The 60,948-nt window shown below is 40.5% G+C and overlaps 4 protein-coding genes across 4 annotated transcripts in view; 2 read left to right on the top strand and 2 right to left on the bottom strand.

Annotated features, from left to right (window-relative positions):
- Positions 1-3,209: 3,209 nt before the first annotated feature.
- On the bottom strand, positions 3,210-10,381 carry psmd13 (proteasome 26S subunit, non-ATPase 13). Its single transcript, XM_071921165.2, has 13 exons — positions 10,189-10,381; positions 9,229-9,307; positions 8,213-8,247; positions 8,041-8,096; positions 7,889-7,932; positions 7,665-7,751; positions 7,393-7,564; positions 6,537-6,616; positions 6,319-6,444; positions 5,876-5,938; positions 5,410-5,490; positions 4,778-4,894; positions 3,210-3,562 (listed from the first exon to the last, which is right to left on the bottom strand). The coding sequence occupies exons 1-13, from the start codon at positions 10,287-10,289 to the stop codon at positions 3,467-3,469; spliced, it is 1,137 nt and encodes a 378-aa protein (XP_071777266.1). The 5' UTR covers positions 10,290-10,381; the 3' UTR covers positions 3,210-3,466.
- Positions 10,382-10,718: 337 nt separating this feature from the next.
- sirt3 (sirtuin 3) lies at positions 10,719-15,941 on the top strand. Its single transcript, XM_071921166.2, has 8 exons — positions 10,719-10,954; positions 11,040-11,109; positions 12,223-12,399; positions 12,532-12,764; positions 13,499-13,599; positions 13,697-13,858; positions 14,596-14,808; positions 15,433-15,941. The coding sequence occupies exons 1-8, from the start codon at positions 10,852-10,854 to the stop codon at positions 15,454-15,456; spliced, it is 1,083 nt and encodes a 360-aa protein (XP_071777267.1). The 5' UTR covers positions 10,719-10,851; the 3' UTR covers positions 15,457-15,941.
- Positions 15,942-21,818: 5,877 nt separating this feature from the next.
- On the bottom strand, positions 21,819-32,628 carry LOC139928567 (D(4) dopamine receptor). The gene is made up of 4 exons (XM_071921170.1): positions 32,380-32,628; positions 30,721-30,833; positions 28,206-28,804; positions 21,819-22,048 (listed from the first exon to the last, which is right to left on the bottom strand). Exons 1-4 carry the CDS (start codon positions 32,626-32,628, stop codon positions 21,819-21,821), a joined length of 1,191 nt encoding a protein of 396 aa, XP_071777271.1.
- Positions 32,629-50,531: 17,903 nt separating this feature from the next.
- cdhr5a (cadherin-related family member 5a) overlaps positions 50,532-60,948 on the top strand; it is a 14,294-nt gene continuing 3,877 nt past the window's right edge. Inside the window, exons 1-10 of the mRNA XM_071921161.2 lie at positions 50,532-50,622; positions 51,269-51,441; positions 52,033-52,092; positions 52,352-52,441; positions 52,548-52,634; positions 53,175-53,279; positions 53,615-53,800; positions 55,607-55,697; positions 56,379-56,476; positions 56,629-56,835. Coding sequence (XP_071777262.2) covers positions 50,532-50,622; positions 51,269-51,441; positions 52,033-52,092; positions 52,352-52,441; positions 52,548-52,634; positions 53,175-53,279; positions 53,615-53,800; positions 55,607-55,697; positions 56,379-56,476; positions 56,629-56,835 — 1,188 coding nt within the window. The remainder of the gene's footprint in view (positions 50,623-51,268; positions 51,442-52,032; positions 52,093-52,351; positions 52,442-52,547; positions 52,635-53,174; positions 53,280-53,614; positions 53,801-55,606; positions 55,698-56,378; positions 56,477-56,628; positions 56,836-60,948) is intronic.

Below are 60,948 nucleotides of genomic sequence, written 5' to 3'. Positions count from 1 at the left end.
GGAGTACGAAGACGAAATGAAGACAAATTTAACTTAAAGACTTCCCGTACAACACAGACTCACACACACTTGCTTGCATGCACACACACACACGAGTGCACACACAATACACACACACACACAAACACTCAAGTTCAGCTGTTTACACCGGAGCTGAATCCTAAAACTGGAAGCATTAAAGTACTTTAAGTTTTATATCAAGTGTTTTATCATTTGTATGTCACAGAATGAGATCATTTTCATAGGAGGTGAGGAAAAATCTTAAAGGGAAAATCCACCGTAAAACATGATTCGCAGAGTTGTTACAAAGAGCGGTTGAAAAGTTGAAAAGGGTGAAGAGGAAAAAGTTAGAAAGTTAGAAAATAGAAAACAAAGACTAATCTGTAAAGTCACCAAAAGACACTCAGTGGAAAATGAATGAGAGACGATGAGTGACAGACTGAGCATTAAAACTTATAACACCATAAAATGGCTCTAAAACTGTTGTTGAGCTGGAAACACTTTTCTAATGTTACAGTGTGCAGAGAGTCGTCATCTGTCTGTCTTCTGTCCACAGCTGACTGAGTTACAAAATCCAGCCTAAAACACTTTTCACTGTGTTTTCAACAAATCATTTTGCTGCAACATCTGGCACTGCTGCGCAAACAGATGGCAACTCAATGCATATATAATATCTCATATGTATATTTATGTATATGAGAATAAATCAAAAGGTTTTAAAGGCAAAGTTTCCCCTCAAAACACTTCAACACTCCCACAGATAACTGGCTGTGATGTTGCATCCAGATATTTCCAGCAGCTGCAATGGAGTTTGATATGAGAAAATGTTTCAGGATGTAAAACATCAGCGGTAAACGTCAGGTTTTGGTGTCAGTCCCTCAGAATCAAAGAGCGACGGCTTCTTTCTAGAGCCGCCATTTTGCACCAAGAGACGTTCAACAATCATACAGGGAGAAATCCATCGTAGAAGAGGAGAGAGACCAATTTCTCCACCCACAGGAGCAGGAGAGAGACCAGAATGCAATGCAGCAGAGAGACAGGTTGGAGTTTGAGTAAGAGGATGGACTCTTGCTCTGCTATCACCAGTGTTGGGGTTGTTACTGGAAAAAGTAATAAATTACACATTACTTGTTACTTTTTTTTAAAGTAATGAATTACTTTATTTATTACTCCCTGAGAAAAGTAATTAGTTACACTAGTTGTTCCCTTACTTTTGCGTTACACCCTAAAACCATTGTACCAGGCTTATTTGTGTTTATTGGGCCGATAAATATTGTCGAGCTAAACCACATTACCAGCAGAAGAATCTAAATAATGACAGACACTATATCTTTCTTTAAGGTTTTTAATAAAGACAGAGCCTACAGCATTAAATTCAGACTTTCAGAGTCGTATTTACCACTTTGTTGGCTCCTTCATGTGTCAAAATAAGTGATGCTGCTTGTTGTGAACCTCTTGGTTAAGGGGGGAAATGTGGTTTTGGTAAGATAGCATAGGAGGAAACTAAAAAGTACAAGGTTAAGATAAAGTTTTGGTTCCAGTTCCAAGTGTATTTTAAAGTTTAAGTAATAATCTGTGACATCGTACAAAGAAATGTCTGTTTTGCTTCCCTTTATCATTGATTGATATAACACAACAGTGATCCAACCTATATCCAGTTAAAGCTTTCCCATTGTCTGCCGGTGTCTGGTAGCTCTTTCCTGGAAAAATCCTCTGCCACACAGGAAGTGATGCGTTTTATGTTTCCGGTTTGTTTGGAATCAACAGAAGAAGAAGAATGAGCAGCGACAGCCACCATGGCTGAACAGACAAAGCAGCCAAAAAGCAGCAAAAAGACAAAACAGCAATACTGCACAGATCGAGCAGCCAGATGTAAATGCATGGCTACAGGGTGTTAAAGAACTTAAAGAACTAAAATGAAGAGGTGAATGGTGGACTGGGTCTGATTTTCTGATTTAAGCGGGAAGATCCTTCATGAAGAAAAAGACCTGCAGTGATATTTTCTAGAAATGACGAGGATTTGGTCAGTAAAGCATAGGCTCGTGCAACAGGATTTGGTAAGTCAGCTATGTAGGACAGGATAGTTCATGTTGCACCTTGTAGGCCAGAAAAAAAGACACACTGATGTTTTATGGGGAGCTAATAAAGAGGCACCAGAAGAGGAGCGATGTGTTGTGACCCAGTTCCACTGAGAATCTGTTTAGAGCAGGATGGACAACCGAGAGACACGAAGAGCTGAGGGTCTGCAACCAAACAGCTGAGCTCACTGGTTCACATCAACCAGACAGGAGCAACTCACCAGGGCTGGAAGGAGTAGAATATCCTACTAGTAGAAGTACTGTTACTCAGAGTAAAAGTTACTTTTTAGAAAAGAGAAAACTGCTGTGATCTTCCCCATGTGATTCTAACATAATGAGAGGTCAGAGTTCAAACTAGATTATTTTAATTGGAAAATTAGGAAATTACAAAATAAAGTACACAAAGTAAAACCAGATTATTCTTCTCACTGTGAATGGATCTGGATTGGCCAATTTACATCGGTCTGGTTTCTGTTTGCATATGGACTGCTAAATCTATCCTCTGTAATGGATGTGACTTAATATGTAGTGAAGTGCAATACTTAAGTAAAAATGCACTCAAGTGACTTTAGAAAATGCTCAAAAAAGTACACAAAAAAAGCCACTCAATTACAGTAAGTTAAGTAAATGTAATTAGTTCCTTCCACCCTTGGAAATCACATCTAAAAACATGATTGAAAACTGTAATACTGTAATGTACTAAAACAAGCCAACACTGCCTAAAACATTTAAATGTATTATTCATCTTACGGCCAAAGCCGACGATGATCTGACAACCAGGAGACAATACGTGTGAGTCGGCAGAAGGCCATTTTGAGCAAGCAGATGGCCGACATCTCAGATGTTTCTCCCTCACTCTCTCTTACCTTCCGTTCTGTCTGAAGGATTTCTTGCAATAGAAAGTATTCATCTTAACACTAAACAGATAAACTTAAAAACAAAACAACCATCTCAGAGTTTCAGATCTTTTGAGCACCTTATTGTGCTACTGATTTCCCCCGGGGATTACTGCAGCATCCAGCTGACGGATTTGACAGAAAAGTCTGAATTAACAAAGCAGTGCTGCAGAGATTTCAATCAGGTTGCTCGTTAAGAGAAAACACAAATACATGTTGCTGTGGGTCAACAGAGTTTCAGTCTGGACATATTTTATTTATTATGTAAAGACAATAATCGTAGTCCATGATGTGAGGATAACGTTCCAACCAGATGTTTTATTTGTAAAATACAACGTAATTTATGGTTTGGTAATAAATGCTTACAGTAACACAAAGAACGAACAGAGAGAAACAATAATACAAAACTGAAATCGGCGGGTGCAGCAGAGTGAAGTGAGGTTTCCCTCGGTGTCCCTGTGGAGGAAGGAGACAGGACAGAGGGGAAGCTCTTCAGGTCAGGATGTCGTGCGCCTGCTGCTCCACCAGCATGGCCATGTTCTTAACGTCGCCGCACCAGAAGTCCAACCTCTCCTTCATACCTTTGATCTGAAACGGCGTCCAACACAGTGAGGGTGAGACGAGCCAGATGATATATTACACAATATATATCTGCTGTAGAAAATGTTCTCTCCGTCCCTCCTGCAACGACTCGTTTTGACACAACATCTGGCTCTGCTGCACAGACAGATGGCAACTTGATGCAAACTTCAAAATAAAAAAAAACATGAGAATAAATAAAAAAGGAAGAATCCACCCTGAAACACTTTACCAGGTACTCTATTCTATAAAGCCTCTTTGAGCTTCGGTCTCTGCTGGAATATTTCAGTAACTCTCCTCCCAAACTGGACCAAATGAAGGCATCATAGGGGATGCTGTGTGTGTAAAGTGACCTCTACTTCAGTTAGTGATTTCCTGCATTTCCCAGAATGCCTTGTGACAACTCCCAGAGAACGGGCCCCAACGTGTTGCACTCAGCTGAGGATTATACATCATCGTCAATGGAGAGCGCGATGGTGACAACAGAGCGAGTTTTTCCCCCAGGTGAGAAAAAGCGAGACTCGTGCCCCTTACTCAAAACCCAACCTGGCTGCATTGCATTCTGGTCCATCTCCTGCTCCTGTGGGTGGAGAAATCGGTCTCTCCTCTTCTACGATGGATTTCTCCCTGTATGATTGTTGAACTTCGGTGCAAAATGGCGGCTCTAGAAAGAAGCCCTCGCTCTTTGATTCTACAGTGCTGACACCGAATAAGAAAAACACTGCGGTCAAAATACTGCTGAAGGGCTGAGAAAAATTTACTTCATTATCTTCATCTTCATCATCTCCTGTCCAGACAAAAGTATTCTTGATACAGGAGTGGATGATATATATTGTTTAGTAGCACCTATGGGTCTTTTTTTTGTTACAAATGTAATCTAAAAATGAACCATGAAGTTTGACCTTCGAAAAACAAAAAAAACAGTTACTGCTGTTTACCTTTGTAGGGAAGAATACACGACCAATCAACAAAATATGCCAAGAATTGCAAGATACATCACCAGTAGCTGTTTCTAAAAGTGTTTGAGGGCGGATTTTTCCTTTAATGCTCAGGTTTCTAGTATCGCTCAGCATGTATGTATCAATTACTTTTCCTCAGCAAAAGGTCTGAATGCAAAGATTCAGGTTGCATTAAACAGAGAAATTACGGTTAATCAACCAATTACACAAACAAAAACATATTCCTTTCTCTTGTTGAATGCATAACTGAGTAGTGAGTGTTTACCTGCTGCAGGTCCAGCACTCTGGGCTGCACCCAGGTCATCTGCACCTTCTGGTCCACCTCATCAATGTTGCCTTTGATCAGGCCCACAGACAGAGCCTTCATCACCAGCAGCTCCACCTGCAGGGGAGCGACACACGAACCAGTTAACAAGCATCAAGAACAGCTCTGGGTTATGAGTTCTCCCAGCCAGCAGGACACACCACACATCTTTACACATTCCCCTGTAAAACCACCGATCTGTTCTTAACACAGCCAGGTTCTAGCTCCCTAAAACATATTTTATTATTTAGAGCAAAACTCAAGACCTCAAACTCATTATTACACCAACTGAGAGGAATGGGATCAGATTCTGTTGTTCTGTTTCAACAGTATTTTAGCAGGCTACAGTTCCTGAGGAGCTTTTGAGGGAAAAAGACCAAAAAAAAAGACTGATATGTAAAATCTAAAAACTTAACTGAGGCTTAACGCTCTCAGCCTAAATACAGTCTGTATAGACATAAATACAGAAACATAAAATGCAAATGAAACAGCCTTTTCCCCCTGGTAATCAAAGTTAGCCATGCTAACTACTGCCAAAGGTTTCATTGACAGTTATTGACAGATTGACTAAATATACTCGGTGTCTAACTGACCTCATTGACGGGGATCTTGGCACTCTGAGCGATCTCATGGAAGGTCAGCTGCCTGTGGTTTGCAGGACGGGTGAAAGTCATCTGGGAAGGGAAGGAGACATTTTAGAGTGCTTGAATATTCTTGTTTTGAAACATTCACACTGACAGGAGTGTCAGTTCAAGTAACAAGAGATGTAGTAATCTCCATCACTTGTGAAGTTTGGGAAAATGGTTGAAGCCAAACACTTTTCAATAAACTACAGGTCAGTTTGTTGATATTGCTTATCTGTGTCACACCAACTGCCACTGTTTCATGTTTCAAGTAAAGTTATTTGAGAAAGCATTTAGTCCTAACGCGCTCATTTGGAGTGAATGTGACTGGAAGAAATGACAGATCAAAGTTACTATATACGTACACACACACACACACACACACACACACAGTATATACAAGTTATTTTCTTTTTTTGGGTGAAGTTTTTCTCACCTCCATCACGCAGAGCAGCTGGATCTTCTGCATCAGTTTTGCCTCGTGTGCTGCAAGGTCAGGCTAGGACAGAGAGATAAAAATAAATAAGACTGTTGCCAATTAAAGGTGATCCACATGTATAAATAAAATTCCTTATACCGGGCTCCAGATATTATTCAGATCTTCAGGTGTTACCAGGGAAACATATTGCTAGCAAAAAGTTTTAATTTTAGATGCTAAACAGACAAAAGTATGAATTAACACTCCTTATTTTTCATATCTAGCAATCGGCCATTGTCTAAGCGGGACAATACTCATACTCATTCGAATACTACATTCGAATGGAATTAGTAAACCTATACCTCATTGGACATGATCCCTTTATCCCTTACTTATTGATCAAAAGTGACAAATCATTTCAACCTTTAACGTCTCAACACACAATATGTTGAACTGTTTACCTGCTGGCCCCAGGCGGACTTGAAGCCCTGGAATTTCTCCACGTTGCCTCCGTTGAAGGCGTACAGCGTGTCGATGAGCCACTGCTTGTCTGTGCTCCTCAGTGACTCCAAGACAGGATGCATCAGCTGCAAAGACACAGCAGAAAACACTGATGAATGAAGCGTGGAGAGCATGGTGGCTGACAGACAGAGGAACCGATGTCGAATCAAAACCCTACCAGCTCTCCGAAGTTGTAAACTCCTTCTCCTAACAGTCCAGCCAGGCCCAGTGTGAACGCCCTCTCCTGCTTCTCTGTCTCTGTTGGGTGAAGAACAATATTCAGTTATTCAGCTGTGGACAGGACCGACTAACTGGATTACAGTAAAATTCCTATAAATGAGTGAAGGTCCACTAATTTCCAAGTCCTTTAATTTCCGATAGAGCCGAACGACCAGGAAACCTTGGCTGATGTGCGGACGCTCAACAAGCTTGTCGGCCAAGAAAAGTTGGCCATGGTTGAACTTTTCATGGTCGTGGGCCATCAACAGCCAATCAGGTTTCTGCACTTCTTTGTTTCCCTACCAATCTTAAACAGTAGTTCTGCCTGGCAAGCGCAAAATGGATGAGAAGTTGGTTCCAGCCGTTCAAAGCTTCCTAGTTCTCTACAACTTTTAATTTGAAAGAGCACAGGAATAATCATCTCAAAAATGAAGCTTGGAAAAACGTTGCATCCATCATTGGGGTCGCTGGTAAACTCTGAAGTCATTTTGAGTTTTTTTGTTTGTTTTTTTACTTCTGCCAAGGAGGTAGCGTTTTTGTCCCTTCGTGTCTGTAGGCAGGATATCTCTTTTTATGAACGGTTTTCCATGAAATTTGGTGGACAGATAGGCCTTGGACCAAGGAAAAACTGATTAGATGATGGTGGTGATCCGGATCACCACCAACATCATCACTTCCGCAATTAGATAACGATAGACTTTTAGCTTTAGCTATGAAACTAACAGAGACAGAGACTTGGTTCCAAATCCTAAGGGAATGTTTGCAGGATCAAGAAGTTAATTTCACTTTGCAGTGTGAACGCAGCATGGATTTACCTGGCAGGTCTTTGATGTCCACACATCCCAGGTAGCGCAGAGCGTCCTTGTAGTAAGAGGCATGGTTCCCAATGATGCGGTAATATTTGCTAGAGAGGTCGTAGAAGCGGCCATGGACAGACGTCACCCCAGGCAAGTTATTCAACATTTCCTCTACCTCTTCAATGAGTTTCTGTAAGGACAACAGAAAAAACAGAGGCAACGTGTGGTGACTTAGGCAAGTTTTGTGTCAGCAGCTTGTAAAGGGAGACGGGAGAGAATTAAGGTTTTACCTTTGTGGCTGGAAGATCGTTGATCTCCAGTTTAAGACTGCCAATAGATGTCTTGCAGAGAATGACGGCCTCTTCACTGCTTTTCACCTGGAATACGGAGACACACAAGGCTTTATCAAAAACAGAGTTTGTAAATTGTGTCTCTGGTGGCAGTTCAAAAATATCATAACTCAAAAATGTCATATTGGCATACACAATATACCAATATTGGTAGGTCAGCTTACTTTTTCCTTGGTCTTCTCGAGGAAAGTGATGGCATCTTTAGGATCTGGAAACAAGAACTTTTGCTTAAACACTACATGTATGAAAACAATCCAAACAAAAAACAAGAGCATCCTACAGAGAAATATTCCTTATTGCTCAAAGTTGTTCTTACCTGTCATCTGTCTGGCAACATAGAGTATAATCTCCACCAGCGACAGTGGATTGATTCTGTTAAGGGAGCAGAAATACTAATTAGCAGCAAAACAACCAACCAACAACCAGTAAATATTAAATAGTGAAGTGTTACATGGGAAGACTGAATATTCGAGCCAAATTTACCACACCTGTGCTCGAAGTCACTGATGAAATTTTCGTAGAGCTGCAAGAAGGAAATAGGAAATGTCACAGTTTGAAAATGTTCAGGATCTTGATAAATTTCCAATAGTATTTGAACAATACCACATAATTTGGTGTTGCAGCCCTGTATTCCATTAATTAGGTGAATCACACAGCGACTATCACTGTATGCTTAAAATGGAAGGAATTTTACACAAAAATAGCAGACAATCACTAAAACATGTCCAGCAATAGATGACCAGCCACCCAGTCTCAGCCCTAGATAAGACAAATTGTAAGTTTAATGTCAAAATAATCCAAATTAACCCTTTAATCAAAGAAGCATTTTTTGGTATATTATCAAAATTCATAACATGCAGTTGCCTCTAGAAAGTGGCAACCCATGAACACCAACAAACCCTTCACATCCTATTTTCAAGTCCTCTGAATGCCAATGATACACTATCTGTGCACTATCTGAGCAGCAGACACTCTGCTCAGATCTGGTGCAGTATGGGATACACAGTTGTGTAAATGACTGCCAGTCAACAAGGGTCTAAGGTATTAAATCAGCCTCAAACCATCATGCCAGGCCTAGGTCACCTTAGCAGCTGTTTCTCCTCATTAATTTCTCTACTCTTTGGAGAATAATTCAGGAGAGTCATGTCTGTCCTGAGGCTCTCTGGCACGAGTCTGATGGTTTGAGGCTTCAGACTCTCGTTAACCTGTAGCTGTTTGGTCAATTGCACTCCAGACCAGAGGAACTTCAGTCGCTCCGTCCTCAAAGGGACAGACTGAAATACAAGGACGTTACATTTTCCCTTGAGGAGAACATGAAAATGAGAGACATCAACAGCTTATTGTGTTCATAGATTACAGACAAGTCACCACATGCTACCAATCTTTGACGACAGATGAAAAAAATAACCCATCAAAGCTGATTGACAGTACATGATCCTCAGCCATGGTATCATTGGAAGTACAGCACTAAAATATGAATGTGTGACTGATGTTTTGCTGTTACCTGTATGAGGCCATCCCCCGTTTTGAAGCAAGGATCTTTAACGAACTCTGTCAGCTTCAGTGTTAACTGATGCCACAATCTGTCAAGGACAAAAGAAACAGCGTTACTTAAAGATAGTGACAGTCTCTAGTTCATCTCAATTACACCGATTAGCTAGCTGAATCATAGCCGCTGGTTAGATAATCATTTTGGTGCCATAGAATCCAATGCGATCCAATCCAAGTGATTTTTTTTTTTTTTTTAAATGGAGAACACAAAAATTGAGAATGTTTTCATTGCTTTTCTTAACAGCAATGTCCTTTGGTTTGGGGCTATGCTATACATGTAAAGTAGATTTCTTTTAAATTAGATGATGCTAGCTCGCCAGTTGACCGTTTGTTGAAGTAACTAATGTCAAGTTATGTTTATTTATATAGCCCTGTATCACAAGCATGTCTCAAAGGGCTTTACATACCATCACATACATACATCGCAATATACCATACTATACCATGTACATGCACACTACATCATGTACATATACTACATCATTACTACATCATGTACATACTAGACACTACAAAGCCAGATACACGTTTGCAAGTTTGTTGCCAATGCCATCATCTACAGTTAACCTCAACAATACAGTGACTAAGAACTTTACCGGTCAAGCTAACTTAGCTAGGAAAACTTGTGGCAGAGTGACACATTGTGTATTCCACTGGCCTGAGCCTGGAGGTGGGTTCAAAGTTTCAACCCGTAAAATAACATTTGATTAATTTGACTAGTAGTTAGCACTCGCAGTGGATTTCCACGCTGATTTTGAGGAACGAATATGTGGATAGCATTAGCTAACCCTGGGCTACTACAGCTAACGTTAGCTCCATGCATGACTCAGCGTACACTTCCAATGAAAGAGCTAACGGTAGCTAGCGATAGCAAAGCAAGCTGAACGTTAGTTAGCTGGTTTGTAGGTTTTACTTTTTGTTGTACAGATCCTCCAGTGTGTGCCACTCCCCTGCCATCTCCGGGGTCGAGCTGTTGCTCTGCTGCTGCTTGAGGTATCCGCTAACATCTTTCATTGTAGCGACAGTCTGGATCTTAATTTTACTACCGAATCAGGATCGTTGTTAAATTTTAGCTAACGTTTACTAGCTTGTGCTTCCTGCTGTACTGTGGGTCTGCTGGACGCAAAGAATGACGGGAAACGAAGGAGGCGTTACCATAGAGACTGTTTTATGTCTATGGAAATTTGATTATTTTATAAGTAAATTTGATTATTTTATACATGCTTTATATCCATTGCCTTGTGAACTGTTCATCATCAATATATAATCGACAATAACGATACAAAATCTACAGCATAGTCTGTATTATTTCCGAGCTGTTGTGTTTACATCAGACATTACGGTATTTGCTGGCACGTCTGTCATGAGGTCAAAGGTTACGGGAGACAACAACAAAGTGACATTTGCAGCAGGCAGAGAGGCATTAGTTAGCTGCTTAATAACCTGATTTCACTGGGAGAAAATGTGTTAACAGTTCTTGTATCCGCGTCTAAGCTTTCTACTTGTAAAATACTGTGCCAATAGGAACCGAACAATGAATAGCTGTGAATAGTTTTGTTTGCATTACAGCTGAACTATGGCTTCTTTAGTCAGCTCTTCATCAATGTTACCTGTCAGCTGCAGACTTTGTTTTTATCGCAGTCTGTGTTCAAGAAGAATCAGGGCCATCTCTGCACAAGGTTAGTAGACAACTGAATTCAAGCAATAATCTATGAAGTATTTATGAGTGATGATGTGACACCTGTCTGTTTTTTTTCTTCTTAGATCAACAAAGAGTGACAGGCTTTGGTCAGAAGAGCCTGTGCCCAGCTCAGGGTTCAGCAGCTGTTTTCAGGTACTTTTCAACACCAGTTACTGTCCAGACAGCAAGATCCTGACTTTTCACCTGGGCTTTCCGTGTTCTGGTGTGTGTTTGGGTTTGCCACCTTTGACATAAAAATAAGGAACACAGCAGATCCAGACATGTGCTTTCAGGGTAAAGTAGGATGTAAAGTTATCTAATGTTTATGTAAGGAATGCTTTCTTATGGATAGGGATGACCTGCAACCCTATACACCCACACACACACACACACACACACACACACACATACAGACACAGATTATGCTGCAAGCCACAGTGCGTACTTTAGTGAATCTATAATTGCAGGTACGTTTTGCATTTCTAAATGAGTAAATAAAGTAAACGTTTGTCAAAAAGAAATATATATTCTTACAAAACATCCCTAAAATACATAGTTACTACTGGCCGAGCTAAAGCCATGATAATCTCAGATATTTATTTGAGAAAGAGGTTACCTGTCATTTTCAGAACTGATTTTAACATTTTACTGATCACTTTTAAAGCACATCTTGGTCTGACACCTAGCTACATTTCAGATCTTTTAACCCCATATATGAACCAGAGTCCAGCCTGCTGGCTGTTCCTCAGGCTGGACTGAGAGCAAAAGGTGATCCAGCATTTCCCATCAGAGCCACCACACTGTGGAACAGCCTGCCAGAGGAAATTAGGCTAGAAAAGCCAGTACCATCTTAAGACACACTTTTATAGACTTGTACAAGTAATTGTTTCTCATTTTTAGTCTTGTATTGTGGCCATGTGTTCTCTATTACTGTGTGTGTTTTGTGCCTTGTTTCTCTCACTCTCTATAAAACACTCTGTGAACTTTATTATTATTATTATTATTATTAGTCTCCAGGGCATCCCAGTGGTTAGAGATCCTGCTCTTTAATTGGAAAGCCACAGGTTTGATCCCTCTCACAGCCAGTTTCCACCTGTTGAAATGTCCTTGAGCAATTCTGTAAATCCCTCTCTGGTCCTGGTCTGCAGCAGACTGATAACATGGACTCTGATCCCTCTGGTGAAACACATGTACTCTATTTACGCGCGTCTCAGTGGAGCATGTGCAGATAAACAAACGTCTCATCCCTGTTTTGTTTCTGCACAGACCCGACTCTCCCTGGTGGAATGGGATCAGAGGGCTTTTCTCCGGGGGCGGCGGCGCGGGCGTCAGGCAGCAAACCCTGGAGGACGTCGCTAAAAACATCCAGGAGCGGAAATACAAGAGAGTGGTGGTGATGGCTGGAGCTGGGATCAGCACGCCTAGTGGCATCCCAGACTTCAGGTAAAAAAAAATAAAAGTTTAGATCCTATCCTATCCTGTCCTAATATTCCTGTCCCAGTATTTTATCAATTCACTGCAAATCGGCGGTGGATTCCCAGTCCCAGAGTGTTTGAAGCGTCTCTCGCCTCTCAGATCCCCAGGCAGCGGTCTCTATGACAACCTCCAGCAGTATGACCTGCCGTACGCCGAGGCCATATTTGAGATCAACTTTTTCCATCGAAACCCGAAGCCCTTCTTTGCGCTGGCCAAAGAGCTGTATCCGGGGAATTACCAGCCCAACCTGACGCACTACTTTGTCCGCCTGCTGCACCAGAAGGGCCAGCTGCTCAGGATGTACACGCAGAATATTGACGGGCTGGAGAGACGTAAGTCCAGTCATAGCGTTTATGTTTTTGCCTCTTAATGCATTATTTTTGATACCTTTAAGCAGAGGTGGGGACTCGAGTCACATGACTTGGACTCGAGTCACAATTTGAATTGCTTGAGACTTGACTTGACTTGGGTTCTGCTGACTTCAGACTCGACTTTGACTTGTACTTTGATGACTTGAAAAGGTTTGTAAAGTCTTGACTTGAGATCTTGTGTTTGTGTAAATGACTTAGATTGAAAGTGATGAGATTTGTTCCAGCAGACGACTGAATTTAAATTGTTTTCTGAATTTGTATGGAATGATTGAATTTATTGAAGTTGAAACTGATTATAGAAATCAAACTCATGATGCTCTTACCAAGTTTTTATCCTATTAAAACCATATAGCATTGAAAAGTCCTAGATATTTAGTTTTCTTTAAGATATTAAATTGATACTGGACTCTTGATTTGTTCTGACTTGACTTGCTGTTCTACATTTAGACTTGAGACTTGACATTAATGACATGGACTTGACTTGGACTTGGGTTGGTAATCTACATTCAGACTTGTCACTTGACTTGAGACTTGTGCCTCAAGACTTGAGACTGACTTGGGACTCGAGCAAAGTTGACTTGGTCACACCTCTGCCTTTTAGAAATGATTACATGACTTTCTTAGAAGGAGTGTCCTGTCACTTCAGCCTGTGTGTTTGTTGACCTGTGTGTGTGTGTGTGTGTTCGTGTGTCAAGTGGCAGGGATTCCTCCTGAGAAGCTGGTGGAGGCTCACGGTACGTTCTCCACCGCCACCTGCACTGTTTGCCGGAGGAACTACAAGGGGGAGGAGCTGCGTGTGAGTTGGCTATACGTGTGGTCGACCTATGATTTACAATTTTGTATGTTTGAAATATCCTCTAATGATTCTGCATCTTCTTCATGTATGCTGTCAGCCAGATGTGATGAGCGGGACGGTCCCGAAGTGTCCGACCTGTACAGGAGTGGTGAAGCCTGATATCGTCTTCTTTGGGGAGGAGCTCCCGCAGCACTTCTTCAAGTACATCACAGACTTCCCTCTGGCCGACCTGCTGATCATCATGGGCACTTCACTAGAGGTGAGCGCCGCCGGCTTTAAATTGTTGTAAAGTGACTCAGTGCTTTGCATATAATCTTGAGCTCCACACATTCCAGATCAACCATGGTGTCTTAGGAAAAGGAAACAGGGTTTTCACCGCCGCACCATGATGACACTTTGAAAGTTGGGAAGTTGCAGGTTTTATATGATGGGAGAGGTGGATGGGGGGTTGTTCAAAAATCTGTGATGGTATTATTGGTTGGAAATTGTATGTAAGATACTTTTTTTTTCTTGGGCATTCATTGTTAAATACATGTATGTTATGATATGGAGAATTAGCTAACAAGCTGAAAAAGACATGTTTTATTTCATTGTGACTTTAATAGTTTCAAGTAGCTGGGACTGGCTCTCTCACTTCATACTCTGCTGTTCTTGGCAGATACATAGTAATAATAATAATAATAGTAAACATTATAGCACCTTTCAAAACAATTGTTACAAAGTGCTTAACAATGCATAAAAGCATAGATTAAAATATAAAGGAAGTAGTATCAATAAAAACAACAAGCAACAAGAACAATAAAGTAAAAATAGAACAACTACAAAACAATTAAAGTAACTCAAATAAAAATAATTTTGGGGAAGAATTTCCAAAAGATGAGTCTAAGCTAAAAAGACGTTTGTTATAACCTGTAGATTCATATGTGACAAGTGAAAACATACAGTATAATATGTCATCAAACCTCGACTTGCTGCTGTTCCTTCCTCTGCCTGTAGGTGGAGCCGTTTGCCAGTCTGGCGGGAGCGGTGCGCGGCTCTGTTCCTCGGCTGCTCATCAACAGGGACTTGGTGGGGCCGTTCTCCTGGGGGAACCCGAGGCCGAGCGACGTGGTGCAGCTGGGGGACGTGGTGAGCGGGGTGCAGGCGCTGGTCCGGGCCCTCGGCTGGACGCGGGAGCTGGACGCTCTGATGGAGGCCAGCGCTGAGACAGTGAGGGTTTCATTTACTAACACACACGCCGATTCTGACTGTTATCCGTCAGAGTTCCCATGGGTCATTTGGGCTTTTATCTGGCTCTACATCATGATATACACTACCAGTCAAAAGTTTGGACACACACTATTTTTCATATTTTAGAATAATAGTAAAGACATAAAAACTATGAAATAACACAAATGGATTTATGCAGTGACCAAAAAAGTGTTAAACAAATCAAAACTATCTTATATTTTAGATTCTTTAAAGCAGCCGCCCTTTGCCTTGATGGAAAGACAAAGGCTTTAGAAAGAAATTCATACACAGGATCAACTTCATTATTTATATTTGTCTAAGAAACAAATTTCAAGCATTTAAGCAGAAGCCTTTAGATCAAAATGGCTTTAAGAGAATGAAAAACACAGTACATTCAATCAGGTGTGTCCAAACTTTTGACTGGTAGTGTATGTAGAGGAAAAAAGAAGAAAAAATCAAAGGCATATAAAGTTAAAAAGCCTTTATTATTCTTGGCTATTTCATGTTAAAAAGAGAGAAAAAGAAAGAGAGGGAGCATTATCCACACTTTGTATGTTATAAAATAAAGTTCACTTGTGTTGAATGTATTTATTTTATCTACAGGCTGCAGGGAAGACACAGGAGTGAGACATCCCTCTACATCAGACCTGGAGGTGTGACCTGATCCACTGGACTCAGTACCAGCTCCAAAACTGCAGGACTAAATCCAGCTGACTTCACTGAACACGCTGCACTTTGACAGCGGCTGCTCAGTTGATGCTCTAATAGAAACATTATGTCACTGGAGACTCCCGGTCTGGCACAAAAACAAATGATGCAGAAGTTTAAGGGTTGTTTATGCTTCATCCGGTTACAGGAACGTTTTTAAATCAAATATCACTACAATGTAGATTGTTCCAAATCAGCCGTCTCATTTTCTTTGATATCAAGAAAATGAGAAAAGTAGTTGTCAGTAGGGAGTTGTCAGTCTCTTATATAGACTCTTCATGCGGACCCAAGAAGAAAGATGTACAGTGTGATAGATTTTATTTATTTGTCTGTTGTTTCTTGAAATGTAGCATCAAGCAGTGTGATGTAAAAGTTTTACCTACGAAACACGATGACATCATTAATGACGGCTGTTGTTTGTATGAAGAACCACCCAGTTTATTCCACCACACCAACTAAACAAAGAATAATCATGTGGTACTTTCACATCAACATTCAAATGCATTAAGTAAGTAAAACTTTATTTATATCGCAACTTTTTTAAAACACACAGTTTACAAAGCGCTTCACAAAGAGAGAATAAAAAAAGAAGACATGAAAGACATAAATGGACACAAAGTAACAAAACACCTTTAAGAAGAGACAAACCCTTACCCTAGCTATCTTAAAATACAATCATATACATATATAAAGTAAAAAACACACTTATGATAAGAGGCCAAACCTATAGAAATACACACATAAAATCATACATACACAAATCATAACCAAGTAAAAAGAAGAAACCCATACAACCACTTTTCACTTTTTTCATTTTTCACAACCGCTTGTATTTAACCAGCAGAGGGAGCCAAAGGATCACCTTGACCATAATGAACATTACTTGTTGGTCGCCTCAATGGTGTTTTTGTAATGGAAACTGCTGCTGAAAGAGTTCAGGATGCTGTGGAAGTGTCGCTCTGCTCCTCAAGTCCAGTCACTGACCACCAGGTCGCAGAAGTCAAGTTAGTTCATCTCTAATCTGCTTTGACAGGACAGAACATCACATGAAAACCGAATCAAAGCAGGTATTTATCATTTGGGTCTTAAAGGTCAGAGGAATCACAAACCTGCAAGGCGTCTCCTCAACCAGAGAGCTCAGAAAGTCTCATTGAGTTTGAGTGTGATGGTTCAGCTCATGTAGAGTCTCTGAACTGTAAATGCAAAGTTTTACTTCAAAATGAATAAGCAAGGTTCAAGAGTCTTCTGTGGATTCTTTATTCAGACATGCCTGGTTCAGTTCAGTGTTCCAGACAAGCAACAAAGAAGTGACAAAGAACGGAGTTGAGGATCCACTTATATAGGTTAAAGTAAACAAAACCGTAAATCCCAAACCCACTTGGCTCAAAACCAACCCACCAGTTCGTACTTCTAACTGCGTGTCCACCTATAGAATCACTCAAAACCACACATAACCATATATAGTACACGTACACGCATACATGCACTGATTACATCATTATGGTACGAAGAGAAGAAAAGACACTCTACTCTGAGAACAAAGAACAGACTGTGTTATTCATATAAAAAGCACAATATTCATTTTATTTCTTACAGAACGTTGTCTGGTCACTGTACAGTTAGACTTTAAAGGAAAACCTGAGGAGCAGCGTACAGGAACAACTAGTGACTTTTCATGCCACTCAGCACCCGTAGAGAAGTCTTTAGAAGAGACAAAGATAAATGAAACTGAAACAAACAACCTTCTGACTACCTTCAGTCTGTGATGAAGAAATTTTGTTCTGATTGCAACTGTCTGAACTTGATCACCTGCAGGTCAATATCCAGATACCAGTCAGCATCGTCAGTCCTGAGTGGAGTGTGATCGGCACAAGGAGACATTAAAGGAAAAATCCACCGTCAAATCCTCTTACACTGTTAGATATCATCAATCTGTGATGTCCAAGGCATTCCAGGAGTTATTTTGTGATGAAGTGTTGTAATTAACTTTTTTGGAGAACCCATTTTCCACCTGCCTCGTCTCCTCGTCTGTTGTACTTGATTCATGGACCAAAGATTAGCCGGAGCTCTAAAACTTTTTGTTCAGAAATCCATTTTGGACGCTCCTCTCTCTCTTAAGCAATTAATTAAAGCCTCTGTAATTTGGAAATTGCAGAAGTTCATATTGATTAATTGTTCTGCTCTACTTGCTAGGTTAATGAAACACATTAAAGAACAAAATGAAAACATCAAATGACTAGAATGTAAAAAGGCAGAGTCAAGGATATAAAAAATGGCTCTGAAAAAGTTGCAGCAGCCTAAAGAAAACCTTCATAAAGGCAACTTATCCAAACTGAAATGATGGAGGAGCTACAAACACACAGTGTCCAGTCTCTTTATAACGGTTCATGAGATTAAAAAGGCCAAATATACTTTGTCTCTGCTGTTATCGTGGTTTGCTGCACATCCAAGGAAGTAAAGATGGAAAACACTCTATACTACTTGAAATAGCTATGCAGGAAGGTTCTAACACAATTGGTAAAAAACATAATATTGTCATCATCGTTGATTAATCATCTTAAACAGAATATGTGGCTGATGTTTTCTGATATTGATCACTATTGCTGATGTAAATGGTTGATTAGTAAAGGCCATATCCATGATCTGGGTCATGGGTGCTGTGCCCAGAGGTGGAAAGTCACTAAATACATTTACTCAAGTACTGTACGTAAGTACAATTTTGAGGTTCTGGCACTTTACTTGAGTATTTCCATTTTTTGAGACTTTCTACTTTTCCTCCACTACATTTCAGAGGGAAATCTTGTACTTTTTCCTCCACTACATTTATCTGACAGCTGTAGTTACTATATTTTGCAGAATAAGGTTTTACATGCAAAACATACAATAAGATCTTAAAATATGTTGCATTGTTAGAGTACTTGGGAGTACTTGTATATGCTTCCACTTTGCCGTGCCAATTTTCATTATTTCTGCCTAAAACCATATGCTCTTCCTGGTCTTACTAATGACATCAAGAACTCTACTGTAGTCTTAACGGCTTTGATGTTCCTTTTCTTTTCCAGTTGTTTTTCAGATGGATGATGCAGTTGAAATGGGTTGAGCATGAGATCATTTCCACCGGTCACAGCAGCGTTCACCCAGGTTTTTGATTTTCTACCTGCAGTGGTGAGACACAATCTCTGTTTGGCTTCTGTTAATCCAAGAATTACAGGACAAAACCATGAAAAAGGAAACTGTCATAAACCAAAGCAGTTTTTTGCATTGCAACAAGAGGTGTCAGTACTTCAATGCATAACGGACATGAAAGTGAAGAGAATGCAGACAAAACTGTGTCACTAGTCAAATTATAAATTCAGTTTTTTGGTATATTTAGGTAAAAACACATAGTTGTGACTGGCAGGCAGCTGGTTAGTTATTTCAGCCTCTTGCAGACTAGCTACCATCATAGCAAGGGTAGAAACTGAGACATTGAAGCAAATTGAAAGTAGAAACGCCGCTTTTTTTCTAACATGAAGTCACCGAATGTTGATTAGGAGGTAATGAGGCTCTGTGCAAATCCTGATTTTCCAATTTGTGACTCACAGTTCAGTGGGTATTCAGGGTGTATTTTCCCCACTTGGTGGTAGGAAATTTCCCAGCTTCCATTAATGCAACTTTAATTCAAAAGCCTAAACGGTGGTAATTTACAACTCTATTTCCAAGTCTGTTATTTTATAGGCAACCATACTCATTTCCGAGTATCTCCTGGGGAGCAGAGATCCTCCACACTGTGGCCGTATAAATGGAGTTTTGAAATGGGCACTGAACTGTGAAAAAGGTACTTGGTTCAGTAATTTTGTCTCAATGCCAGCTATCTGAAATCAAAATCCATTTGGGATCCAGTCCCTATCCGCCTGGCAGGAGGTGGACTTGTACATGAAGCCGTCTAATGCTAAAAGACAAGACAGTCCGAGCTCAGACAGCACTCTGGATCCAACAAGGCTAATTAGTTTTTATCTGGGGAGCTGGAACATGGACGATACTCTGGAGATGTTGTAGAAAGATGATACTCTTTATTAGAAAGGTTTCCACATAAAACGTGGATATGGCATACAGTAGGCACAGTCAATAACCAAGCAGACATACTGTTGTAACAGGCAGTAATGGCTTAAAGGGCAATACCACTCAATTTAAGCCATCCTGTGGTCTAGGATACTTCAGTTTGGGAACATGAACAACTTTCTCCCACAAGCTGACAAGAGGACAAAGACTCTAATATGCAACAAGTGAGCTTTCTGTTAATTGAAGGGTTTCATTCAATGTTTTACATACATTTTGGGGAAGAAAATGTTACTATTACCTGACCATCACTCATTATAAAAAAAACAAAACAAAAAACAATTATAACATCCTCTAAGCTGTTGCTATTTTTGAATAATGGGCTCAAGACTTTATAGTTATTTTATGATGAGGTTTACAAGGTGTCATATTTTTCAAATGATGGAAATCTTATTTTGGAATGAAAATCTTCAATTCATACAATTCAGATCCATAATTTGTGCCCATGTGCCCAGAAAATCACACTCTCTATTTTCTCCAACCCATTCTCAGTAAATTGTAAGTGTAACATAATAAATTAGCAGGGGAGACAAAGTCTTTTCTCATGTTTTCCACAATAGCAGACAGAGGGGAATGATCACTTCGACAAATTAAACTGTCATAGGCAATATGTGTTATTCCCCCCTCAAGAGGTAAAATGGCAAAAACAAAAGTAAAACATTTGGGTTTGTACAAGGTTTTAACATGATGTAGAAATGTCATTGTTGATTGATTAATCTAGAAATGTCACTAGATTAATCGTAGTGCTAAAGATAGAGATAACCAACAGAGAATGGACCTAAAGCAGTTGTAATTCTATACTTACTTGAGGTTTTGACATTGTTTATGTGAGATTATAAACACAAAATATTGAGAACTGTTCTGCAATGTACAGCAGATCAAATCTTCAGGGGGTTTCATGCCCTTTTTTCTCATCATTTATTTCTTTATATATTAGCCTTGGGATCTCTTGTCTTTTTCTTTTTAACACTGTAATTTCCCTCAGCATTGTGGGGGTTTGAGTGCTGTGAATACTAGCTACCACTTGATGGACAAAATATCCTTCAAATTTAAGGCATATCGCTACAGAATATTGTATGAATTATTATTATTTTTTTTTAAATCAACACACATCTTATAATACCCATTACATGAATTAAATAACAACCAAGGTGAGCTGATTTCAACTCTGACCTCACTGCAAACCTCTTAATGTAAGCTTCATACACAGTTCTTAGAAGTTACAATGCAGTGCCATGAAATTCAAAGCTTATTGCAGCTTTCCTGTTGGAGTCGGCTGATTGGATGTTGCCGGTCCTTCAATGTTTACGCTTCAGGTCCCTTGGGCAGAAAATCCTGCAGTTCTTTAAAGGAAAAATCCACCATCAGATCCTCTAACACTGTTAAATATCATCAATCTGTGATGTTCAACGCATTCCAGTTATTAAGAGTTATTTTGTGATGAAGTGTTGGAATTTACTTTTTTGGTGAACCCACTTTCCCTCAACCTGCCTCGTCTACTTCTACTGCAGTTGGTGATTTCCTACACTTCCCAGAATGCCTTTCACCCCTTACTCAAAACGCAACATGTCTTGCGACTTTTGGCGTTAACTAGTTGCATTCAGCTGAGGTTGTATGGGTAAGTGCAACAGCGATAGCCAATTTCTCCCTGTATGATTGTTGAACGTCTCTTGGTGCAAAATGGCGGCTCTAGAAAGAAGCCCTCGCTCTTTGATTCTGAGGGACTGACACCAAAACCTGATGTTTACCGCTGATGTTTTAGATCCTGAAACATTTTCTGATATCAAACTCCACTGTAGCTGCTGGAAATATCTGGAGGTGACGTCACATCGTCTCAGAAATGCAAGGTGCATCACCAATAGCTGTTTTTAAAAGTGTTAGTGTTTCAGGGTGGATTTTTCCTTTAAGCCACATAATATCAACCGTCTTCCTCTCATTGGTTGAAGCGCCCACATCCAGACAGCTGCCCAGTCGAAGCCGAGCCAGAGTCAGATACTCAGCATTAGAGCTGTACGCCGCAACGTTGGCCCTCCCAAAAAGTGTTGCTGTGCGAAAATGTGTTTTCATAGAGTACATAAACATCACAAGGCTGAGCTTAATGAAATCCCAGTCCTGGTCTGTATGCCACGTGTCCCAAATATATCCAAATACATCCAAATACATCCTTCCATTAGTTCAGCGGGTCAGTGTCTGCGGAGGGGAAGCTGCCGTAAGCAGCAGCTTCGGAGGAACTTCTTGAAGAACTTCTTGAACTCGGTGTTGAAGATGGTGTAGATGATGGGGTTGAGGGCGCTGTTGACGTAGCCCAGCCAGGTGACGGTGCTCATCAGGCCGGGCGGGATGTCGCACGTCACACACACCGCCCGGGTCGTGTGAACCACAAAGAAGGGAGTCCAGCAGAACAAGAAGCAACCTGCATGGAGACATGAAGAGAATAAATAAAAGAGTCAGAGACCGTGTTTCAATATTCAGCTCTTCATATTGAACTGGACCCTGTTTTCCCATTTTCCATCATACTGATCAAACATCTCATCAAGACCTTCACTACAGTATGGAGCTTCTTGTGTCTTGCTTGACTGTAAGTCCTATAGGGCCAATGGACTCTCCAAAAATCAACCCTAAAGCAGCTAAAGCGTGTCTTGGCTCTGTAAAGAGACATGTTGGTAAAAAGATGTGAATGAAAATTAGCTAAAGTCAGGTGTTTCTCCTACAGTTTTGATGCTGCCTTGGCTGCTGCTTTAGCACTTCCGTGTTTGCTCTTTGCCTGCTGCAGCTGCCTGTCTACATGTGGCGCTGTTTGGAGTAGTGCAAAATAAATAGTGAAAGCTGTCAGGTCATAAACTGAAAATTAAATCTATGCATGTATTATTACAGAGTCAGTGTCAATATGTTGAAAAAAAAACATGCTTTGGGGGCTTTTAGGGTTGATGTTTGGAGAGTCCATTGGCCTGCTGAGACTGTAATGGAGAGCTGCATCCAGGCAAATAAGATGTAAGTAGCTCTATAGTGAAGCAACTGACTAGATTTTGGTCAGAATCAATCAGTACGATGGAAAAAGATGGGAAATAGCATGCAGAATTGGTTGTTGTTGGAGTTATGCTTGTCAGAATGAAATGAAAAAGGACTTTTTCACCTTCTTAGCCAATTTCCCATGCCATAATACACTTGTATCTAACAATAAATGGCAAAAAATGTGAAAGTTTTTATTCTCTTGTAATTTTATCTCAAAATCCCATTACTTTTACTTCCTGTAAAACAGTGTATCTTTACTGGTGACATCATGCTGTACCAAAAGGTGTAAATACAAATTCAAACTAACAAAACCATCACAGATTTTTGAACAATACTGCCCCTCCCATCAAATAAAACTGCCCTTCTCTCCCTGACTGATATCCCATAGGTTTACACTTTTGAATGACCCCTCCCTGAGTTATGTCCCGCCCCAACATCCTGTTTCAACAGGAAATACATCACATTAAGGAAGCAAGGTGCTCTCAAAATGCAGTTTCATTGGGACTTTAAAGTATGACTGTAAAAGCTTCAGGGCTAGAGTTACACAACACAACTGAAAAGTAGAAAGTATTCCTTTATTTAATATATAATGTTATCACTCATTTGTTCCATGCAAGGTGCAGCAAAGCCATAATTCAACTTAGTGGTGTCAAATGTGCTGCTGCCTCATATAATTTTAACCCAAGACACATTACTATATGGGGCGTTCAATACATTTTTGATTTGTTTACACCCTTTTTTTTAAATTTTTTATCTCTCTCATGAGAAAGTCGTTCATCTTCCTGACAGAGTCTCCAGAAAGGATTCAAACGCAGAAGGGAGAACAAATACTGTGGGAAGAAGAGGAATCAGACAAAATCTTAATAGACTTCTCTGGCCAGCAGACGAACGCAGTGTGGAGGATAATTAGCTTTTGCTGCGAGTTTAGAGACATTAATTTGGTCCCAGTCTTCTACACCCCCCTCCCCTCCCCCCTCTTGGAAATGATAATTCAACATAATAAGCTTAGTTTCCCTGATCACCAGGACTATGAACAGTGGCGTCGAGGGGGAACTGGGGCTGTTTGTCTCCGCTGTCACCTCCTGTTGTTGATGAAGTGCTTCCTGCAGATTGTGATTTATTAGCTTCGTGTGGAGAGCTTGATGGATGGGATTGATACTTTTCTTTCCAGCAGGTTGGAAGACTTTGCATAATACACCACGACCCATATTGTCAGTGGGACAGGCAGCCTGCCTTCATTCTTATGCATAAGATGCATTCAGGGAAGTTCTAACACTTTATTAACGTACGGATGCATGTGATGTGATTCTGCCCACGATCTGCAGGGGATTCTGAGTAGAAAAACATGACTGAAACCCTGTAAACAAGCAATTAACGTTAGACTAACTTTGGTAAAGTGCTTTTACTTTTTTTCTCTTAAAGTACTAGCTCCCACTTAGGAATGATGGATTGTCTCCCAGTACATCCTTCAAATTTATGGCATATCATTACAGTATATTATATCAATCTATTTATTTTTGTCAACTAACACTCAACATCTTATAGGGCAATATTTTCATCAACACACTTCTGCCCACTGTTTTGGAGGGTATTCTTAGTAGAAAAACATGACTTGCAAACAAGCAATCAACATGCAACTTTTTGGAAATTGAAAATGTTCAAGTGTTTTTCCTTTTTTCTCTCAGAGAAACAGGAAAAAAAAAAAACGAAAGGCTAAAATGCTGTTCCCAGATATTAGTGATTCTGTGTCGGTTTACAACTGCAGACCATGGATTGTGTTTTTATTTTTATGTTGGTGAAGGTGTATGGTGTGTATACTGCAGGACAGGCTTGAACTCTGCAGTTGAGGCTTTGCACTGCATGCTGATAGTATTTACTGCTGCGTCTAATTAGTTTAGATGGCTGGGAGTGAGTCTTACTGCCACGTGCCTCCAAAGAGGACTGAACCCAAGTGGACTAAAGATCTGCTGAACTAAACAATCTGTGCTTTCTCATATGAATGCTGCTTCTATGCATTAGACACCAATTACAGAATCAAGTCGAATCACTGGTGAAAACGGTGAACGAATCAGAGCAGATCTCGACCTGCGGTCCAGTCTATGTATGGGCGAGATGGAGCGACTAAGATCAAGTGTTGCATAATAATTGGATTGAAGGCTTTAAGCTATAATGACGCTAGCTGGTGAGAGACGCTCGGCCAGAAGCGTCACTTTTATCTCAGCGCCCACAGTGACCTCCGCTATCACCACTAGCTCCATTAGCTTCAGCAGCCGCAGAGCGATATGAGCTGCAGCAAGCGACAATCAAACCTAAAGACAACATGCACAAGTGAATTAACTGTCACACTGAATTTTGAGTTGTATTGCAGCAACATCTAGAAATAGTGTCCATTTTGCCGTCCGAAATGTGCAACAATAAAACGCTTTGCAGAAATCAGAAACCCAAATTAAAATTCATGGAACAGATAGACATGGAACAGCTTCTGGGGCGTAAACTGGGTGAGTGAAGGTTGATCAGCTGTTTAACTTCTCTCATCTGAATTGATTAATAGGCAACACACACACATACAAGCAATATTTGTGCAATTATTTACTGACAACTGCTGCAGTGCAGATTGTAAACAATAATTACCATATTGAACTATTCAGCACCAAAGCACTTCATCTGCTCTCATGATCAATCTGACTTCCATTTCCTATTTCAGAGAATAAACAAATGACTGAAACACACAAGTGGCCATAATGAAGGATGGTTCAACCAGGAATTCAGACACACTGCCACTTTATAAACAGAGGGAACAATATCATGTAGTAAATCCAGTAAATCCAAAATGGCCGCCAGTCCAGTTCTTTGTTTGTGTGCCTGCATGTGAGCTCTGAATTTTATTTGTTTTCCATTATTTGTATCCAGCCAAGGAAAGTGACTTTTTATATTAAAAAAAATATATATATAATTCTGTGGCCGACTCTATAGACATTTAACACACAGTTATATTGTGTGCTTCTCAGGGTTAAGGAGACACGGCCCCTTTATAAAGTCTGGTTTTCTGAGTGATGTCAGCTCGACGTATGTTGTGTTTTTGAGGGCGAAGTAAACACAACATATGTCGAGCAGACGTCAGACTCAGAAAACCAGACTTTCTTAAAGGGACCGTGTCTCCTTAACCCTGAGAAGCACACAATATAACTGTGTGTTAAACATACCCAAACCACAGATTATGGTGAATAATGTCCATAGAGTCCGCCACAATTCCCTCAACAGCATATTTTTCTATAAAAGTTGAAAACCTGTAGCCATCTACTACAGCAGGACTCATCAACTTGGCCCTGGATACATGACTCAAGCGGTTTAAATCACAAACAGCACTGCTTAATGCCAAACAAGGAATTAGATAAAGTGAGTCATTTCTGCATCCTGAATGGCAACAGTATTATTTTTCTTCAGATATTTAAGAGCAGTTTTTCCTCATAACTGAACAGCAAATGATCAAAGTCTTCATATGTGCTATTTCAAATTAAGACTGACTTATCATGGCAGTGATGGGATCTTTACATACAATGTACTACATCATTCTTTCTCTGTGGGGAAACTAGAAGGCAAAACTCTGCCAACGCTGAACAATTCTCCAATTTGCTGTTACACCCAAACGCATCATTCCTATCACTCACATTTTAAGTTAAATTGATTTCTTGATCCTGCAAACATTTCCTTAGGATTTGGAATCAAGACTCTAGCTCTGTTCGAAACCGTTCCCTATTACAGAAATAGTGCACTATATAGTGTATCCGCCATTTTCTACTAGTGTCTGAATTCTCGACGGTTAATTTGATTCACTAAATAGTCCACTATAAGATACCCACAATGCACTACAAATTGTAGTGAACAGACAGTGTACCCTACAATTTCTCCTGTATACCACAATGCAATGTGATCGTGTCTTACCGAAGAAGCAGCAGCAGCTAGCTAACATGTTAGCTAATAGAAACTGGTCTATTTACCGGTTGACAGCGTTGGCAAATCAACAAAAGACGTATTAGACACCTCATTCGAGTTCACCTCCGTTTTGAACCAACAGCAGCAAAACTGCAGAAATCATCGTTACAGGTCAGCTAACTACTTTATCCACCGATACAGGAGGTGATATGAAAGCTTATGCTAGTCATTAGCTCACAAGCTTGTTTACCAAACCAAAACAGCTCGCTGCCATTAGCAGACAGCACCAAAGCTGACAAAACCACACTTGCACATGATTAGAATTTCAACAATTTATTTGTAATTTAATGTTCAAAACTTGTCAAAATCAATACGACCTGAGTCCATTTCAACCTGCTGTCATGATGCTTGGTTTGTTTACGTGATGCTGGGCGCGTCCCGGTGCGTCACACGAATATCCAGCGCATTTTTTTGACGCAATGATATTTACTGTAGTGTCCGAAATTTTGTTCGGTCGTCGCCCATATAGTTCACTATATGATAAACACTACATGGGGAATAGTGAGTGAGGGAATGAGTGAACCATTCCGAACGTAGCTTCTGTCTCTGTTAGTTTCATAGTTATATATAAAGGAATGCTAATCATCTAATGGCGGAAATCCCAGATCCGGATCACCCCCAAAATCTAAACAGTTGTCCCTTGGCTCAAGGCCGATCTGTCCACCAAATTTCAGGGAAATCCATTAATAACGTTCTGAGATATCCTGTTGACAAACAAATTAATATGTAACAGGGGTCAAAACATCACCTCCTTGGCAGAGGCAATTAAGATGTAATTGGGCCTTTATACAATTTACTGCATCATTCTTTCTCTAACTCACTCTTGTAGTCCCGCCCCACTTCATCAGCCAATCAGCAGCCTCCCTGCCAGAGAGGACTGTAGCAGCAAACTTGGACATTGGCTCTTCAGCCCTTCTGACCTTTTGGCTAATCTGCTGTCCTGAAGCCTCTGACAGGGAAACCCAGGAAGTCTTCTGAACTACAGAGATATGAGTCTACAGCAGGCTGGAGCCACTCATGAACTGAATTCAGAATGCTCTGAAAATTCCAATTCAATTCCTGGAGTTGGAATGTGAATGTCACCCAGCTCTAAGGAAACAGAATGTGAATTGAATTGGAAACCATGAAATTCCACTTCTAAGAGAGTTTGTCTCGACTTGCTAAACATTATAAATCAAACATTATGAATCAAATAAAAGACAGTTAAACAAATCAAATACATTCAGTCACAATATATGTATTATGATTACATGTTCTGCATCAAATACCACCTGAAAGGTTCCTTTAACATTTTATGGTATTCAGTATAGAGAATATATAACAGTATGTGCAATCTCAGATATGTGGCAAAAAAACCCCCAAAAAACATGGAATTTCACTGAATTAAATTCAACTTCCTGAAATTCCAATTCAATTCCAATTCTGTTTGCTGTAGATTTTTTTCAAATTCCAATTCAGTTCCTCAGTTGAATTGGAATCGATCAGTTCATTCATGATTTGACCCCAACCCCTGCCCTACAGTATGAGCTCTGATTGGATGAGGGGGGAGCGGTGATGTCACTTACCCACTACGACAGGAAGAACCCGCATGGCCTTCCTCTCCCTGCCGTTGATCTTCGCTCTCTTCCTCCTCTGCTGCTGCTGGATGAACGTTACCGTGGGAACTGAGTTCTCTCTGTACTGCCGGGGGTACGGAGGCTCCGCCTGCAGGAAGTCGTCCATGTCCTCCATCCGCGACTGGGCCAAGTCTCTCTCGATGATCCTGGGTAAGGGCATGGGCAGCGGGCCGGGGATGGTGCCGGCCAGCGGGGGGAGGGCGGCGGCGGCGGCGGCGGCATGCTGCAGCTTTCTGCAGGCCTCGATGCTGCTGTGGAGCTTGGCCTTGCGCGCCTCCTCCCAGCGCTGCAGGCCGCGGAAAACACCAAAGTAGAGCAGGAGCATTATGGGGCAGGGGACGAAGAAGGAGCAGACAGAGGAATAAACCACATAATCGTCGTCCTCTAGCTTGCACTCACTGGGGTCCCGGTCCGGCACGTCGTTGATGCCAAACATGACGGGCGAGGCCACGGCCAGCGCCAGCAGCCAGGTCGCTGACAGCAGCACCAGCTGCCGGTGGTCCACGTGTTTACGGTTGTAATTCAGGGGGATGGACACAGCGATGAACCTGCAGGGAGAGAAAGATTTTTATTTTTATTTTTTATTTAACCTTTATTTAACCAGGCAAGTCATTAAGAACAAATTCTTATTTACAATGGCGACAGATATACAGACGTACAGTATTTCTGCTATTTCTGTTTGGTCCAGTGACTGCTAATTCTGTTTGAAGTAACAAAAAGGAGAAGAGTTTTGCTCTAATCCTTCACCAAAATGTTTCCTTTTTACCTCAACCAACAAAGTTGGATGGGAGTTATGTTTTCACCACATTCTGTCTGTCTGTCTGTGTGTTAGCAGGATATGTCTATATGTATATATATATAAATTTATGAATTGGATTTGCATGAAACTTTGTGGAAAGATTGGTCATGGGGCAAGGAAGAACTGATTAAATTGTCATACCAATTGGCCAAAGGGGGCGTGTCTATGGAAGCCCATTCCCGCCACTCAATAAAATAAAAAACGAGTAAATTGTGTTTTTTTTCACAATTCTGACTTTTTATCTCACAATTCTGAAAAGTCAGAATTCCGAGATATAAACTCAGAATCATGAAAAAAAAAAAAAGTCAGAATTCCGAGATAAAAAGTCAGAATTCTGAGAAATAAAGTCAGAATTCCAAGATATAAAGTCAAATCTGTGAGAAAAAAAGTCAGAATTCTGAGATAAAAAGTCAGAATTGAATCGTTTTTTATTTTATTGAGTGGCGGGAATGGGCTTCCATACATGGCAGTGGGTGTGGTTTAAAAAAAAAAGCCATATAACAGATGAATGGATTCACGTAATACCATCAAACTTAGTGGCCAATCAGCAGACAAAAGAAGAGACAAACCCTCCATTATTGGCTCAATCAAACAACATGGAGGCACTGGAGAGCTCATTTCTGGTATAGACATGACTGCCCTGCTAATTTTTCTGAAACTTGGTCCAGAGGTAGAAGGGCAGCACTAATGGAAACTGATATAGAGCTGATTGGTCATGTGGTGTTGAGATCAGGTAAAATGCTTAAAAGTGGCAAGAATTGTACTAACCGCAGTAAATATTTAACTGCGGAGTAAGTTATTAAAAATATTCATTTAAATTGGATTTATGCTGTAGCCTATGCTGTTTCAAAATTCAGTTTACTTGCTGCAAACTTGACAAGCTAAATACAAGAATATTATTTGATTGCAACTGGCTTTCAAGTACAGCGTTGTCAGGTGCAAATTGAGTTTACCTTTCATGTCACTTAGTAGTGATCAGCAGGACAGAGTGATGGGATGTTAATGAATGGATTTTAGTGAGGAACTCAAACTGAGAAACTGCTGTTGATGTGACAATTAAGTATTAAACTGAACTGTGGAAGTCCTGCCAACACCAGACCATGAAAATGTCACATGCAGCGCCTTGGAAAAGTATTCAGACTGCTTGACGTTTTGCACATTGTGTTATTTGAAAATGCATTTATTCAGGATTTTTACCCTGAGTTCTATGCAAATATAAATTTATGTGACATTTATGTCAATGCTTATGCATTTTGCGTAAGCGCTGACATTCAACTCCTTTGCTTCGTTGGAGCTGAACTGCCACACTAGCAAAAATCTGTCTTTAATTTGTCTTTCTTGCTAACAAATCCTAGACCAGCTGCCTGCATTAGATGGGACTTAATGGGATTTTAGGATGGAGGCTGGAGAATACTTAAGCACAGAATGGGATGTATGGATCATTTATGAATGACATTACAGTCCAGTTCTTGAATTCTCTGAAAAAATACCCTCCGCTCAGTGTTTGAGAAAATACAGAAGGTGAAATATTTATGAGCTTCTCCATTGACTTCCACAGTGAAAACAGACTGGAAAAACCCACTTAGACCTTCTGTGTGTAGGGATCTATCCGCTATCCTCATAAACCCGGAACAAAGTGACACACACACACACACACACACACACCTGTCGACGCTGATGGCACAGAGGTTGAATATGGATGCGGTGCACAGCATCACGTCCATGGTCATCAGGCCGTCGCATATCAGTATGTTTAAGGACCAAACTCCACCCTGGAACTGGACAAACACACACACACACACACACACACACACACACACACACACACGCACACGCACACGCACAAACACAAACTCATTAGCTGCCCCAAATTTGTGCAGCAGTGTGAACATTTCTAATCCTCTTGTGCTTGCAACACACCACACTGTTCAGGAGAAAACATTCCTAAAAACCCAATGCTGTCTCTCCAGACTCTCTTGACTTTTGATCTGAAGAAAGTAGAAGGATTTTGACTGTCAATGACTGAGTTTCATAATCCAGTCAATGCATGAGACAAACCAGCAGTGTGACACTCCGTAGATTAACTGGCTGCAACAACTTGTACAGGTAATTACTTAACAAATGGTGCTAATTAGGAAGACATGTGGAGAAACATCCACCCAAGGCATGCACAGATGGATAAATAGATAGATAGATAGATAGATAGATAGATAGATAGATAGATAGGTACAGAAATAGATAGATAGATAGATAGATTGTAGGGGTGGGAAGATATGCTGATATGATTCTATACGCGATATTGGGTTCCCAATTCAATACAACCGGATACACTGTAATAAATAAAAATTCAATGACAACAAAGTCTGACGAATTATGTTTATTTCTGAGCCACAAATCATGTAGCTAATATCACAATTTTCTGCACCACTATACTTATTGTCACATTTTTGTATTGTGATATATTGAATTTCGATATATCATTCCATCCCTAATAGATAGATAGATAGATAGATAGATACATTGTAACACTTTAATAAAGGCTGATTGAATACATGACTGAAGTTACAGCCTGTAAACCAGTTTTATTTCATTAAATAGTTATGATTTATAGTCCAACACCTCTGCAGATAACCAGTATGAGACTCCCAGTTCCAGCAGATGCCTGACCTTTACCGCTGCTGCACTGAGCAGGTGAGACAGCTCGGCTCAGGACGGGATATTCTGTCCTGTTCTGCGCTGAGAACTTGTTCTGGTGGGTTTAACTGGCTGCCTGCCTCAGTCTGTCTATTACAGCTATAGGAGGAAGCTTTATAACCTATTTCAAGGCTAATTTTAACCAGATTTTAACCAATTTTTTCCTTGCATCTGACCACAGAAGAATAATGGTTCTTAACTGGTCCTTTAAAAGGCTGTGTGGTTCACCTACTAAAGAACCACTTTATTCAGTGGGTGCTTCATGTTCCTCATATGGTTCTTTGAGAAATTAAAAGGTTCTTATTCTTATTTGAGTTATTGGATGGTGGGTGATGGCATCAATTTGGAAAATAACCATAACCCCTCCATTGTCCGAGGATGGCTGCCTAGGCTAATTTAAAGAAAAAGAACCTTGGTCTGAAAAGTTCTTTGTAGAACCAGGTTCTTCTATAACAAGACTCCGAAGAACCATTTTCTGGTCAAGCTTGTTGGCACCTTTAGTTTTCTGTGTAGCCAAATCAACTTATGCTTTTTACGCATAAGAAACACACTGCTTTATGCACCATGGACCTTTCTGCAGACAATAGGCAACATTTCCCCAAGGTGTGAGGTGTATTTTCTGTTTCTTACCTCTGCGTAAACAAAGAGCGGCAGAACCAGAACTGCCAGCAGCAAGTCTGCGAAAGCCAAACTGACTATGAAGTAGTTGGTTGTCGTTTTTAAAGCCTTCTCCAAATAAACACTAAGGCACACGAGCACGTTTCCTCCGGTGATGGTTACGATCAGCAAAATCCCGAATATGAGCGCTGGGAAATTATAGTCGGTGGCCGCAACCACCGGCTGCGTCTCGTTGCTGAAATCAGTGGAGTTGTCCGACATGGTCGCCGGTGTCGCGCCGTGCGCCGCAGACTGACGGGCTCCTTCTTCTGCTCCTGGTCCGAGGGAGAACGGCTCGACCCGAAGGAGTTTTCATCTATGAACTGTGTCCAGCAGTCCCGAAGTAAGCAGTGTCCTTAGTGCTGAAGTCGGTGGAAGTTTCTCCGTGGCGGCAGAGCCGGTTGGAGACGCACATCGGAGCGGAGAGGAGCGCGTCAGGATCAGAACCGGATCAGCGGACAGAGCCAAACACAAACTCTCACCAAGTCCGCTTTATTTCAAACTGACAGCCTTCATTTTTTACTTTACCTTTACATTTGGTAGACTATGAATGCTAAATACTTGTAGCATTTTAAGGATCAGCCTCCCTGCCGACTTCTCAGCCTGCTTGTAGCGAAGTAAGTGAGCTGAGTGGACGAATCAAAAGGCAGCAGATTAAATCCGCCGCTCAAAGCTCCTTATGCTGAAGGCTGAAGCTCTGCTGCGCTTTACAGGACGAGCAGCAGAGATGAGGAGGGAAAAGGTGAGGAAACTGACCTGCGGTCGGTGATCAGTGATTAGGCAAACAACCAGCAAAAGAAACACAAATTAATTATAGGCTACTTTCAGAAAAGCATTATTATTTTTCTCTTTAGAAGACACTATCTCCCCAGAGCCTGGGTAAAAAACTGAATGAATGAATGAATGAATGAATGAATGAATGAATGAAGACCCTGTATAACTTAGTTAGCTACTATGAATAAACAACCACCAAAAGAAACAAAAAAACATATACTTTCAGAAAATAATTTTATTTTTTCCTTTAGAAGACCCTGGCCCTGAATGAATGAATGAACGAACGTAAGAACGAACGAATGAATGCATGAATGAACGAATGAATGAATGAATGAAGACCCTATATTAGGTTACATGAGTTTGATACTTATCATGCACAGCACACTATTAGGCTATAGTAATTAGTACAATGCACATTAATTTAATGCTGTTAATTTAGGTTATCTCACAGAGATTTGTGCCTATTCATGCCATTAGTATTACTATTTTACCTCTACTACTTAAACTACTACTACTACTACTCCTACTATACTACTACTACTACTACTACTACTACTACTTAAAGAACTAGTGTTATTTATACTATTACTACTGTTGCTGCTACTTCTGATAGTAAAACTACTTGCCTAAGCAAGCACACACATTTCTTCAGAAAATATAGATTTTCTAGTTCTCATCTATTATCTTCCATCTGATCACTCAATCAGCATGTGGAAAACAGATCAAATCACATGGTTCTCCACCAGATCATCCAAATCATCCTTCACTGTCCACTCGTCACAGTCCATAAAACAGCACCTGTCTCCTCTGTCTTGTGTTCCTTTGTGTCTTTGACAGAAACCTCAGGACCTGCAGCAGGATTCTGCTGGCTTTCTGCGACCTAATTTCTTTCATAACTTTGCATTTTTTGACACCAACTCCTGGAAGAAAAAAGAAGAATCCTCTATAAACCTCTGCACACCATCTGGTGTGATGTGTGGGAAAGCATCTTAGTAAACAATGTGATACTTTGCTTTGATTCAGGTTCACATGCATATACCTCTTGTTATGTGAATATACTCCAATTAAAAGTTCTCCACAACTTCTGCCAGCTTCTCTTTAAGTTTGACACTTCTGAACCAAAGCCTTGATGTGAGAGAGTGTGAGGCAACGGCAAGTTCAACTGAGGGGAAAGAACTGAACAAGTGAAAAGGATGTAAGTCAAGTCAAGTCAAAGTTTATTTGTATAGCACATTTAAAACAACCACAGTTGAAGTGCTGAACAGGCTTACAATACCAAAATAAACAAACATAAAAGTAAATAACACATAAGAATAAAAGAAAACAATAAACATAATAATAATAAAAGAATTGGGGCACAATAGAAGATTAAGTCAAGGTGTCAAGCTCAACTCGAATTAAATGCCAACGAGAAGAGGTGGGTCTTAAGCAGTGACTTAAAGGTTTCTAGGGTCTGAGCAGTTCTTATATGAATAGGTAAGCTGTTCCAGAGATTAGGGGCAGCCACCGCAAAGGCTCGGTCGCCTCTGTTTTTGTGCCTAGATCTCGAAACATCCAAGAGCATCTGGTTGGTCGACCTCAGTGCTCTAACTGGGGTATGATGATGCAAAAGTTCTGCTAGATAAGGTGGCGCCAGCCCATTTAAAACCTTAAAAACAAGCAACAAAATCTTAAAATCAATCCTGAAACGGACAGGAAGCCAGTGGAGGGAGGCCAATACTGGTGTTATGTGATCACGCTTTCTTTTTCCAGTTAGAAGACGAGCGGCTGCATTTTGTACTAACTGCAGACGACGATCTACACCCACATACAAAGAATTACAATAGTCTAACCTAGAGGTAATAAAAGCATGAATAACTCTCTCGAAATCCTTGGGAGAGAGATAGGCCTTTACCTTGGCTAAAAGTCTTAACTGAAAAAAGCTAGTTTTGACAACTGAACTAATCTGTTTATCAAATTTGAAGGAGGTGTTAAAAATCACACCAAGATTCTTAACAAAAGATCGATTGTAAGAAGCTAAAGGGCCAAGAGTACCATCAGAGTCATCCAATAGGTCAGGTCGTCCAAACATAACGATCTCAGTCTTATTTTCATTAAGATTGAGAAAGTTTAAATCCATCCAAGTTTTGATATCTTTTAAGCAGTTCAGCAAGGGCTGCATAGAATCTTTACTTTTTGTTTTTATAGGCAGATAGATTTGTATATCATCAGCAAAACAATGAAAAGGAGTATTATGTTTCTTAAAAATGGACCCCAAGGGCAGCATATACAATGAAAAGAGGATGGGGCCCAAAATGGAGCCTTGAGGGACCCCACAAGTAAGTGGGGCTGCAGTCGAAGAGTATTCACCTAGGTGAACCGAGAAACTCCTATCTGTCAGGTAGGACTGAAACCATTTGAGGGCAGTACCTTTGATGCCTACGCACTGTTCAAGACGTGATAAAAGGATTAAAACCAGACTGAAACTTTTCATAAATGCCATGGTTATCTAGAAATGTTTAAACTCCGCCAAATGCGAGCACAACTCGATCAAGAAAATCCTCCTTAGGTGCACAGCCAAAGATTAATACATGAAGAAAGAAAAGCCAGCACTCTTAATGTCCTTTTGTCATATATTTGAATGGGCAGCTATAGAGCACAAACGACGGACGCGTTTCAGCAATAAGCCATCATCAGCGTGATAACGCTGATGATGCTGCCCATTCAAAAATATGACAAAAGGACATTAAGAATGCTGGCTTTTCTTTCTTCATATCTAGAAATGCTTGCAATTGAATAAAAACTACTGTCTCCAAAACTTTAGACAGAAAAGGTAGCTTAGAAATTGGCCTGAAGTTAGAGAGAACAGAAGGGTCCAGATTTTTCTTTTTGATAAGAGGCTGCACTACAGCATGTTTAAAAGCAGCTGGAACACACCCTGAAATAAGAGAGGTATTTTATCAAAACAAGAATACTTGACCCAACAGTATTAAAAACGTATTTTAGAAGACGAGAGGGAATACTATCTAGGGGGCAATTTGTAGGCCGCAGATGATGAACTACCTCTGATAAAAAGGAGAATGATACAGGCTCAAACTGATCGAAGACAACAGGGCACATAGGAGGAACAGAAGGGTCTAGGGCAAAGGAAGTGGGTGAAGACCTAAGAGCAGAAATCTTGTCGATAAAAAATTTAAGAAAGTTATCACATAGTGTAGGCGTTGGCACAATAGGGGCTGTATCACAAGGATTTATAAGAGAGTTGAAAGCATTGAAAAGAACCTGAGGCCTATGGCTGTTATTGGAGACAAGGTTAGATATAAACTCTGTTTTAGCAGGCTCTCTGGTATTTTGATAAGCAGTCTCGTAAAATTCCTAAGGAGACTTGGAGCTTATCCTTCATCCACTTTCTCTCGGCTCGTCTACATGCGTGTCTGAGAGCGTGGGTAGTATCATTCAGCCACGGCTCTGAAAGTGGTTTGGTGCGTTTAGTCCTAAATGGAGCAACAGAGTCCAAGATATCAGTGCAAGTGGAGTCAAAAAGGGTGTTAAGCTCCTCAGCACTGAGATCACAACAGCCATTCAGGGTATAAAGCATAGAGTCTTTAAAAACAATAGAAAACTGTGACGTAGTTAGAGGGTTAATCGCACGCAGGCGGCGTGCAGGAGCACAAGTCGTAACCCTAGAACAATGGACTGTAGCAGTAAATAAAACAGGCAGATGATCCAATATACATGAGTCACAAATTTCACTGATACATACACATAAACCATAAGACAGCACAAGGTCCAGTGTGTTTCCCTTTTCGTGTGTCGGGCCAGTCACCGACTGAGTGAGATTAAGAGAGTCAATAAGATTCAAAAAGTCTTTGACCAGAGGTCTGGTTTCACAGCATACATGTATATTATTTGTTTATGTAAGATCATCTTCATCAAAGTCTTTTCCCTATGCAAAGCCAAAATAATTATTGGTGTGCCTAATGACCGGCCCATTCACTACAGTTACTAATTCTATAAATTATTTGTTGCATTAGTGAAAGCCTTAGTTATTTTGGCCACATTAGCCAAAATTGTACTTATCAGCACCTTAGACATGTGGCATGTCATTGGTATAATTTCCTGATGAAATTGTTTTTCCTCTTTTGCATAGTGGATCAAAGGAGCAAAAATGTCCCTGTTATTGATGTTAAAGTGTTAATGTTATGCAGCTAAACATAAGTCTTTATTTATTCTGACATTTTGTTTACAGCCTCAGTGCTCTTGCTAGTGTGAATTACTGCACCATAATCAAAGCAAGCTAGCTAGTTCCTAACATCTATGCTAAATTACAACAAGCTAGTAGGCCAGGCATGTAAAGCTATAAATACATTTTCAACAATATACTTAATCTGAATACACTATTAGCATTTGAATTTATTTAATTGATGATATATAGATCATATACAGAATAACAACAACAATACAGGATAGGGAGGTAAAGCGGAAGTCTCGCTAAAATCCACACCAATAGGATATATTGCATTATTATTATTATTATTTTGTAGTATTAGTCTGTCTGTGATCCTGTGTGTTCATGCCTAAATGCCTCTTTTTGCCTGAAATTAGCTTTTCAGTGATGTTCTTGGTGTTTTTTAGGGCGTTTACCTTGCTGTGGGCGTGGCCAGCGGTGAGCTGGTTGTGGCTATCAAGGTGAGGCTGGCGGCCGCAGCACAGGGGATCAACCACCACAATAGCGGAAAGCAGAAAGACACGAAAGAACAGCAGAGGAAGGTAAACGCGTGGCATGTAAGACTCGTTCAAAAACACGGTGAACACCTGCTGCACAGCGCTGGCATCTGCTCCTTTAGAGTTAGGCTTTATGCTGCCGGTTACCTCAGCATCAGGATAGATGACATCATCAAGATGAGTGACGGGTGTTGGGGTGGGAACTTGATCAACTGAGGGGGAGGAGGGAGGGGCTAACTACACACTTCCTATCACAAGGACAAAAGTTGCACATTGAAACTTTAAAACAACGTGTTTTACTCATTAATTCTGTTGAGTTGTTTTGTCACTTTCTGTCACATTGTGGGCGGACATTCTCCTTATAAACTTGCAGAAAAAATACACCTTGGATGTCCCGTCATCGCTCTTTGTCTTTTTATCCTTTCAACCTCATAGAACTGAGACTTCAGGGAGCAAACACCGCTATACTCCTGAAAAACACGTCTTAGCTCTTGGATTTACTGCCAACTGATGTACAGAATGCAGATCTGTTTTCTCTCTCTTTTACTCTCTAACATCATACGCAGACACAGCATGCAGCAACAGCTGACAAGTCTCCCCTCGCCTGTTATTTTTGATCTTAAAATAAAGATTGGCTATGTGTGCCTCGGCTGTTCCTGTGGCATGAATATCATTAAAGTAAAGTCAGCAGCAATTATCTTTTAACACGTCGTCTCAAACCCCGGGGTGGGACCGATGGAAGGAAGCATCTGCCGGCTTTTGGGAAGAACTTGCGGAAAAAAGCGCACATGCTCAGAGAAACAAAACGCAGATGTTCAACTTGCCCTGATTTCCTGAGACTAAAGAGACAGAAAGGGAAGGAAGACCAAGGAAAAGTATGACCCCACTAATGGATATAAAAGAGACACTTTGCTGAAAGAATCTGAAGGAGCTAACTGCCTTTCCCCACTCAAATGAGAGCAAGATGGTAAACTGAGTCATCTCTTTAGATATATTCCCTGGAGAACATGTGAACAGACAGAAAGTCACTTTGGGGCTGGCAAAGCCATAGCGGGCTAGATTAGAAAAAGCAATTTAGATTTAAGATTTCCTGGCAGAAAGTTGCCTGTTATCTTATCAAACTAATCCATATCTTCATAAAGTGGTTGTGAGCAAATTCATCATCATAAAACAGTTGGGAAAAACACTCCATGATGTTCTCTCACCTGAATTACACCTGTGTCTCATAGACTCCAAATGACTGTCCAGAAAAAATCATAGCATACAATAATAATAATAAACTGTATCCATATAACACTTATCAAAAAGCAGAGTTCACACAGAGCTTTACAGGAAGGCATAAAACACGCATAGCAAAATATATGAGGAGAAAAAATAGTGAACACAATCAAGAGAAAAAAGCTACACTATGCGTCTTGTTTGACATTCAAATAACAATAAATACAATATATTCTACATAGCTAATCAGTCTGTGTCTGTCTGTGATTCTGTGTGTTTCTGTTCAGAAACACTGCGAACATTGGCGTTGTTTTATTTCATTATTTTATATTGCAGAGCTGCGTTCGCCATCTCCTTCTTCAGCACCTGTGGAGGCTTTCCGGCTTCCGGTTCCCTCAGCCTCAGGCAAGATGACGGCTCACCAAGATGAGTGACAGGTGTCGGGGCGGGAACGTGACCAACTGAGTTGCAGGAGGGCGGGACTAACAATACACTTCCAGGCTCTAAGAGAACAGTTGCATATCGCTGCTGTTGTGTCAAAAACCTCAGAACTCCAATTTTAGTGATTTTCATGTTTTAATTTCAATTGAAGGAATACATGCTTCCTTTGTGGTTTGAGAAAATTCAGCGACACCTTAGTCTTATTAAAACCCTTTGTGTCAACTGAAAAATAGATAGTGCTTACTGAAGTTCCTGAAAAGTTGAGATTTGGGATTTCACCCAACAGCAATAATATTCCAGCTTCAAAAGAATAAATAGAATCATTATGTCAAATGAAATCGGATAAAAAGAACTACAGGATAGGCGGACAGGATGGAATAAAAACATAGGATTAGTGTAACCTCTGTTACACTAATCCTATGTTTTTCACTCTTAAGAGAAGTAGTGAACTGCACAGAGAGAACTGGGCCACATGGTTGGGCAATTCAAGTTTATCTGCCGACTGGAAGTAATGTGTCTCAGTGTGTGTGACGACAAAACTGAGAACAAAGAGACTGTAAAACCTTTCCTTCCTTCAGACACACACAGCTCATTACAAACCACAAGACATTTAAAACAGTCCAATATAAAGACTGCAGGTGTGTGGAAGGAAACAGAAAGAGCTGCTGCACCTTAAATTGTGACATTAACCAATAACCAAACAAATGCAAGGTACTGAAATGTTGTACCTTTAATTTAGGGTTACTGGACAGTGTTTGCATTTCTATGTTTCTGCATGGCCAACATGGTTCTCATTAATTAGGTGTTTGATCAAGATCTTTGAAATATGTTCACTAAATCATTCTGAGTTAGATGAAATATGATTTATGTCTGTGTAGATTAATTTCAGTCAACCAGGTAGTAAGATGTCCAAAAAATAAAAACAAAATGCACCGGGCTTTAAATTGAAGAGTTGAAGATGTTTCGCCACTCATCCGACAGGCTTCATCAGTTCTGATTATTCAAAATGTCTTCAACTCCTCAATTTTAAGTCCAATTTTATTTTTTGGACATGATTTGTGTCTGTTATTGAAAAAAAAGTAAGCATCAAGATTGGTTAAATCATAGACTTCAGAAGCACACCAGCCCCAACCATGTGAGTACGCAGTTCATACTGATTTTGAAGCTGTAGATTTCCAGAAGTTTTCCACAGTTGGATTTATATTCTGTGATGATGCTGAGGTCAGAGAGAGGTCAGAGAAAGCTGCAGCCTCTGTACCAGTTTATTTTTTGTCTTCTGAGGTGTGATTTCCTGACAAAATAGCACGTGAATGCAACGCTGTTTAGCAGCAGACTTGGAAGTCCCAGATGTCGTACTTTCCCACCGGCACATGAACGCAGCACAATAGTTAGTTCAATTTTAGTCAAATTTGTTCCTTACTTTCTGAGATATCTTTCTAACAAACAAACTAATAAATGGGTGAAAACAACCTCCTTCTAGTTTAGTTGGTGTTATGAGCATATGGATCACTGGGTTGTAGTAACTAGTCCAGGTTCATTCTGTCACCTCTATTCAACAGACATGTGAGTAATCTCAAATAAAAGATAATGGATTTACCTTTATATAGATATCATAGGTTACATGCATATTGAACGTCCACATGGCTCATGAAACTGTGAGAAAATCAGGTTTAAAACATCATTACCAGCCCAATCAGCAGTTTCTCTGTTGCAGCTCCAGTACCCAGAATCCTCTGGGTGCCTGTTCCTGCCTCTCTTCCTCTTCACCACAGCAGTTTGTCCCTAAATGAGTCTGCGGTGGCTTTGTGAACCTGTAGATGGTCCAAAAAAAAAAAAAAAAAATACAGACCCAACTAATTGCTTTTAATGGCTTTTGTGTCAGCTAGAAATGACGTGGAACACGATGTGGTCAGTAAATCTGTCTTCATAATGACTGACAGAGTTGAAGTGATGATCGCTCCTGTAGATTCCAGAGTAGCTCCTGTTTAAAACAGTTTGAGTTCCTCATATCTGCTGATAAGGAGTCTTGTTGGAGCCGGTTTAAAAATTCATAAGAGATAGGAGTACTTTGAGATATATTGGATTAATGGGATAAGCCTAATTACTGAGGGATGGAGTGTGTGTGTGCGTGCTTGTGTGTGTGTGTGTATGTGTGTGCAGCTTCCCGGCAGACAGTGCTGGTTAAGGGGTCATGCTCAGGGATGACAAGTGGAGTGAGGCAGACAAATTAAGACAGATAAAGACAAAAGAAATCACATATAAAGACAGATAGAGACAAATAAAGACAGATTAAGACAGATAGAGGCAGATAAGGACAGATAGAGACAAATGAATATAGATAAAGACAGAGACAAATCAAGACAAATAAGACAGAGGCAGATAGACAAATTAAGACAGATAAAGATAAATTAAGACAAAAGAAAACACAGATAAAGACAGAGGCAGATGAAGACAGATAGAGGCAGATAAAGACAAATAGAGACAGATACTTGCCTACTACTCCTTGCCTCTGAACACTCAAACCACATGACATTTTGAATTTCAGCTGGTTATTTTTCTTGTAACATTATGGGAGAAAGGTTTTGGCCTTTATACTTAAGTGCCGTATTAGCAATGATTTCAACTCAGTCAGGAAAAGTTTGATGTTCACTGAACATAATGAGCATCATTTTTTATTTTTTTTTTCATTTTTTTCAGGTTAGATGGTCCAAAGCCTGCAGGACTGAGTGAGAGCTGAATCTTCCGCTGCAGAACAATATTTCTGTCTTTGGGGAACAAATATCCAGAGTTGGAACTTCGGCTCCCAGCAATACAAGCACAGAGATTTTGGTTAGTTTGGCAAGTAGCTGGCTTGGGACACCTCATTAACTATGCATACTGTCGACCAATCAGAGCATTCAACAAAACCTGGGTGTAGGTGACATCATTTACACAAGGAAGTAGATTGGAATTCTAAATCTGTTTGCTTCTGTTGAAACCAGAGGGAGTTTTTCAAAGGCCATTAGTTATAATAATGTGGGTAACTTTACATTAACAAGTCCTTACCATGAATTTGAGAAATGCAATTATCATTGCACTGGAGCTTTAACTTTTCCTTTTTATATTGATATGACCGTGTTGGAGCCCACGTATGAGTGAACTAATATGGTTTTATTACTACTCTTTTAAAATAGAAACCATCATTTATTTATGGTTTCTATTTTTTGGCTCAGTCTGCATATTAGAAGTCAGTTCTGTCAGATGTGTTGTATAAAACCAGCAGTAACTGAGGCACCAAGTGAATTTCTTGCTGTACTGCTAACCTCCTTCCTGTTCGTTCCAGTTATGCTGGATTGGAATTTACTCCTGAACAGGATGCTTGGTTATCAGTACATGGTCACATGGTTTCAATGTTATAGGGCAATGCATATGTGTCAGTGTTATAGGTCTCGTATATTCTTTATCAAAATAAATAATGTAATGAAAATACAACATGAAACAATGAATTAGAACTTGTATTAACAGTCTTTCATGGTATGGTAATAACTGAGGAAACAGTTTGAAGGGTCTGGAATGAAGAAGCAGCACCTCAGTTTAAGGTCGGGCTGAACAAACATAACAATATGCTAAACATGGAGAAAATTAGAGATGAGATTGCTGGGAAACCTCAGAGATTCCTCGACATCTGGCAGCATTTCCTCTCCTATCTCTCAGCGAGTGGTCGACCCAGGGGCTCCAGACGAGATCTGAATCTTTAATCTGAAGTCTAGTGTGATCCATGTGGAATATTCCAGTATCGGTTGAGTATGGGGGTTGGGTCAAAATTGCACTCTCACACCAGGTTTTTGTCTTCAGGTCTTGTGACGGGACAGTAGATGCCTGCAGTCACTGATCAGACTGAGCTCTGTTGTGTTTCTGACCCTGTCTCACCTCAGCCTGCAGTCAGTCCGCCGACCAGACCAGATCAAACACTGAGCTGACTGCTTTGTGACTGTCTTGTGCTTGCATTGTTTACTGCATTTTGTATCATCCGTGTACTTTTGTGTATTTTTTTTAACTGATATTTCCTTGTGTCTAAAGTGAGACCACAGACAAATTTCCAGCCCTGGTTGGAAAATAAAGTTATATTCTATTCTATTCTATTCTGCAGTGTACTTGGTTCAAATCCAGCCTGGGACCTTTGTCATATGCCATCACCTGTCTCTCTTTCCTAATTCCTCCTGTCTCTCTCAAATAAGGCAGAAATGCAAAAAAACAAAAAAAACAAAAAACATGAGAAAAATGATTTAAGTCCTCCAGTTTTGTCTTTTAACAGACAAGAAACACAGAAAGGTCTCAGGTCCTGTTCACTTCACCACAGATTCTTACTGATAGAAAGCCTTTCAAACTGCAAGATTCCCATACGAATAAAACGAAATTCCCAGGAACAGAAACCCAAAACCAGCGCACAGTGAACCTCAATATTATAAATATCGAGTCACAGACTGGCTCATAGGAGTGGAAAGCGACAACAGGCTGCCACCTCGCCCCAAAGCATCAGCCAACTGTTAGGTCAACACATGCCTGTTGCTCTCTGGGTCAAAGGTCAACTGTCAGAGGAGCCGTACATCATGCTGTTTACCAGACTTAACGGCTTTGTTAAAGTGTTAAAGGTCCCATATTGTGGAAAACGGGATTTCCCTTGCCTCTTTGATTATAAAGCAGTTGGATGGTCTATCTAAACATGGTGAAAGTATCAAAACGCATGGTCGCCAACTAAATCCACACAATCCAAATTAGAAAAGCGAGCCTCTAAACGAGCCGTTTGGACTTCCGTAACTTTGTGGCGTCACAAAGGTTCGCTCATTATCATTTTTGTAAGAAATAATAGACTAACAAAGTGTTTTTTTCAAAGCGGTTGAGCGGTTGTCATTGTTTATTACTGGAGAGTTTTCCCTACCTGTAGCCGCCGGGCCGCGGCGTCTCACGTTTCACTCTTGAAACGGTTAGCCAATCAGAACAGAGGGTCGTTAATATTAATGAGCCTTAAAGACACGGCGACAGAAACAACCTGTTCTTGGTAAGGCTCAGAGAGATGCTGGAAAATGAACGTGTAAAAATGGATTGAGAGTGTTTTTGGTACATGACACCACACACACAGCTTTGAGTGGACCTCAAGACAGAAAATAAAACACTGGAAAGTGGAGAATATGGACCTTTAACTCACAACAGCCACTTGTTTTGCCGTTCACACTCGTTTGCCATCTTCACATGCATGTAACCGACCTGTGTGGCAGCTGAGGTCCCATCAGTGTGTGATGACACTACGGTCAACCAAAGCTCACTGACTCATTCTCACTCACAGCAATGCCAATCAGTAACAAGATGCATCTTCCCTCTGTGTTTCATCAAAATCAGATCGGTGGTGCAGCAATTAGGACATGCGTTTAGAATTTTGGCAAAATAAATAATAATACTATTCTCTAACCAGAAATGTATCCAGTTAGAGAATACTGAATTCTGATCAGAAGTTTCACCCTCTTCACTATTATCTCCCCACCTACAGTAGGCCATAGTTATACACTCCAATAATAAATCAACAACAACAAAAATCTTCCCATATGGGTCTCTGGGCCAAGATCTTATCAAATGGGTCCATGGCCTAAAGTGGGTACACATGAAGGTCCATGACATGAAAACGTTTGAGAGTCTCTGCACTACTCAATATGCCGACTGCCAACCAGCTGAAGAACTAATAGTAGTTTGTTGAAATATTTAGTGAGCATCCACTAGCTGAAGAAATCATTGTTGTCGGGTGACAGTGCAACTCTAATTTTGGTTATTTTCATTTTTTAACTTCAACTGAAGCTTCAACTGTACAGCACATGCCCCTGTACGGGCTGAGAAAATACTATAACCCTTGGGTTTATGAAACCCTTTCAAAACCCACTGGATAAACTGAAAAATGCATGATGATCAAGTCAAGACATATTAAGTTTTCAGCCAACAACAGCGAAACACTGAACCTACAAACACAAAACTGCTTTGTGAGCTCTATCACACTGAGCTATCCATTCCCAACAGTTGCAAAATACCAATATATATGACTAGTATATATGACTACTGGTTACTGCAGCAGAATTTGTCAACTCATTCATAATATCCCCTGCAAAATATTATGAATAAAGCAAAGAGGAACAGCCATGTAAAGGTCAAAGGCTAAATGTGTTTATGGCCTTAATACTTTCAGTAAGCAGCGACCAGCAGCAGTGTTGGAGCTGTGAGTGTTTCCAGCTAATCTACTGTAGCTGCTTACTGCTGAACAGCAGGCTCAGGCCGCTGTGGGTCCCAGTGAGGAACCTGGACTGGGTGTTTGGTGAAGTTGGCACTTTTCTCAAGGCAAAGTCCAGTTGAGAACACTGGGAGACACTGAGTGAACACATCAGCAATTATGATTTATCTTCTTATTATTGTAATTTTTATTAATGGTATGTGATACCAAAAGTTTTTAATAAGAAGTCAATTTGCTCTGACAAGCAAAAAAAAACCAAACAGATTTCTTGTTTAAAACATCGGCCTAGTGATATGTGGATTCACAGTGATGCACAGTGGCTTTAAAAGCTTTTCACCCCTGGACTTTTTGCACATTTGTACTGCGAAATTAGTTCAAAACACATTTATTCTGGAATTTTGGTCTAAAATCAATGCAAACTAAATAAACGTAAAGGGTGCACTCTCAGTGCACTTTCTCTTATCTAATTTCACCAGGCAAGTCAATCAGTGCACTAAAAAAATTACTAAGAGAGTGCATCCTCTGTGGATTTATATAGTTTACTGTTCTAATGACGACAGTTTATTTTTATTGCAGAAACAACCTGCACCCTAAAATCTTATTGACATATATAGAAGGGACCTGCTATAGCTTTCCTAGAAAGAAAGAAATTTGAGCTATTTTGAAAAGAAGATGTATTAAAAATGTATCACTTTAGCGTAAAGATGAAGTATGAATGATACATGTTGTATGTTTGACAATTTATGGGGTAAATACCTTTACAAACTAGACTGTTCTGTATTTGTAATTTTATATTTTTACATTAAATTCTTGAATTTCCACTGTACCATGACAGGAAAAAGTACTTTGCATACAATTACATGAATAATCCCAATAAATGTATTGTAAACTAATTTTGTAACAAGTCAAGGGGGATGAATACTTTTTATAGCCACTGACAGGTTTCATGACAGGACTTTTAAGGTGGATTTTTTACTGTGTAAACTATAGACAGAACAAGTTAACATGCAAATTCAAATCACTGATGACCTGGATAGTTATGACAAATGAACGGCAGACCCAGGTAACACTGGTCTTATACCAACAGGCTTAAAGCCCCGGCTCTCTCAGCCTTAGAGAACAGGAATGCCAGTAAGTAGGTCTCTAATAATCTCTTATGAGATTAGCTACTCTCCTTAACCAGACCAAACCCAAGTTAGTGTTACATCACCACCACTGCACAAATTATTACATAAATAGGTCAGATAAGGATGAACATTACAAACTCCCTAGACACTTTGATAAAGAATACAGTTCTTCAATGCAATTTATTTAATGACAAAGATGTAGCAAAATCCCATAGCACAAACAGACCATAATATATCTGCAGGGGGTTGATAGTCTTGCTGATCAATACCAATGATACCGATTCAACAATTACTTCACCAGCTGCTGAGTTTTCTGGTTTTCAAAACTCACTCTAATCCTAATCCTAACCCTAACCCCGTACTCTGTTTTGGAAACTAAACCTCTAAGGAGGTGGATGGGGGTGTGGGGGGTGGGGATAAATATACAGTGAGTAAACCTGACACAGCCTCTATCTTAAGATCTGGATCTGGCCTCTGTTAGTGGATCCAGAGGAGTGAACTACTGTCCAAGGTGTCATGATGTTCTGCTGACCCAGAGGAACCTCATGGTTTAGGTGTTGGTGTCCCGAGAAGAATGTGGTTCCTCTGCATGTTTCTCACTCATGGTTGGTCGGATGAAGAGCACTGAGCTGGAAACGTCCCATGTGAAGCTGTTAATACATTTTCATTCACACCTTGGGAGCAGCAGACTCTACTTTTTGTTCCATGTTTTGCACTCTGTTTGGCTCTTGATTAACACTGGGATGTGGTTTTACTCTGCTCTCTTAACCATAGCGTCATCTTTATGACCGGTCCCTGGTCCTGGATCTGCTTTCCCCTCCTCTAGCGCTCTCTACTGGCTGTAATGTGCACTGTGCCAAAACAGCAGTTGGCAGTGACACAACACTGCACTACAGTGACACAACAGCAACGTGACTCAAGCAAGCCAGTGCTACACCGACCGTAAATCATTACACTGACGTCAGTCAGAATTAGACATCATGGCCTCATGTTTCAATCATGATGTTGTCAAGTCAGTAAATCCTGAAATCCTTCATGTCAAAACTGTTGCTGCTTAAAAATCTCCAAATCTCCATCACAGGGTTCAAGGCTTCCATTGTTTTTCAAAAACCTCCAAGGACTTATTTTTCTTCAAATCCACAAACTTTCAAGGATTTTTCAAGGATGAAGGGAAGCCTGATTTTTTTTCTTGGTTATGAAGCACTTTGTAACTGTGTTTTGAAGAATGCTATGTAAAAATAAAGATTATTATTATTGTTATTATTATTATTCTTAATCTGTCATCTCCTGTGCAGGTGTAGCCAAGTGGTAAATAAGGTTAAGTGGCTAAATTGTTTCATGAATGGCAACTACCTCTTTATTAAGATAGACTTTCCAGACAGAGTGGGTTTAATTTGCACCCAAACAACATCAGCGCCTCAGGCCAAGGTCTGTGTTAGCAGCAGCAGTAGTACTAATAGTAGTAGTAGTAGTATTAGTAGTAGATGTAGTATTGATAGTAATAGCAGTAATAGTAAGAGTAGCAGTAATTGTATTAGTAGTAGTGGTAGTAGCAGTGATTGTAGTAGCAGTAGCAGCAACAGTAGAAGTAGTAGTAGTAGTAATTGTATTAGTATAGTAGCAGCAGCAGTAGAAGAAATATTGATAGTAGTAGTAGTAGCAATAATAATAGCAGTAGTGATTGTAGTATTGGTAGTAGCTGCAGCAGTAGTAGTGATTGTATTAGAAGTGGTAGTAGCAGTAATAGTAACATTAGTAGTAGTAGTAGTAGTGGTGACTTATAGTAGCAGGAGCAGTAGTAATTGTAGTAGTAACTGTATTAATAGAAGTAGTAGTAGTAGTAGTGAATGTAATATAACTTTATTAATCACATTCTGGGAAACGTCTTTATCACAGAAAAATCCCAAGCAGTGCGAGAACAGCACACACACACACACACACACACACACACACACACACACACATACACACGTGCGCACATGCACACACACACACACACACACACACACACACACACACACACACACATGTACTCAGCAGGCGGGTCAGGCACAAACCAATCATTATGCTTCCAGGTTATCAGGCCTCAGTTCAGTGTTTCTCAGTGTTTCGGGCTCTGGATGATCTGCTGCATGTGGAGCTTCTCTGCTCCGCTGCACAATGTATGTGCTTCATGTGACATCATGACACTGTATGGCTGTTGTTCCCACACAGAGGAGCTGGGGGGAGGGGGAGGGGCACTGGACTGTGTTTATGTGTATGTATGTGTGTGTGTGTGTGTGTGTGTGTGTGTGGGCAAGCAGTACTTAGTGCAGTGTATAACAGACGGGTGTGTGTACCGTGTTCCACTGCCCACATGTGAAGACATGTATGTCCCACTTTGTGCCAGGGTCACTTTCTGTCATCACTGCTGTGAAAGGAACAGACAGGATGGAGAGGGAGGAAAAACTTCTGACCCTCCAAAATAACAACAACAGTTTATGAAAATTTTAAAACTCTCCATTAGGGTTAGACCGATATATATCAGGCCGATATTGGCCTTATATTAAATATCAGATATTGGCCAGCTAGTGTTGTTCACTGCCAAAATGATGGAGGTTCTTCCCTGACCACAGCTACAGGAAAACAGACATGGAAAACCTGACATGACATTTAATTCTCTTTTCACATTTTGTTTATTCATTTAATTGTTCAATAATTCTTCAGTTAAAGGCAGTAATGTTTCCCAGTTTCCCCAACCATTGAATAGGTGTGGTGGGTCACTCTGCCTTAAGGTGCTGATAACACTAAAAGAATTCTGGGTTTCAATGGAGAGTTTTAGTGTCCCATGATGGTCTAAATACTGTTTCAGACGCTTTTCCACCCTCACAAGAATAACATTCTGGGGGAAACACTGAACATTTATCATTATTTAGTAATATTCAGTAAGGTTTTTGGCATGGAAATGGTCAAATAGATATTGTATTGAATAATACAAAAATATCATTATTGGTATCGGCCTTCAAAACTCCATATTGGTTGAACCCTATTCACCATTTTGAACTGCCCATTTACTGGCAAATATGCCTTGCTGTAGTGTGAGAAAAGTGAGACATTCATTCATTCCACAACTTCAATTACCGCCCATAGCCCTCCATCACCCCCCCATCACACCCTTTTTTCTGGTTTTATTTATTTTCATTTCTCACGATGTGTGATGTTTCTACTATTATGTTCATGTATGTATGTATGCATCTATGTATGTTATCACAATAAAACAAAGATAATTCATCATCTTTAAACAGGTCAGTATAACTTAACATCCAGACATGTCAGAAATGTTTCTCTCAGCTGGTGGATTCCTTCCTTATGACTGCAGCCAGCAGAGAGATACAGAAAGACCCGTCCGGCTAAAACAGATGCAAGTATTTTTGTAGGAGGTTGCAAGTCCGCTGCTGGCAAGCGCTGCATGCAATATATGCCCGTAAGATGAAGTCACAAACATTGCGACTGTAGTCGACTCCCACTCGCCGGGCAGCACAGACAGGGCATTATGTGCACAAGTACCAGCTGGTACCACGGGTTCCTCATCCTCCTCAGGACTTCATTTGTTGCTGCTCTGAAATCAGGACATGGAACTGAAATCGAAGAGCAAACCTGTGAACTTTCTCCTTGGATGTGTCGTCGCTGTCTGCTTTTGTACAGTTTGTTCAGCTCAGAGACGTAAGTACAGGTCTGCTCTCTGCTGACGGCGTCATCAGGAAGAGGCTGTGTATGTTGATGAGGCTTACTCTGATTAGTGTGTGTGTGTGTGTGTGTGTGTGTGTGTGTGTATGCGTGAGTGTTCTTGTATTTGATATTTGGTCTTGATATTTGGTCTAGGCTTGAGTTTAGGCTAATGTTAAGATTAGGTATGTAGGGCTATGTAGGGCTTGTGTTTAGTATCAAGATTAGAATAAGGATTGGGTTTAGTTTAGGGTAAGGCTTAAGAGTAGGCATGTACTGCCGAAAATTAAGGTTAGTTTAGGTTTAGGGCTTGTGTTTAGTGTTAAGATTAGAATTAGGATTGGGTTTCGTGTAGGATAAGGGCTAAAATTAGATTAGGTTTGCAATAGGTGTCATAAGTCTTTCTGGATCGCAAAAATCTTGTCGCAGTGTACTTTACCTAAACAAACTTTTCAACATTCCCAATTAATCAGCTTTGGCTTTAAATCTGCATGTGCTGTAGATCTCTCTGCAGATCTTTATTTCATAGAAATCTTAGATCAGGATCCCTTTAGGCCCTGACACTGCCATGCTAGCCTTGCTGCCATTGTTGACTGTTATTGTTCGTACACAGTCTGATTTTCATGACTCTTCCCTCTGTTAGTCTGCACAGTTTCTCCCGGCCCGGTGTCCATACCAGAAAACAACACCGCTGACCTCCTGGTTGCAAAAGTCAGCGCTGGCAGCGATGTAACGTTGACTGTTGTAGGAAATCCTGAGGATTTCTTCTACTTAAAGGGGAATGAGCTGATGGTAAAGAAAGGCTTGGACTATGAGGTAATCCCCATCACTTGTACATTATCAACTGCATGTTGATGTGAACATTAATACTGCCTACTTGTCTCTGATATTGAAAGAAGGTTCTTCCATTCTTCATTCAGAGGTCAAAGGTTGCATTTTTTATTGTAGTTGCTTTTTTACTGGTCCAATTTGATTCAGTTTTCATGATTTGTTTTCAAATATACTTTGACTCAGCATAAGAATAATGTTCTCCATGATGTTTTGTAAATAAATGTAGTTCAGTTGAAAGGTTATTTATTGAATGAATGTGAAGACTAGGTCCTCACAATACTGGACCCTGATTGGTCGACAGCAGCAGCTCCTCTAATTCAAATGAAGTAAACCTGCTGAGTGGAGGCTTTCCAGTTCAAATGCTGCAAACTGGCCTGATTGGACGGATTTCAGGAATTCTTTAGTGAGAGAGCCAATCAGGACCAAGTCCAGTTATGATGCGTTTCTTGGAATTAGTCTGAAACTGAATGGAAAAAAGGATGGATTTATGGATGGTGTTATTAATAAAGTTTCACTTTTTAAAACTTTATATAAATGCTGATATTATTGCTGATATGTGCGATATGTGTTTGTTAGTCTTTGCCCAGTGAAGCTCTGGTGGTTCGGGTCCAATGCAGCAGAGCCGGCTCCAGATCTGTGAGCAGCACACTCACATCACACACAGAATCACTCATTAAGAAAAAAAATAAAAGATAACATGCTAATGAGTCGACCAAATGGATTGTAAACAGCTGGCCCATGCTATTTTGGAGCTCATTGTCAAAGGTCAACATAATATTTCTCTTAATTTATGTGTGACTTCTTTCTCCGCTCATTAAAATAACTAATGATTGTCTAGAATAAGTTATCATTTACTTTGTCGTAAAACTGTTGGATTTGTTTTTCTCTCTTCAAGGTGAACGTGTCTGTGGAGGTTTCTGTTGAAAATGTGAACGATAATCCTCCAAACTTTTCACAAAACCACTATGTTCTAGAAGTGAATGAGGTGAGACATCCTGGTTTTCTAGGAACATTTATATTTTCTATAATCCATATATTTACAACCTGTTTCAGTGTCAATATTATGCTGACTCTGAATTTTGTCTCCACAGCTCACTCCAGTTAACTCCACTGTTGGACTAATAGAAGCTACAGATATTGATTCAGAGGTTTTGTACTATCGCTTAGAGTCTGCCACGGTAAGACCAAATCTATTGTAGTGATATGATGATTGTATTACAGTGACTATATATACTGTATTTAACTAGGATAGTGCTCATTGTTTGTATTCTTTCAGAAAACAGAAACATAAACAGTTATCATATTGGTTTTTCAAACTGAGAATGCATAATACATCAAGAATGATTTGAAGTAATCCATGAATACTTCAAATACAAAATGTGCTGATGTAAGAAAACTGATATGAATATAAAATGATGTAAAGAATTGATGCTGAAGTGAGAGAAGTCTATCTGAAGAAATTAACAATTGCCTTTGTCTCTTTCATTGAGTGTATAATAATAATAATAATAATAAACTTTATTTGCATAGCACCTTTCTTAACAGTGTTACAAAGTGCTTCACAAAGCAAGTAAACTAGAGCAGTAAAACAGAATAAAATAACAAAAAAATGATAACATAAATATAATAATATAAGGAAAAGATATAAAAGAGGATAGAAAATCAACTGTAAAACCAAATCATGACTTCAGGCTTTGACAAAGGCTTTTTTATACCAGGACAAGTATTTCCGCCTGGAGAACATCAATACTCCAAGGATACTGGTTCAAAGCATCATGGACTACGATGTTATACAGAAGATCTCTCTGGTTTTACATGTACAGGTACAATAAAAAAAAAAAATTCAACATTCACCACAACATCCAGGAAGGGGATGACTCTCTTTGACCCATGTTTCACCGGTATCATCACTTCTTAAAACCTACTTTTATGTACAGGCCTTCTCTTAGTGTTTATTTTAACTTGTTTTATTCTATCTTATTTGATTTCTTTTTATTTTTTATTGTATTCCATTTCATTGTGTTCTCTCTTTTAGATGGTGTTCTTTTCTATTTTTAAGTCCTTTATCTCTCTCTATGATGTTTTATTGACTTTTGAAAAGTGCTGTATAAATAAAGTTTATCATTATTATTATTATGTAACGTGTCACATATTGCAGGACACGTTCAACGGTTCTTCCTCCGACAAGCCCTTCTTCACCTCGGTGGCCACCATCACGGTGCAGGTGAGGGACGTTGATAACCGGCCGCCGTGGTTCCAGCCCTGCATGAGGGCCAACTTAGGCATTGCCAAGCTGTGTGTCAGCACAGGATACAGGGGGAAGGTCAACCTGACTGAGAAGGAGGTGAGTCTCCCAAATTACATCCTCATCAGTCCTAAAGCTTCGGTATGGAAACTGTTTAGTGCCTGCAGAGACTGTATTTGGATTGCATAAATTTGTGTAAGTTTGAGTAAGTACCAAATTACATCAATAATACACTGTTCATGTTAGGTAATTCTTGCTGTGACTTACTCAATTTAGTTAATGAAGAGTGATGGAAAAAGTACTCAAATAATTTACTAAAGTAAAAGTAGCAAAACCATAATGGAAAAATACTGAATTAAAAGTAAAAGTTCTGCATTCAAAAGTTTACTTAAGTAAAAGTATAGAAGTATTAGCAGTAAAATGTACTGAAGTATCAAAAGTAAAAGTACTCATTCTCAAGAACGGCCCTTTTCAGAGTGTTACATTATTGAAGCATTAACCTGTAAGAAGTATTTTAATGTTGTCGGTCTAACTGCTCTATATACTGTTGGGGAGTTTGAACTCTAACAATGCAACATATTTTATGAGCTTTGTATGTTTTGCATGTAAAACCTTATTCTGCAGATTAACTAGTAACTGCAGCCGTCAGATAAATGTAGTGGAGGAAAAAGTACAAGATTTCCCTCTGAAATGTAGTGGAGGAAACGTATAAAGTCTCACAAAATGGAAATACTCAAATAAAGTGTCAGTACCTCAAAAAAATGTACAGTACAGTACTTGAGTAAATGTACTTAGTTACTTTCCACCTCTGGTTAATGCCAGGATATGTTTCAGTAATACATGAAGCATTAACAAACATGTATAACAACATTACTTAATGCAGTTGTTTATTGTGCATTTAATATGAACTCATCTTTCTTAATGTCACTGTTCATGCTTAATTCATGTTAGTAAACACATTAGTTAACATAATCAACAAACATGTATAACAAAATTGATTGATGCAGTTGTTCATGTGCATTTAACATTAATTAATCTTTGTTAATGCTGTTATTCATGTTTAATTCATGTTAGTAAATGCATAGTTAATGAACACTTAATGTAAAGCGTTACCATAACTTTTACCTCTAAATTCAAGTGCAGTTTTCTCAGTTTAAATTCGGTTTTCTCAATTCAGACTGAGCTCTTTGAAACAAACATCCAGGGATTTAGGTAAATCAAACAAAATATTCAATCCAATAACACTGGAAAATTCTAGCTAGTTGAAGTTTTGTCTTCATCTTGTTTCTGCACTTGCTATTTCCATCAGGAACTCGTCTAAACATTCTGCTCACAAATGTTGTTGGATTGAACTTTTGCTTGTTTGATTTTCCTAAATCCCTGGATGTTTATCTCAGAGAGCTCAGTCTGAACAGAGAAAACTGAATTTGAATTGAGAAAACTGTGAAATTACAGTTAAAAGTTAAGTTCAATAATAATTCAATTTCAAGCCATTGCATTTCAAATTGTGCCTTACCAATTCAGTTCTCAAATTCATTTATTTAACAACTTCATTTTTATAAATCAGCGATTCAACATTAGCATGACATATTCAAATTTATGCAATTCAAATGCAATCTCTGCTGGCACTAATCTTTTTCCATACTACTGTATCAGTTTCAAGGCAGGCTGCATCTGTCAGTATCTAAAGTTGATGATATATTCAGTCACTTGGCAGATGGAAATTTTCTCTTAAGCTGCTAATAGGATGCTGTGTGTGATGATAAAGCAGAGAAGTTGTTAGCAGTGAAAATTCATGAGAGCTCATCAGACGCTGGCTGTTATAGTTTTGCCCGTGAGGAATGGCTGTTCAAATGAATACAAATGAGGTTTGTAGGTTTAATGCATCATGATTTTAATCCGCAGGACGGGCCACTAACATTGGAGCCCGGTCCGCTGTTCGCCAAGGACGGAGACAAGAACAGGAGCGAGCAGATCAGCTACAGGATACTGAGAGGTTTGACTGAAATGAAGAACACACCGGCCTCCCATGTGTTCATTTTCCACCAGTGCAGAAATACAGTACAGCACATTCACCACTGGCTTTGTTACTTTGTTAAAATCAGTGAAAACAAACTACTCACTGTGAATATAAATGTATTTGCTTCTTCATTTTTGCTTCATTTTAGACTTAACATGTCAGGAAGATAAAAGCCAAAAGAAAAACTTTCAAAATAAAACTTCAGAATAAAATTCAAAAATTTAAGAATTTGTCCCAAATAAAGAAATGCACATTAAAAACCATTAACATCCAAATATGTCGCCATTCAAATAAGTCATCTCTTCTTTGTACAAAGTTTGGTCCAATGCTTTTCTACCAATCTTTAAATGGAAATATGACTCAAATTAAGATTTCATATACAGTAAATTATTTATCTAAGGACAACTTAAATACTTTAATAAAATTTTCATTTCTCATTTTGGATTTAATTTCCTTTGTAACCATGTAACATACAAATTAGAAGCATGTACTGTATATTGCAAGTGCAATTAACAGGCTATTGATCGAGCCTTCATGAATGTGTCTGTCATGAGCTGAGGGAATGTACTGTATAAAGGAAGAAAGCCTTACTGATGTATTGATATACTGATGTATTGTATGTGTATGAACAAGATTTTTTTTTTTTTGCTTATCCAGGGAATGAGGGCAGCATATTCCAGATTGATGAAGACACAGGAAACATCACCATGGCTAAAGCTGCTGATATTGCCGGACCAATAACCCTCACTGTTCTGGTACCAAACTAGTCTGTGCATCATGCTGTTCTGCACTGAAACAGAAAATAGAAACAAATAAAGCTAATGATTGCAATAGACTTTCTGGGGATTATTTAGAATATTTTCTTGCTGAAGTCTCCTTTCCTTCCTCCCCGGCCGTCGGCCCTCAGGCGTCGCAGGTGACCAACAGGGATCAGTTTGCAGTGACGCTGGTCACCATCGAGGTGATGAAGAAGAGCAGGAACCCTCCTCGCTTCGAGAAGGAGCGCTACGAGGGATTTATCTACAGCAACTCCATCCCAGAGAGCATGATCCTCAGAGACCGCAGCTCCAACAGGCCCTTCAGGGTCCGGGCCCGGGACGAGGACTTCGCCAGCGTGAGTCGTGTTTCTGTGGTTTTAAAGTTGAAATTGGTGCCTGAATATTTCATTTACAATTACAATTACAATTTCCCATTTGGCAGACGCTTTTATCCAAAGCGACATAGATATGAGATTTTAATACAACACAAGCAAGGATCTAGTCGAGAGAGAACAACAAGAGTAAGTGCCATAAAACTAAGTTGTAGGTGCTACGAGGCAGTGCATAGAGTGCATAGAGGCAGATAAAGATTTTTTTTTTTTTTTTGGATTACGCAGTCCATCAGGTGAGAAGGTGTTCACTAAAGAGCTGGTCTTTAGCATTTTCTTAAAGATTGAGAGGGACTCTGCGGATCGAATGGAGTTTGGTAACTCGTTCCACCACCGAGGAACCACAGAAGAAGAGTCTGGCTAGAGACTTAGGGCCTTGTTGTGGTGGCAGCACCAGGCGCTGTTCCTTGGCAGAGCGTAGTGGGCGGGAGGGAACGTAGACCTGAATGAGGGAGTTCAGGTAGGTGGGAGTCGTTTTGGTTGCTGCTTTGTAGGCGAGCATCAAGGACTTGAACTCGATGCGGGCAGCAACTGGGAGCCAGTGGAGGGATATGAACAGTGGAGTGACGTGCTGTTTTGGGCCGGTTGAAGACCAAACGCACCGTCGCGTTCTGGATCATCTGCAGAGTTTTGAGCGTACATGCCGGGAGCCCTGCCAGTAAGGAGTTGCAGTAGTCAAGACGTGATATTATCAGCGCCTGTACTAGGAGTTGTGCTGCATGCTCAGACAGGTAGGGTCTGATCTGTGTTCTACAGGGCAAATCGGCATGACCGAGCAACAGAAGCCACATGCTCCTTAAAGGTTAGTTGGTCATCAATCATGACACCCAAGTTTCTGGCAGACTTTGCGGGAATGAGCTGAGCTGATTCGAGCTGGATACTGATCTGTTGTTGTACAGAGGGACTGGCTGGGATGACAAGGAGCTCAGTCTTTGACAGGTTAAGCTGAAGGTGGCGTTCCTTCGTCCATGCCGAGATATCGGCGAGGCATGCCGATATCCGTGCCGAGACTGTGGGGTCATCTGGCGGGAACGATAGGAGGAGCTGGGTATCGTCAGCATATGAATGGTATGAGAAGCCATGTGAGCAGATGACTGCACCAAGTGAGGTGGTGTATATTGAAAAGAGAAGGGGTCCAAGCACTGACCCTTGAGGTACCCCTGTGGACAAGCAGTGGGATTTAGACACTTCCCCTCTCCAAGAAACTCTAAAGGATCTCCCTGAGAGGTAGGACTCAAACCAGCGGAGAGCAGATCCTGAGAAGCCAAGCTCAGCGAGTGTGGAGAGGAGGATTTGGTGGTTAACCGTGTCAAAGGCAGCCGATAGGTCAAGCAACATTAGAACAGAGGACTGACCGGCAGCTCTAGCTGATCGCAGTGTTTCCACTACAGACAAGAGCACGGTCTCGGTAGAGTGTCCGCGTTTGAAGCCAGACTGGTTAGGATCATACAGGTTGTTCTCAGAAAGGAATTCAGAGACTTGATTAAAGACTGTACGCTCAAGTGTCTTGGAAAGGAAGGTGAGGAGTGAAACCGGCCTGTAATTTTCAACCTGAGATGGATTGAGTGTAGGTTTCTTTAGCAGTGGGGTAACCCGGGCTTGCTTAAAAGCAGTGGGGAACACACCCGTTGTAAGTGAGGAGTTGATGATGTGCGTGACTGCAGGGATAAGTGTGGGCGAAATGGCCTGCAGGAGGTTGGAGGGTATGGGGTCCAACGGACAGGTAGTGGGACGAGAGTCAAGCAGAAGTTTGGAGTCTTGCTCCTCGGTGAGATGGGAAAATGAGAGGAGTGAGGCCCTGTTAGCTGGCGGCAGCATACTGAGTTGGTCAGGCTCAGAGAACTGATTACTGATGGTAGAAACCTTATCAGTAAAGAAGGATGTGAAGAGGTCAGCAGTGAGCAAAGTTGAGGGTGGAGGTGGTGGAGGGTTGAGGAGTGAATTAAAAGCTGAAAATAATTTCCGAGCGTCTTTGGCGCTGCTGATTTTCTCCTGATAATAAGTGGTCTTGGCACTTTTTAGATGGGAGGAGAATGCAGATAGGAGATTCTGATAGTCACTGAAGTCAGTGGGATCTCTGGATTTGCGCCATTTTCTCTCGGCTGCTCTGAGCCCCGCCCATTGCTCTCTGATGACACCGGTGAGCCATGGACTAGGGGGGGGTGTTACGAGCAGGTTTGGATGAGAGTGGGCAGAGATTGTTTAGAGAGGCGGCTAGCGAGGAGCAGAGTGTGTCTGTAGCCTCATTGACATGGAGTGAGGAGAATTCATTATGAGGAGGCATGGTAGCCGAGACCTCATTGGAGAGCTGAGCCGGTGTGAGGGACCAGAGGTTTCGTCTGAAGGAAACCATTTGCGGCGGAACGTGAGGATGTTCCAGTAAGGAAACCGTGAATTGAATAAAGAAGTGGTCTGACAGATGTAAGGGGGTGACAGTCAGATTTGCCGCGGAGCAGTTTCGAGTCACAATTAGATAGAGTGTATTGCCCGCTTTGGGTGTGGGAGCGGTGGAGACCTGTTTGAGGTCAAATGAGGACAGAAGTGAAAGGAAGTCAGCCGCTTGGGGTTTGTCAAGATGGATATTCATGTCCCCCATGACAATCAGTGGGGTGCCATCTTCAGGAATGGCTGAGAGTAGCATGTCCAGTTCAACTACAAAGTTCCCCAGTAGCCCTGGCGATATATGACAACCACAAATAGTTTAACCATGATTGCATGGTATTCAAAGGATGAGTTATTGCTTAGAGGAGCAAGCTTAGTGAATTTCCAGTCTTTGGAAATGAGGGCACCCGTGCCACCTCCACGCCCAACGGAACGAGGTGTGTGGGAGAAAGTAGAGTCAGCTGAAAGCGCAGCTGGTGTGGCTGTGTTTTCTGGACGGATCCAGGTTTTGGTCAGGGCTAGGACCTGAATGTCAGATAGGTTTGCAAGTGCTTGGATAAATTCTGTTTTATTTACAGCAGACTGACAATTCCATAAGTCAAAGGAAAAAGCGGAGGAAGTAGCTGAGGCTTTTCTGAGAGAGTAGTGGTTCTCAGGATTGCGCTGTCTTTTATGACTGATGCGTTTTTTCCGGTTGCCCTGGATGACAGGGATATATTGGTAGCACATGGTGAGTGAGAAGGCAGGCCAAGAGAGTAAATAAGAGTAGCTTATCTGTGTCCTTGCTCAGTGGACTCGCACAGGTAGACTCGAAGGTCTTTACCCAATTAGGTCTTCACACAAGAAGGATTGACATACAAGGGCTGACGCTACAGCGCAGCTTACGTGTTTAAATACCAGGAAATGCCACAGCTGTGCCCAGTCACAGCTCCTTACCAGGGCTGAACCCGCCCCTTTCAGATTTCCACAACAAGCAACAGATAGAGGGCGTGACCCGCGTCAGCTGACCCACCTATCGAAACTCAGAGAGTGAAACCAGGAAGTGCTCAGCCACAACAAAGCCTGACAACAGCCTAAGTCCAAATCTAACCCAGAAACAAAGATTCAAAACACTTACTGACCGACTGCTATCTCCTATGTCCTAGATCCGAGCTTGTTCTGCTTGTTCTAATGACATTCATTTTAGAACTTAAAATGCTCTTAAAGTAATAATCCACAACTTTTTCTTATAAATAAATGTTGCGATTGATAGTATAGTAGTGGTATAGCAGTATAATAGCGATTCAACCTATACTCAGTTCATGGAAGTTTTTACATTTGCTGTTGAGGGTTCCTTTTTCTGTTTCCGTTGGCCGCAAAGCAGTATGTCTTCTGCAACTAAACAAAGCAACAAATGGTGTTAAGATTCACCCTTCAAGACACTACTTAACATAAGCTTAGTCAATTTGGAGAACTACAACGTAATGTACCAACTGTTGATAGTAGGGGTGATCCGCCTGACTATGGAGCACACGCTGTCACACATGGCAGGTTGAGATGCAATTTGGGACTTTGCTAAAGTCTGAGTTCAGGCTTGTAATAGTACATTTCTTCACAGTAGCCTGTGGAGCTGTAGCTACTGGAACCTGTTCCCTTTGCAGGAGATGGAACATTCCAACTAGCTAAAAGCCTGCCGGGTAGTGTAGTTCGATAACTAAT

Source organism: Centroberyx gerrardi, chromosome 1, assembly GCF_048128805.1.
Source record: "Centroberyx gerrardi isolate f3 chromosome 1, fCenGer3.hap1.cur.20231027, whole genome shotgun sequence".
NCBI classification, from domain to species: Eukaryota; Metazoa; Chordata; class Actinopteri; order Beryciformes; family Berycidae; genus Centroberyx; species Centroberyx gerrardi.
Note: the sequence above shows the minus strand (reverse complement) of the source record. Positions and strands in the feature narration are given on the sequence as shown.

What these genes read in the sequence shown, in the direction of transcription:
- psmd13 (XM_071921165.2), bottom strand. Translation starts at nt 10,289, where the DNA reads ATGAAAGATGTTAGCGGATACCTCAAGCAGCAGCAGAGCAACAGCTCG. An exon ending in ATCAGTGACTTCGAGCACAG is followed by an intron (nt 8,097 to 8,212) that starts GTGTGGTAAATT and finishes CTCCCTTAACAG; the next exon opens with AATCAATCCACTGTCGCTGG. An exon ending in GAGTGCTGGACCTGCAGCAG is followed by an intron (nt 3,563 to 4,777) that starts GTAAACACTCAC and finishes ACGCCGTTTCAG; the next exon opens with ATCAAAGGTATGAAGGAGAG.
- sirt3 (XM_071921166.2), top strand. Translation starts at nt 10,852, where the DNA reads ATGGCTTCTTTAGTCAGCTCTTCATCAATGTTACCTGTCAGCTGCAGA. An exon ending in GGTTCAGCAGCTGTTTTCAG is followed by an intron (nt 11,110 to 12,222) that starts GTACTTTTCAAC and finishes GTTTCTGCACAG; the next exon opens with ACCCGACTCTCCCTGGTGGA. An exon ending in TATTGACGGGCTGGAGAGAC is followed by an intron (nt 12,765 to 13,498) that starts GTAAGTCCAGTC and finishes TCGTGTGTCAAG; the next exon opens with TGGCAGGGATTCCTCCTGAG.
- LOC139928567 (XM_071921170.1), bottom strand. Translation starts at nt 32,628, where the DNA reads ATGTCGGACAACTCCACTGATTTCAGCAACGAGACGCAGCCGGTGGTT. An exon ending in TGTGCCATCAGCGTCGACAG is followed by an intron (nt 28,805 to 30,720) that starts GTGTGTGTGTGT and finishes CTCTCCCTGCAG; the next exon opens with GTTCATCGCTGTGTCCATCC. An exon ending in GGTTCTTCCTGTCGTAGTGG is followed by an intron (nt 22,049 to 28,205) that starts GTAAGTGACATC and finishes GTCTCCATGCAG; the next exon opens with GTTGCTTCTTGTTCTGCTGG.